The 72,089-nt window shown below is 35.8% G+C and overlaps 5 protein-coding genes and 1 pseudogene across 14 annotated transcripts; 2 read left to right on the top strand and 4 right to left on the bottom strand.

The window, feature by feature from the left end:
• Positions 1 to 30,768: 30,768 nt before the first annotated feature.
• LOC110748600 (uncharacterized) lies at positions 30,769 to 32,061 on the bottom strand. Its single transcript, XM_088244007.1, has 3 exons — positions 31,680 to 32,061; positions 31,260 to 31,577; positions 30,769 to 30,914 (listed from the first exon to the last, which is right to left on the bottom strand). The coding sequence occupies exons 1-3, from the start codon at positions 32,059 to 32,061 to the stop codon at positions 30,769 to 30,771; spliced, it is 846 nt and encodes a 281-aa protein (XP_088100133.1).
• An 11,577-nt stretch (positions 32,062 to 43,638) lies between these two features.
• LOC110761428 (17.7 kDa class I heat shock protein-like) lies at positions 43,639 to 44,654 on the bottom strand. The gene is made up of 2 exons (XM_021963894.2): positions 44,258 to 44,654; positions 43,639 to 44,113 (listed from the first exon to the last, which is right to left on the bottom strand). Exons 1-2 carry the CDS (start codon positions 44,364 to 44,366, stop codon positions 43,698 to 43,700), a joined length of 525 nt encoding a protein of 174 aa, XP_021819586.1. The 5' UTR covers positions 44,367 to 44,654; the 3' UTR covers positions 43,639 to 43,697.
• A 115-nt stretch (positions 44,655 to 44,769) lies between these two features.
• Positions 44,770 to 46,285, bottom strand: LOC110761426 (uncharacterized; annotated as a pseudogene). The gene is made up of 4 exons (XR_015837101.1): positions 45,762 to 46,285; positions 45,478 to 45,692; positions 45,266 to 45,355; positions 44,770 to 45,127 (listed from the first exon to the last, which is right to left on the bottom strand). The product of XR_015837101.1 is annotated as an uncharacterized LOC110761426 (transcript).
• Positions 46,286 to 49,267: 2,982 nt separating this feature from the next.
• LOC110761429 (F-box protein CPR1-like) lies at positions 49,268 to 54,008 on the top strand. Of its 2 annotated transcripts, none has more exons than XM_021963896.2 (3): positions 49,268 to 50,591; positions 51,419 to 51,829; positions 53,723 to 54,008. In XM_021963896.2, exons 1-2 carry the CDS (start codon positions 49,484 to 49,486, stop codon positions 51,826 to 51,828), a joined length of 1,518 nt encoding a protein of 505 aa, XP_021819588.1. In that variant the 5' UTR covers positions 49,268 to 49,483; the 3' UTR covers position 51,829; positions 53,723 to 54,008. The 2 variants fall into 2 exon arrangements, with proteins under 2 accessions (XP_021819588.1, XP_021819587.1); XM_021963895.2 differs by having other exon boundaries at positions 53,710 to 54,008.
• Positions 54,009 to 55,739: 1,731 nt separating this feature from the next.
• LOC110761434 (RNA binding (RRM/RBD/RNP motifs) family protein) lies at positions 55,740 to 60,646 on the top strand. 8 transcript variants are annotated; one of them, XM_088244793.1, is made up of 8 exons: positions 55,740 to 56,008; positions 56,094 to 56,197; positions 56,692 to 56,767; positions 57,774 to 57,839; positions 57,927 to 57,992; positions 58,522 to 58,865; positions 59,703 to 59,826; positions 60,252 to 60,646. In XM_088244793.1, the coding sequence occupies exons 1-8, from the start codon at positions 55,994 to 55,996 to the stop codon at positions 60,270 to 60,272; spliced, it is 816 nt and encodes a 271-aa protein (XP_088100919.1). In that variant the 5' UTR covers positions 55,740 to 55,993; the 3' UTR covers positions 60,273 to 60,646. The 8 variants fall into 8 exon arrangements, with proteins under 8 accessions (XP_088100919.1, XP_088100918.1, XP_088100917.1 ...); XM_088244792.1 differs by having other exon boundaries at positions 57,927 to 58,022; positions 58,525 to 58,865; XM_088244791.1 differs by having other exon boundaries at positions 57,927 to 58,022.
• A 2,114-nt stretch (positions 60,647 to 62,760) lies between these two features.
• LOC148292775 (uncharacterized) lies at positions 62,761 to 63,783 on the bottom strand. The gene has a single exon (XM_088244006.1). It carries the CDS (start codon positions 63,781 to 63,783, stop codon positions 62,761 to 62,763), a length of 1,023 nt encoding a protein of 340 aa, XP_088100132.1.
• Between the last annotated feature and the right edge of the window lie 8,306 nt (positions 63,784 to 72,089).

Genomic DNA, 72,089 nt, shown 5'->3' with positions numbered 1-72,089 from the left:
AAAGGGTGCCAGAACAGCAGGATCTGGTCGGAATCACGACTATTGCCACTTGAAATCGCCTCAGATTGCCTAGAAGCACATCAGAATGCTTGTAAAGTCCAACCTCTTGCCAGAGAGCTTGATGATAGCCTATCACAACTTGAAAGTTAAGCCACAAGAGGGCCAGAACTTTAGCAAGAGATGAGAACAATCACAACTAGAATGTCACATCAGTTGGAAATCGATACCAATATCGGAATTGGCAAACCAATAGGAATTATGTGGAAACATATTGTAGATGTGTTTTTCAGAGAGTTGGTGTGTCTGTTTCTTCTTCTCTTGATCCTCTTTATATAGTAGCTCATCCCTTGTCAGCCAAGATTACTTGGTGGGCAAGACTACTTGGCATGCAAGATTTCTGATTGCAAAATATTTCTTATTTTAGCTCCATGAGATCCTTAACAAATCATATCAAATCGTCATTAGTTGGCAAGAAGATAATTGACACTTCATATTTATTTCCTTCAAAATAAAGCAAAGATAATATCTTCATTAATAGACACTAACTATTTCTAACTTCATACTTAATGAAAATTAGTATTTCAATTATGTTGTACAAACCAGCCAAGCTATAATTATTATTAGATTATGATGAGCACACACATGCAAAATAAACAATAAATAAAAACCAACACATCATGCAAAATAAACAATAAATAAAAACCAACACACCATGCAAAATTAAATATCAAAACCACGAGAACACAATAATTTAACGAGATTTAGTGATTTGTGCCTACGTCTTAGGTAATCACCATAAAAAATTTCACTCGTTAAAAAGAACAACTTTGGTTACAAGAATAAGCCCTTAGACCCTTTCTAAACCCTAAGTTTTAATTTCTCCCCCACCATTTGCTCAACCTTTTGGTGCCTCTCTTATATCCCTTGTTATGTTTCCACAACCCTCATAAAGTCTCTTATTTATATCACACATCAGGTTCTAATTACCTAGGTTACAATTAGACCCGAAGCAACTAAAACTACATAGAAAAAATTAGTTCGTGTTTTTTTCCTTATTAATTAAAAAAAAATCCATAAAAAATAAAGAAAAACCCAAAAATATTTTCTTTTTTACTTTGACTTTTGTTTTTAGTTGTTTTAAGTAGTCACTTTCCAATTCTAATGATATTTGATCTTAATTTTGAATTAACTTTCAAGAAAATTTGAGCATGATATTAATTTTTTACATTATCTTTGTGTTAGCCATATTTTTATGAGACTTGACAAATCTTTATGCACATAGCCACGTTAATATGATGTTCGATTGGAGATTTCACATGATTTAAATTGCTAAATAAGAACTACCATCATTACATGAGCTTTCCTTTATTTAGTGTTATATGATAATCTATAACTTTCTTTTTTATAAGTCGTTGTGATCTCACTATTCTTTGTTTTGGTCAAGTATTTGTTTTGGCCTAGGGTTTTGTTTCTTTTGTTTGAGCCTTCTAGCCAACCCGTGCATTAATTATCCCTAGTTAGCCTGCCTTTCATTTGTTAAACCACATCACATGTACCCTAATAACCCTTCCATTTATACATCCCTACACTTTCTAAAGAACTATTAAAGCATTATATTTTAATGAGATTCTAATTCAAAGATATTACAAAAGCCAAAAACAAAGGAATGTGAAAAATGTTGTGAAAACAAAAAGAAAAATGTCGTAGGGAAAAGAAAGAAAGTGCTATATCCTAAGTATTTGAAAAGCATAAGTTTGGGGGTATGGTAACTCATCAAAATAATTGGTCAATTCAAGAAAAGTAAAGAAGAGAAAAAGAAAAGCTCAAAATATCGAGTCTATCTTGCATGATACAAAGTTCAACAATCTCTCATTATCAAAGGATGCTTTATTAATGGTTCTCTATACTTTGTCGTTTGCAATATTCTTTTCTTGTTCATCCATCACCTTAAGCCCCATTACAACCTTAGTGAAAGTTCTATTTGATCCAAGGAGAAGTGTTGTTCATCATGTGGAGAATAGGTGTGGAGGACTATGGTTAGGTGCTTTAAAATTTTGAAGTATGCGATATCTTTCCATGTATCTTTTATTCATGTGTTGTGCTTTATTTCGATTATCTGATTATATTCTATTGTTTTGATTCTTCTCACATTTACAAGAGTGGCAATACCTAGGCAAATTTCAAGTGTTTATTGGAGTGAACATCCTTGGTGAGATTTGAAGTTGAAACTTGTTTTATTGGGTTATTTAACTTTTGTGAAGCATAAATCGTAGGTTATATTAATGTTCGCTATTTCACACACTACACTCCAAGTTGTTCATTTTAAGTTTGGTACCCCTTGGATAATGTCTTGAGTTTTGTTGGTTATTTCTTGGAAGTTAGCTAACGGTTGGTGATTATCTCTAAGATCAATTTAGATTTCTCAATATTATCTTACTGAAACTAAGGCCAGAATCCAATCCCAATATGTTATCAAATTAATGGACCTTGATTGTCTATTTTTTAAAATACAAAAACGCTACGTGGCCGAACTTGTTTACCAACTTTTTGTATGCGAAAGAGATACTGGTTTTTAAAAAACTGAGTTATGTGGTGATAAAATAAAATAAAAATGACAACCAAAGAGATACTGCTTTTTTTTTTAAATTAAGTCTTTCGTGTAATTCGGTGGATCGAACACTAAACTAGAAAGAAATAATAATATTTAGCACACACTAAATAAATTAGTAATGTTTGTACAATATCTGGCCAAGCATTCCCAAGCCAATCCAAGCAAAGCGAAGGGAGTCCCACATCGACAAAACACAAGAAGAGGGGACTTTTCCTCACTTATAAAAGAAGACCCCTCTCCTTCAAAGAGAGGGAGAGAGAGAGAGAGAGATTGGGGCAGGCTACTAGGGCTCCATATGGCTCACTGGGGCCTCATGGGCTTACCCATGAGCCCACTTAAAAGCCCACGGATCATACCAGATCCTCAGCCTTCAGCCTTCAGCCTGCAGCCTTCGGCCTGCAGACTTCGGCCCTCGGCCAGCAGCCTTCGCCCTTCAGCCTTCGGCCTTCGATATTCTTCCTCTTCTCCTTGAGTCTAAACCTATGTGTAATGTATACTCACATTATCGTAATGAGAACATACTTCTCCGTGGACGTAGCCCATTATTCGGGTGAACCACGTACATTTGTCTTCTGTATGCATGCCTATTTATTTACCGAATGCTCCTACATACTAAGGGTCATCACCTTCAACATCCACCTCATCTTTAAGTTGGCATAAATACTACCTGTCTAGTTTTAGAGCAAACAGATTGGCGCCGTTTGTGGGAAACGACACAAAACGCTATGTCGTTCTCCTTCTCGAGTGCTCTCGGCACCCTTGTGAGCCATGTCTTCGGCACCTTCTACGCCGACTTGCCGAACGGCACCCTTTCATCATTCGGCGCGTGCGATGTCCTCACATCCCCCCAATGATTCGGCATCCGCCCTCGGCATTGGCCTTCTGCCTTCGGCCTTCGGCACCCATGCATCATTCGGCGCGTGCGATGTCTTCACATCCCCCCAATGATTCGGCATCTGCCTTCGGCCTTCGGCACCCCATCATCATTTGGCGCGTGCGATGTCTTCATATCCCCCCAATGATTCGGCATCAGCCTTCGGCCTTCGGCACCCAACCTCATTCGGCGCGTGCGATGTCTTCACATCCCCCCAATGATTCGGCATCAGCCTTCGGCCTTCGGCATCGGCCTTCTGCCTTCGACCTTCGGCACCCCATCATCATTCGGCGCGTGCGATGTCCTCACATCCCCCAATGATTCGGCATCCGCCTTCGGCATCCGCCTTCGGCCTTCGGCCATCAGCCATCGGCCATCAGCTATTGGCCTTCGGCCATCAGCCTTCAACCTTTTCTCAAAGCCATGCCGAACGGCACCTTCCAGGAGACACTTCTCCAACGCCTTTCCTTAAAGCCATGCCGAACGGCACCTTCCAGAAGACACTTCTCCCTTACGGCGCCATCGGCCATCAGCCATCAGCCTTCGGCCATCGGCCATCGGCCATCAACCATCGGCCATCAGCCTTCGGCCATCAGCCATCGGCTTTCGGCCATTAGCCTTCGGCCATCAGCTATCAGCCTTCGGCCATCAGCCATCGGCCTTCTGCCATCAGCCTTCGGCCATCAGCCTTCCGCCATCAGCCATCAGCCTGCTGAAGAATGAGCTGAAGAATGAACTGAAGCATTACTTGGCCAGTGCATTAATGACTACAAGTCCCCAATCAAGAAGTACCTTCTTAATCGGGGACTTGGGGGACTCCTGTTTGTACAATATCTGGCCAAGCATTCCCAAGCCAATCCAAGCAAAGCGAAGGGAGTCCCACATCGACAAAACACAAGAAGAGGGGACTCTTCCTCACTTATAAAAGAAGACCCCTCTCCTTCAAAGAGAGGGAGAGAGAGAGAGAGATTGGGGCAGGCTACTAGGGCTCCATATGGCTCACTAGGGCCTCATGGGCTTACCCATGAGCCCACTTAAAAGCCCACGGATCATACCAGATCCTCAGCCTTCAGCCTTCAGCCTTCGGCCTGCAGACTTCGGCCCTCGGCCAGCAGCCTTCGGCCTTCGGCCTTCAGCCTTCAGCCTTTGACCTTCGGTATTCTTCCTCTTCTCCTTGAGTCTAAACCTATGTGTAATGTATACTCACATTATCGTAATGAGAACATACTTCTCCGTGGATGTAGCCCATTATTCGGGTGAACCACGTACATTTGTCTTCTGTATGCATGCCTATTTATTTACCGAATGCTCCTACATATTAAGGGTCATCACCTTCAACATCCACCTCATCTTTAAGTTGGCCTAAATACTACCTGTCTAGTTTTAGCACAAACAAGTAATATTTACTTGTTTTGAGATTCAGAACTACGTGCTTGAGACTAAAATATACAATAACTACATATTAGTTAAATTCTTTGTAATCCTCATATGTACAACTTTATTTGTTTTTCAAGTGATTAAAAGAGGTCAATTAGGACCACCACTTATATTTACCATATTTACTACAACGGTTTGAGAATAGAAGACTATTTCTTATAAAGTTTCGAATTTCATGTTGTCGCCTAATTAGCGAAAATTGTTAGGTGTTACACTATTTCAAATTTTTGTTGCTGTTGTGTTCAGTAATTTAGAATCACTTCACTGTTTGCTCGTGTACCACACCTTTATCGTCACAGTATTATGAAAAGAAATTCAAACACTACTACAAAAATCGAAATAGACGACGGGAATCCACCACACTACTACAAAAGTGCAAAAGACGACCAGGAAACAACGACGGTATATCAAAAAACCGTTGTTTTTTAAAAGACGACGGTAATAGAAACCCGTCGTAGAAACATAACTTAAACACCTAAAAAACTAATATACGCATAGATATTTTTAAACCACGATGCACCAAATTAAAAAAGCATCGTCTTATTACAAAGGTTTTGTTCCGAGTTAAAATCTGAACCTAAAAACAACGACTGCAGCTATGAAATCACCGCCGTAGAAAGTAAAGATGACGATTTAAAAATAAGACGCCGTGTTAACTCATTAATAAAAACGACCCGATTTTCTTAGTCAGTGACGCATAAATTCAAAAAAATCTACGACGGTTAATTACAAAAAAATTCGCCGATATAAATTAAGTTACCACGACTGTAAATATAAATTTATCGACTTTTTAATTACAATATACTACAACGGTATCCATAACTCTACTGTCCGCATAATTGTACTAATAACGACGGTTTGTTAAATTAACGACGTACAAATTTTTTACCATTATACGTCTATCATTATCTATAAACCGTCATCTTAATTTTAATTGCTTTTTAAGATTTATTTATTGGATTTTTTTTCCTACTGCGGTAGATAAACAGTATGACAAGATTTGTGATAACCCACGCCGGTTTATATAGGAAACCGTTGTTACCATCAAATTAAAGTGAAGTCTTACCAGAATGAATTCTATTCCTCATCATAATCGAACCAACACACAAAGGCAATATTTTAGAAATGGATGATATGTGTGTCTTTGTGTCTTTGAGATACACAAAGGCACACACACATCCACATCCAAAACATTTGCTTTCAGAAAAATGACGGCCGCAGCAGAAAGACATTTTTTTAGATGATGTGTGCATGTTTGTGTCTTTCAGATACACAAACACACACACACATCAACATCCAAATTGAAAAATGAAAGCGTGGTGAGACAGAGAGGTGATGTGCCTCCAGAGAGGTGAGACAGAGCCAAGGGCAAGAAGAAGTTGAAACCCTAATTGAAAATGAAGACGAAAGAAAGATAGAAAAACCTTTATTTAGAAACTAATCTTATATTCCATGTCGGTTATATTAAATTATCGACATTTATATGAAAACATAAACGTCGTTTAAACCTAAAATAAGGTCATATAAATTAATTAACAACGACGCTATATAAAAAAATGACGTTGTCATTTTTTGGAAAACTAATTTATTGTGTAATTAAAAAAGTTACACGTCGGTATGCATAATTAAAACGACGTGCTATTTATTTTTCACGTCGTTATTATTGAGTATAAGGTCATTGGGTAAATTTGAAAATGACGGGATACATCTTTTTGAAGAAAAATGCGTCGTGTAATTGGATATAAAAACGACGTTTCCTTAAAACTAGGTGTCATGGAAACTAATGTAATAGGGCGGTATAAACCTATAGCGCCGTATAATGTCGCATCCTAGGGCGCATTCTATTAATAGCGTCGTTTTATGAAACGGTCTGTTAATATTTTAAACTTTTCGCCTACCTGACCTACACTTGCACTGTTTCCAAACCCGAGAAAAACTTTCAAGCTTCTCTCATTTTTCATTCTCAAAGCGCTGTTTCTGTATCTCCGAGAGAAAACTTTTCATCTTCCTCTCCTCTTCGTCTTTGTCTCTGAACTGAAACACCAAACTCCAGGAGAAAACTTTCATTGCACGCAAAGGGTAAGCATTTCTCACTATTCTTGTTCCTGTTTTGCATGCGCATATCATTTTCGTTTTTTAAATCTTTTTACATTTTTTCTTTCCAAGTTTGATAAAATTTGCAGACAAAGAAGGAAAGTTTCCAAGTTTGAACACTACTCTGTTTCTTTTACTTCAACTAAATAAGACGACGGTGGCTTGTTATTTACGTGGTTAGATTTATAGACCACGACGGTTCGTCAGTCATCCTAGCGTCGTGTGAAAGTGTTCTTCGTTGTTTTTTAAAATGATCGTCTTTTTTTGTATTTGATTTTTTAGGATATATTCATCGCAGGTTTGATTTCTCTGAACAATGTTTTTGTTTTGAAAATCTTTTTAATTATTTTTCTGTTGAAAATCATTTTAATTATTTTTCTGTTGAAAATATTTTACGTTTTTCCAAATTTATTTTTCTGTTGTAGAGACGACGGTATATTATTATTTATGTCGTTTTAATTTCAATACCATGTCGAATGTTTTTAAAAACGTCGTTTTAGTAAATGAAAATCCAAAAACTTTTCCCCTGAAGGTGTGAATCTTGAATCAACCCTTTGTTTTTTGTAATTATAACATAAGACGTCAGTTGTTTATTATTTACGTCGTTGTAATATTTAATCACGTCAGTGGTTAATTACCGTCGTGAAAATTTATCATTACGTCATTTGAAATATTATAATACGTCGGTTTTTATAAATAACCGTCGTATTTTTTCTTAATTTCACTGAAATATTTTCACTTGCAGGTTTGATTTGCCTGTAACCATGGTTTCTCAATCCCAAAGTAAGGACTCTGGCTTGAAAAAAAATGAATGTAAGGAGCTTAAAGTTGTAAATCCTCAAGCCAAGTCCTCGAAGAAGATGAAGTTTGTTTCATCTGCTGAGACAGAACCAGGCAGCAGGACAACATTTTCTGAGGAGCCAAAGTCAAGTCGGGGTATAAGCACAATGCCCCATGTTGTGAAGAGAAAATTTCAGAAAATCAAGCCTGTTGTTGAGTACAATAAAAGGGGGACAGCATGTGGCCTTGCACATACTGAGATGCAGTCCTACATTGGTGTGTTGGCACGCTCCAGAGTCCCACTTGTGGACAAGAAATGGGCTAAAATATCCAAGGATATAAAAGAGCAGATTTGGGAAGTCGTTGACATGGCTTTTGTGGTTGGTCAAGGGGGCAAGAAAATGGTGTTATCTTCTGCTGCCAAGAAATGGAAGGATTTCAAGTCTACACTAACGAGGCATCATATCCTTCCATTCATCAAGGAGAAGGAGAAATTAAGCCAACCCCTTGAAATATACAAATTCATAGAGAAAGCTGACTGGGATGCCTTTGTAGCTTCAAGGTTATCTAAAAAATTTGTGTATGTGCATTTTGAACTATCACAGAGGAGGGAGAAACTTGAGTACAATCATCGATTGTCTCGAAAAGGATATGATGGTTTGGAGGATCAGTTGGAGGAAACCATGCCCGTGGTAGATATTGATCGATCTACCTTATGGAAGAAAGCTAGAGAAGACAAACATGGTAACATCCCGGATCCAAAGGTTACAGAGAAAGCAAAATTAATTGTAAGCCTACTCACTATGTTTTAAATTTTTATTAAACTGCATTGCCGTGATAAGTCTTATTACATCTTCTGTTATATTTTTGCGTCGTGTGAAAAATATTACTACGTCGAAATTTTTTTAAAAACGTCGTTAAAGGTTTGAATCTGGAATCACTACTCTGTTTTTGTAATTATATCATAAGACGTTGGTGGTTTATTATTGACGTCGTTTTAATAAATTAACCACGTCAGTAGTTAAGTACCGTCGTGTGAAATATTATATTACATCGATTGTTATGTTATTGAGTTGTGTGAAATGTTATAATACGTCGTTTTTTTTATAAATAACCATCGTGTGTTTTCTTATGCTGACTTTTTATTATGTCTTTGTGTTAGGATGAATTGCAAAAACAAGTCTCAGAAGGCACTCTTACTGTATCAGGAAGTAATGATGTGTTGACATTGGCTTTGGGTCACGAGCATCCAGGAAGAGTTAGAGGGGTAGGGGCTGGGATTTCCCCTAAGCAATACTTCCATTTACCTAGACAACAGAAGGTAAGGTTTGCCGATCAATTGAAGGAAAGTGTAAGACTTGTCCTTCAAGAAGAGACTTTGAAAATGGAGGCTAGATCAAGAGAAGAGACTTTAAAGATGGAGGCTAGAACCAAGCAATTGGTAGAAGCTGAGAGGGAAAATTCGCTGAGTCAGCTTTCCAAACTCATCCCCAATTTTGATCCAAGCATGCTGAAACTGAATACTAACCCCTATCAAATCCAAGGTCAAGGGCAAAGTCCCAAAAATCCAATGTCGGACAAAGCAAGTTGCTCTGGGGCTCTTGATGTCAGAGCCCTACAGTTTGAGGAGGATACTGCCAAGAATGGGGAAAAGCAGGAAGAAATGGTAACATCTCTGAACTTTCAATTCTCTGTTTTTCAAAAAGCCATTAGACATCGTTATTGTGAATCACAGTCGTTCAAATTAAAAAACAACGACGGTTTACATTTACCGCCGTTTTAAAAGTTATACCACGACGCATTTATTAATAAAGCGTCGTTTGTGTTTCATACCACGACGGTGGAAAGGATTGAGTTATTGTAGTATTTAGTTTACTTGTTTTACAAGCTATCTACACTGACACAATCCCACTCTCTCTCTCTCTCTCACTCTTTTTCTCTGCAATTGCTGTTATCTGTGTTTCTGCTAAAAAAGGCTGGTACACTCTGGAATCTGAATTTCTGAATTTTTTTATGTGATTTAGATGATGGTTTATTATTTACCGTCGTTTAATGATAATTAGACGTCTGTAATTCTTACATACCGTCTTCTGTTATGCTTTACCACGACGGTTTATTTAATTTTTTTACTTTTTAATTTTTTTTACTTTTTGGACAATGTCATATATATATTTCTTTATTTCTTAAAACAGAAATCCGGGGATGTAGAAAAGATAGAAGAAAAGATAGATAAACAGGTAAATTCTCATAACTTTGCCTTTTTCATTTGTTTTTCAATTTTCAGACGTGGATTTCCACGGCAGTTTTGGTTTTAATTGAATGTTTAAATTGTTGTACAAGCTTTCTTATATATCTCTTTATTTATTAAAACAGAACTCCAGTGTTGGAGAAGAGCAAATTGAAAAGGTAAATTCATTATCTATGAATTTTGCATTTGAATTAGACGTTGGTTTTTTTTTATACGACGTAATAAATTCTTCATTATGATGGTATTTTTTTCCCGTCGTGTAAATTATTTTCAGACGACGTTTTTTTATTTAAACCGTCGTGTTTATTGATTTACCACGTCACTTTATGTTGCTTTATTTCTTAAAACAGAATACTGGAGTTGCCATATTCTTTACAATCCCTTTGTCGTTATGTGGAAACGACACTAAAGCCTCAGGAGAAGATTATGACCTTTACAATTGAGAAGGAGGTGTTTGGTGAAGATCGTACTACCTTCGTCTTGCATGAAGATATTACACAGTTTGCTGGCATGGAAGAAATTGGGGCTACTGTGGTTGCAGTATATATGAGGTTTGTCCTTATCAAATATTCATTTCACACTCTCCTTTATGTTGAAAAAAAAAAAACAGTCATGGTTTCATTTCATATATTTAGGTGCCTATTTGATAATTTGAAAGCTGCAAATATGGTGAACATGGTTGGCCTTATCGACCCTCCTCAAGTTGGTGCCAACATTGGTTCATTAACTGAAAGATCACGTGTCGTAGCCAATCGACTTCAAAAGACAGATGGTGAATAGATTTTTCTGATGCCTTACAATCCAGTGTTAGTCTCCTTAACAGGATTTTGTTTGTATGATGCACGGCATATAAAACTGTTTAACCTTTATATTTATTTTGTGCAGCCGTCATTGGGTCTTGATCATTGTGAGAGCAAAGAAGGAGACTGTCTATTTTATGGATCCACTGCCTGGAAATCGAGTTGTGGATGAGGTGGGCAAAAACATAGTGAACAGTGCTATCAAAATGTATAATTCACACATAGGCAGACAAGGCTGTAAAGCACCTATTTGGAAAACTCTACCAGGCACACCAAAGCAACCCAACAGTGTAGAGTGTGGCTATTATGTCATGCGCTTTATGAGAGACATCATCATGGATCCTTCCCTGGAGTTTGAGAAGATGGTAAGAAGAAAATTTTCAGATTTATTTTATGTGGTTTTTTGTATTATCAACGACGGTAAATTAAAAATACCCTCGTTGAATATATATACTACGTCGGTAAATGAAAAATAGCGTTGTCTGTTAGAATAATCATTGTTTATGGATTGCAGTTTGCGAAGGGAAATGATCAAGCGCCATAACCCCCAAGAAGCCATTGAAGAAGTGAGGAAAGAATGGGCAGAGTTTGTTTGTCTTCATATGGAGTAGAGGATATTTAGAACACTTAAACATTTTTATAAAATGTACAAATTTTGTTAGAATTAGACAAGTTTTTGTACAAATTTTATATATAATGTACATTCTTTTTTTCCCTATGAATTTAAAATTGGTTTTCATTATTTAAAAAAAAAAAGAAATTGCGTGACCGACGTGTAATAAACCTTCCAACGACATAATTATATCAAACACAATTGTCTTATGGAGTACAAACGTGGTTAATAAATAAAATAAAGGAATAAAAAACACAACTGTACATTTACAACCGACGTAAAAGGAATTTAGACGACGCTAAATTAATTGTTTGCGTCGTGATATATAGTATGTACGTCCCCGATAGCCATTACACGACGGTTGTTTTTACAAGTAAGTCGTTTATAAGTTTACAACGTCGTTCTTTTCTTAGCGCTGATGTGGTTTGTTTGTCTTTATATCTATTTAATTCAAAATATTCATAATAAATTTAAAATAAATCCAAAAAATGCACCGTCAACCTCCCTGTAAATTTGTTGAGGTTTTCATGTTGTGAAAAACCCAAGTTCATGCTGAACCAAATTTGTTGAGGTTTTCATGTTGTGAAAAACCCAAGATCATGTTGAACCAAATTTGTTGAGGTTTTCATGTTGTGAAAAACCCAAGGGCACTTTCTAAACCGTCGTTTTCTTTAAAATGACGTTGTACACAAATAACGACGTCATAGTTTTTTAAAAAGAGACGTAAAAGGTTATTCAAACGACGCTCTTGGTTCTATAGACGACGTCGGTTAATTGAAATTAGACGGCAAGAAGTTAAAAGTTTAAGTCGTGGAATATTGTTTGTATGTCGTTTTCTGTGTAAAAATGGCCATGGTTTTGTCTTTAAATGACGTCTGTTTTACAAGTAAGTCGTTTATTACGATTTACAACGTCTTTACTTTCTTAACGCCGACGTGGTTTGTGAGTTTTTGTAATAATATTTTATTCTATTTAATTCAAAATATTTATAATAAATTTAAAATAAATCCAAAAAATGCAACGTCAACTCCTATGAAGTCATTGAGATATTTTCTTCCCCCTTATGCTTTAAAAAATGCAGTTTAAGTTATACAAATATAAAATGACCACCAAAAAGAAAAATGTTTTGATGAGTCACAACACCACTTATACTTTAATGGTTTAGGGTTTAGAGTTTAGGGGGACAAAGGTTTATTTTTGGGGTTTAGGGTTTATGGTTAATATATATTAGGCCGTAATACCATAAACCCTTTTCTAAAATTATTTTAAAATATATATATAGTTTAGGGTTTATTTTTTATGGTTTAGGGTTTAGGGTTTAGGGTATTAGTGTAATAAGCATCATGTTTATTTATATTTTTAACGACGGTTTGTTTGTTTTCCGTCGATGATTTATGAAGAGCGCTTTCTAAACCGTCGTTTCTTTAAAATGACGTTGTACACAAATAACAACGTCATAGTTTTTTAAAAAGAGACGTAAAAGGTTATTCAAACGACGCTCTTGGTTCTATAAACGACGTCGTTTAATTGAAATTAGACGGCGAGAAGTTAAGAGTTTAAGTCGTGGAATATTGTCTGTACGTCGTTTTCTATGTAAAAATAGCCAGGGTTTTGCCTTTAAACGACGTCTTTTTTAAAAGTAAGTCGTTTATTACTTATTACAACGCCTTTACTTTCTTAACGCCGATGTGGTTTGTGGGTTTTTGTAATAATATTTTATTCTATTTAATTCAAAATATTCATAATAAATTTAAAATAAATCCAAAAAATGCAACGTCAACTCCTATGAAGTCATTGAGATATTTTCTTCCCCCTTAAGCTTTAAAAAATGCAGTTTGAGTTATACAAATTTAAAATTACCACCAAAAATAAAAATGTTTTGATGAGTCACAACATCACTTATACTTTAATGGTTTAGGGTTTAATAATTTTAGAAAAGGGATTAGGGTTTAGGGTTTTATGGACGAGATATTTTAGGCCCTAAAAACCTAATCCCTTTTCTAAAATTATTTTTAAAATATATATATATATATATAATTTAGGTTTTATTTATTAGGGTTTAGAATTTAGGGTATATTTGTCTATTTAATTTTCTGTTCATTCCACCCTAAACCCTAAACCCGTTCGCACACGAGTTCGAATCCCAGCAAAACCAAACACCACATATATACTTAGTTTCTAATACATCAGTTTTTTTTTTTTTTTTTTTTTGCGTCGTAAGGAGTTACCACGACGCAATTATTTTAATAAGCGTCATATTTATGTTGACATTTTAACGACGGTAGTTTGTTTTTGCGTCATAAGGATATTTACCACGACGTCTTTAATGTAATAAGCGTCATGTTTATGTTGAAATTTTAACGACGGTTGTTTTGTTTTCCGTCAATGTTTTTTAAAGAGCGCGCTTTCTAAAAATTTCCCTGCGACCTAAAATTTTCAGATTTCGCTCTAACTCTTATACTTGTAACCCTAAACCAAGTTGGCCATAGTCTGTGACCTAAAACATTTTGCTCCGCTCTCTCACTTCAACTCTAATTCAAAGTTGGCCATAATCTGTGAGCTCTGCCTACCTGTAAGTACAAACCCTAATCTCACGCTTGTAAATTCATTGAATGATATTCAGTTCTGTGGTAAAGGGTTTTAGATATATGTTTTGTGATTTTTTAATGTTGTCGGAGGTATGGGTTCATGGATTTAATGTTTAATGTTTTCATGAATCGGGAATGGATTTAATGTTGTCGGATCTTTTAATCACTCTTTGTTATTATGAATCAGGAATGGATTTAATGTTTTCATGCTTAGTATACGTGTTCTTAATACCCAACATAAAAATTAATGTATATGTTGTGTTCTTAATATATTTTGGGTTCTTGAAAATAAACTGGGATTTCGATATTTAGAATGCTTTTTTAGGCATACTACGACGGTTTTTTAACAACCCGTCGTCTGTATTTTTATACACGACCGTTTTTTTAACTACCGTCGTGGTTCAATTTCACTGGCCTCTGTTTTTGCTAGCATTAGACGACGTTTTTTGAAAACCCGTCGTCTATATATGTCCAATACGTCTGTTGTTGTTTAAAAACCGTCGTCTGTATACTATATTACTTGCTATGAAAACCCTATATAATCTGCTATAGTGATGGTCATTGCTTGTCTTTTCACTTTATTATAGATAATAGGGAGTAGTGTCGGAGATGGATAAGTCAAGGATGCCCTCGGATAGAAGATCGAAGGCATATGAGTTAAGGGTGGAAGCATTTTTGAAATTTTCTGTAGAAAATCTTCTAACTACAATGCATATCCGTTGTCCATGTGTTAAATGTGTGAATTTGAAATTGTTTGGGGTTGGAATTATAAGGGATCACTTATACTTTAATGGAGTTGACCAAAGCTATAAGAATTGGACATTTCACGGAGAACCTTGGGAAGCAACTACTAATGCTAGTAGAAATGTTGAAGAAGATGATGACCATAGTAGGTACAGTTTTGTGTCTGAAGAAATAGAGATGGATGATAATGATTTTGGTGATTTTGGATCCGATCCTTATGAGTTTGCTAATGTGATTGGGGATGGAGATCAACCATTGTACCCTGGTTGTAGAAAGTAAACCAAGTTATCGGCATTAGTGAAGTTGTATAATTTGAAGGCAAAACATGGGATGAGTGATGTCTGTTTTACAGAATTATTGATACTTCAGGGCGAGTTGCTTCCAGAAGGAAATACAATACCGGCCTCTATGTATCAGGCAAAAAAGACTTTGTGTGCATTGGGGTTGAGTTATGAGAAAATCCACGCATGCCCCAATGATTGCATCTTGTATAGGAAGGAGTATGAAGATTCAACTAATTGGAGCCGTTCCTAAACATCCCAGAAATGATATAGACGTCTACTTGGAGCCTTTGATTGATGATTTAAAATCTTTGTGGGATGGGATTAGAGGAGTGTATGATGCACATATAGGAGAATACTTTACACTCAGAACTGCATTACTGTGGATAATTAATGATTTCCCCGCCTATGAAAACTTATATGGTTGTGTTGTTAAATGATATATAGCTTGTCCAATATGCGGCGATGATACACCTAGTCACAAGTTGAAAAATGGCCACCAAATTTGTTACATTGGGCATAAAAAATGGTTACCAATCAATCATCCATATAGGAGGTAACGTGCAGCTTTTAATGGGAAACCTGAATATGGCACGCCTCTCGAGCCATTAACTGGAGAAGAAGTGCTGCATATGGTTGAAGATATTAATTACATATGGGGCTCGAAAAAAGGGGGAGGTGGAGGTGAAAATGATGGTGACAGAGTTTGTTGGAAGAAGAAGTCAAAATTCTTTGATCTCGAGTATTGGAAATACCTTCCAGTGAGGCATGTCCTAGATGTTATGCACATTGAGAAGAATGTTTGTGATAGTATCATTGGTACATTGCTGGAGATCCCTGGAAAAAATAAAGATGGGATTACTGCTTGGTTAGATTTATTGAACATGGGGGTCAAAACTGATTTGCAACCCGAGTATGGAGAAAGACGTACTCGTTTGCCTCCAGGGCCTTGGAATTTGTCAAGAGCAGAGAAGAGAGTGGTTTGCAATTCTTTTTATGATATGAAGGTCCCTGAAGGTTATTCTTCAAATATAAAAAATCTTGTATCATTACAAGATTCAAGACTTCTTGGCCTTAAATCACATGATTGTCATACCTTAATGCAACAATTGCTCTCTGTGGCAATTTGTTCTGTTTTGGAGAAGCCTGCAAGGTATGCAATAACTCGTTTGTGCTTCTTCTTCAATGCTATATGTGCAAGGACGGTTGATGTTTCCAAACTAGATAAGTTGGAAGAAGATGTAGTAGTTACTTTGTGTTTGCTTGAAAAATACTTTCCACCTTCATTCTTTGATATCATGGTTCATCTAGTAGTACATCTTGTTAGAGAACTTCGTCTATGTGGGCCAGTATATTTTAGATGGATGTATCCATTCGAAAGATATATGAAAGTTCTAAAGGGGTATGTTCAGAACCGTACTCATCCCGAAGGTTGCATTGCTGAGCGTTATATAACTGAAGAAGCTGTAGAATTTTGCACTGAACATTTATCTGATATTAGTACAATTGGAGTGCCATCAAGTCAGAAGATAGGAGTTTCAAAGCCATTATCAGGTTGCACAGTGAGCTTAGTTGATCGGGACCTGTTGAACCAAGCACATCTATATGTCTTGGAGAATACGGAGGAAGTCCTACCTTATAATGAGTATGAGTTTTATTCTTTAAGTTTCCATTTTAAATTATTCCTTATGTTTATCTTATATGTTTGGGGCTGTAATGCTTGAATTTTTCATGTCATGTAGGGAACATATGATCCACATCAAGACCGCTGTTCCAAAATTTAGAAAGAGAACAAAGTGGCTGCAAGATAAGCACAATATATAGCACTTTCATTCAATGGCTACGCTTCAAGGTATATGTTATTCAATAACATATTGGACTTCTAATTTTCTTCTTTCTATGTTAGATTGAATTAAGATATGATTAATTTTCAGGTTCAAAGTGAACTTAATGAGGGAGACAATCATAGTGTATCAGAAAATTTAAGGTGGCTAGCAGCTGGTCCAAACATGGCAGTGCCATCATATAGGAGCTATCTTATTAAAGGTGTGAAATTTAACATCAAGGCACAAGATGATGTGCGGACAGTTCAAAATAGTGGAGTTTATTTACTTCCACATACCATGCAAGTTGCTAGTGCCAAGGATAAAAACCCAATTCTCTCAAATATGGGTTTTTATGGTGTCATTCAAGAAATTTGGGACCTTGACTACCAAAAGTTTACAATCCCAGTCTTTAGGTGTGATTGGATAGATAGTACTTCCAGCCTTGTAGTCGACGAACTTGGATTTACCCTTGTAGATTTGAGTAAAATTGGACATAGGAATGACCAATTTGTTTTGGCTTCTCAAGTCAAACAAGTATTTTTTGTTGACGGCCCGATGCATCGTGGTTGGTCGGTAGTGTTATCAATGCCTAATAGAGAATATAATGATGTTATTGGTGATGATGTCTTAGGTGATGTGAGAATTGAGTGTGAGCCATTTACTAGGGGGATGCCAAATGTTGACACATTTGATGAACTGGTGGGTGAGTTTGGGAGTCAAAATATTCGAGATGGGTGTAAAGATATATGGATTGAATGATGCTGTTGTAATTTATGAAATTACTTATGCCCTAAACGGCACTACTGTATGACATTTATTTTGTAATAAATTGTAATGTGTTTTCTTCACTTTCATTATGCAGGTTTTGGCCACAAAACAATCAGTACATAAAATACTGGTTCAATATTATAAAACGACGGTCCTGATAAAAATGTGAAAAACAGACGTCTGTTTTAATAAAATTGTCATTAAAAAACAACGTTTTGGAGCATTCAACGACGGCAATGTATTTACCGACGTCTAAAAGCAACGTAAAAATGAAGAATCACAACGGTATTGTGAAACAGTTATTAACGATATCACGTCGGAGAAGCATAAAGAGCCGACATGTAATTACAAATAACACGAATCCAATACCATAATACCGACGTCTAAAAGACGAGATATCTAACTTGAACGTTACAAAAGACGACGTCTTAGATCATGAACTCGTCCATAACAACTCAAAAATCGTCGTCTTAAATTTTACCACGTCGCTTGTTATCTCATAAACGAAGTGGAAAAAGAACAATTCACGACGTTATTTGAAATCCAGAGGTAAATTTGTCGATGTAAAGTGATATTTGGACGTCGTTCTTTTACAAAAACAACGTTATATGGGAATATCCGCGTCTCTTTTTTATTCTTATGTCGTTTAAAATATTTTCCACGGCGATTGGCTGACAAACTTTGCCGTCTCAGATAGATTAGACGACTGTCATTTTGGTAAAGACGACGTATAAATTTCGAAACACGGCTGTCTTTTACATGATGACGACGTTGTCCATTAAATACAACGTCGACTGTAGAAATAAATGCGTCGTAAGTCATGACCCTAACATATTTTCCACGTCATTTATGTTCAGATCATGTCGTTAATATAAATTTATACGGCGATCGACTGAAAATTTGTGCCGTTTAAAATACATTGGACGACGATTGTGTTTTTAAAGATGACGTATAAATTCTGAAACACGGTTGTTTTTTATTTGTGGACGACGTTGTTCATAAAATATAACGTCGTCTATAGAAATACATGTGTCGTAAGTAAGTTCCCTTACCGCTATTTCCACGTCAATATTAATGGAAAAACGAAGTGGAAAATTTATTTCACGACGGTTATATAAATAGTGGTGACGTAGTATGAGTTAATAACATCGTCTTTTATTTATTTCAAGACGTCATAACTGTATTTCACGTTTCTTGTTTGATCATGTGTCGTGAAACGTTGTATTTCACGTTTCTTTTTTGATGGAGTACTGAAACGTTGTGTTATAGTGTAATATACGCCGTTCGTTGTTTTGTAGGCCGTCGTTGATGTTTATTACACCCGCTTGTGATTTAATTTTTAATAAATCGACGTGTTTTCATTTTCATATGTCGCTTTTAATTTCTTTACGGTCTTTTGCATTTTCTTTCCACGACGTTCGTAAAAATACGACGTTGGTTTTATTATAGACGTCTGTTTTTCCAATTTTTTAACTAGATCGTCTTATTTTCCACCTTTAATCCAGTATTTTAAATTTTTTGATTTGTCGTGCGCAAAACCTACATAATGAAAATGTGATCATAATTAAAATGATATACAGAGCTATTAATTAATGTCATACAATTAACTGCATAACTAATGTCATACATTACAACAATCAATCAATCCATATATCTTCACACCCATCTCTAACATTCTCACTCCCAAACTCACCCACTAGGTCATCAAATGTGTCAACATTTGGTATCCCTCTGGTAAATGGCTCACACTCAATTCTAATATCACCTAGCACATCATCACCAATAACATCATTATATTCTCTATTAGGCATTGATAACACTACCGACCAACCACGATGCATTGGGTCGTCAACGTAAAATACTTGTTTGACTTCAGAAGCCATAACAAATTGGTCGTTTCTATGTCCAATTTTACTTAGATCTACAAGGGTAAATCCAAGTTCGTCGACTACAAGACGCAAAGTGTTATCTATCCAATCACACCTCAAGACTAGGATTCTAAACTTTTGGTAGTCAAGGTCCCAAATTTCTTGAATAACCCCATAATAACCCATATTGGAGACAATATGGTTTTTATTCTTGGCACTAGCAACTTTCATAGTATGTGCAAGTAAATAAACTCCACTATTTTGGACAGTTCACACATTATCTTGTGCCTTGGTGTTAAATTTAACACCATTAATAAGATAGCTCCTATATGATGGCACTGCCATGCTTGGACCAACTGCTAGCCACCTCAAGTAATCAGATATGCCATTATTCTCTTCTCCATTAAGTTCACCTTGAACCTGCAAATTAATAATATATCTTAATTCAATCTAACATATAGAAAGAAAGAAAATTAAAAGTTCAATATGTCATTCATTCAATAACATATATACCTTAAAGTGTAGCCATTGAATGAAAGTGCTATTGTGCTTATCTTGTAGCCACTTTGTTCTCTTTCTAAATTTTGGATAAGTGGTCTTGATGTGGATCATATGTTCTCTACAATTGACACGAAAAAATCAAGCATTACGGTCCCCTGTATATAAGATAAACATAAGGAATAATAATATTTAAAATGGCTACGTATGAAAAATTAAACTCATAAATACTCGATATAAGGTAGGACTTCTTCCGTTTTCTCAAAGACATATAGATGTGCCTGGTTCAACAAGTCCAGATCAACTAAGCTCACTATGCAACTTGATAATGGCTTTGAAACTACCATCTTCTGGCTTGAAGGCACTCCAACTGTACTAACATCAGATAAAAGCTCGGTACAAAACTCTACAGCTTCTTTAACTATATACCGCTCAGCAATGCAACCTTCGGGACGAGTACGATTCTGAACATACCCCTTTAGCACTTTTATATATCTTTCAAAAGGATACATCCATCTAAAATATACTGGCCCACATAGTCGAACTTCTATGACAAGATGTACTACTAGATGAACCATGATATGAAAGAATGAATGGGTAAATTACTTCTCAAGCAAACACAAAGTAATTACTACATCTTCTTCCAACTTATCTAGCTTGGAAACATCTACTGTCTTTGCACATATAACATTGAAGAAGAAGCACAATCGAGTTATTGCATACCTTGTAGGCTTCTCCAAAACAGAACGAATTGCCACAGGGAGCAATTGTTGCATCAAGATATGACAATCATGAGATTTAAGGCCAAGAAGTATTGAATCTTTTAAAGATACAAGATTTTTTACATTTGAAGAATAACCTTCAGGGACCTTCATACCATAAAAAGAATTGCAAACCGCTCTCTTCTCTGCTCTTGACAAATTCCAAGGCCCTGGAGGCAAGCGAGTACGTCTTTCTCCATACTCGGGTTACAAATCAGTTTTGACCCCCATGTTCAAAAAATCTAATTGAGCAGCAATCTCATCTTTATTATTTCCAGGGATCTCCAACAATGTACCAATGATACTATCGCAAACATTCTTCTCAATGTGCATAACATCTAGGGCATGCCTCACAGGGAGGTATTTCCAATACTCGAGATCAAAGAATTTTGATTTCTTCTTCCAACAAACTCTATCACCATCATTCTCACCAACACTTCCCCCATTTTTCGAGCCCCATATGTAATTAATATCTTCAACCATATGCAGCACTTCTTCTCCGGTTAATGGCTCGGGAGGTGTGTCATATTCAGGTTTCCCATTAAAAACTGCACGTTGCCTCATATATGGATGATTGATTGGTAACCATTTTCTATGCCCAATGTAACAAATTTTGTGTCCATTTTTCAATCTGTGACCGCATATTGGACAAGCTTTATATCATTTAACGACGCAACCAGATAAGTTCCCATAAGCAGGAAAATCATTAATTGTCCACAGTAATACACCTCTGAGTGTAAAGTATTCTCCTATGTGTGCATCATACACTCCTCTAATCCCATCCCACAGGGATTTTAAATCATCAATCAAAGGCTCTAAGTAGACGTCTATATCATTTCTGGCCTGTTTAGGACTAGAAATCAATAAGGTCAACATCATGAATTTCCGCTTCATGCAAAGCCATGGTGGGAGATTATATGTAACTAAGATAACTGGCCAACAACTGAATCTGCTACTTAAAGAACTGTGGGGATTGAATCCATCAAATGAGAGAGCCAATCTCAAGTTTCTCGGCTCTTTACCAAACTCGGGCCATTTATCATCAACAAGTTTCCAAGACGGGGAATCCGCTGGATGAGACATATGACCGTCAACTGATTTTCTTGCAGCATGCGAAGTCAAACTCTTAGCTGTCTTATATAATTGAAACATCCTTTTAAACCTTGGAATTGGAGGAAAATACCACACCACCTTCGCTGGCACACCCTCTTTCAAGAACCCATCTTTGCTTTCCTTCCACCTTGACATACCACAAGTAGAACAATTAGTTGAATCTTCATACTCCTTCCTATACAAAATGCAGTCATTGGAACAAGCGTGGATTTTCTCATAACTCATCCCTAAAGCAAACAAAGTCTTTTTTTGCCTCGTACATAGAGGAAGGTAGTGTATTTCCTTCTGGAAGCAAATCTCCTTGAAGTATCAATAATTCTGTAAAACAAACATCACTCATCCCATCTTTTGCTTTCAAATTATATAACTTCACCAAAGCCAACAACTTCGTGTACTTACTGCAACCAGGGTACAAGGGTTGATCTCCATCCCCAATCACATTGGCAAACTCATAAGGATCAGATCCAATATCGCCTAAATAATTATCATCCATCTCTAATTCTTCAGAAACAAAACTAAACCTACTTTGCTCATCTTCTTCCACATTTCTACTAGCATTAGTAGTCCATTCCCAAGGTTCTTCGTGCCATGTCCAAATCTTATAGTTTTGGTCAATTCCATTAAAGTATAAGTGTTCCCTTATAATTCCAACCCCAAACAATCGAATATTCCCACATTTAACACATGGACAACGAATATGAGTTGTATTTCCAAGATTTTCTACAGCAAAATTAAAAAATCCTTCCACCCCTAACTCATATGCCATCGATCTTCTATCCGCATGCATTCATGACTTATCTATCTCACACACTATAAAATCATATATATAATAAAGTTAAAAGACCAGCAATGAAACAATACTATATTCAAATAGCAGAGAATAAATTGAAAAAAAAAAATTAAACAAGAATCAGACGACGGTTGTTACAAAATAATCATCGTGAAATAGAAATGCAGAAGATGGCATATATAGTTACCGTCGTCTTTAAGCTACCGAAACCCAGAAAATTGAATTGCTTTATGAAGAAAAAAAATTCTAAATTATGGGTTCTGGTAGCCTAAAGACAACGGTTAATGGAGACACAGTCGTCTTTAGGTTACCAATTGAAAACTAAAATTCAGACGACGGGAGTAAATGAACAACCGACGTATAATAAAAATTTAGACGACGGTTTGATCCATCAAACGTCGTCGTGCTTTACAAAAAACCACAGTCTAAATCTCTCATCCCCATTCCTTTTCCAAGAACCCATGGCCAAACAAAAATAAAAGAACCCAAACAGAGAGTAATTATTACAAGAATGCAAACACCAAAACATAAAAGAACCCTAATATAGCTACCAATTAAGAATCCATAGCTACAAATGAAAACATTTATGGATTTAAGAAGAGATTATGGTTAAAGGGACTAGGGTTGTACTTACATGGATATTGAGAGAGAGCTGAGAGAATATAACAACTTCTTGAGAGAGAGCTCGGAGAATATACCCAATGCTTTGAGAGAGAGCGAAAACTTTAAGACAAATATATGTTGAAGAGAGAGAATGAACTATTTTAGGGTTAAAGGGAAATTCTGAAAATTTTAGATCGCAGTCAAAAATTTCAAAGTACCGTGTTTTTAAACGACGACGGTAGACACTTAGATATCGACGTTTAATACATACTTACGACGGCAGTTTAAGTAAATCACCGACGTTATAAAATGAAAATACGTTGACAAATAAAGAGAACGTCGTAGTAAAGTATTTGTACGTCACCCCTTAATAAACCGACGTCTTAAGTATTAAATAATTAGATGGGGTTTGGGTTTCTTGGGATTCGAACGCACGTAATTAACCAAAAACAGCGAGAGAAAACCGGCGTCGTTTCAATAAACCCTAAACCCAAAATCCTAAATTTTACAATAATTATATAAAATAAAAAAATACACAAGTATGAGAAAAATGAACAGAAAATTGCTACGGACTCCTTACAACAATGCCTTCTATAATAGTAGGGTAAAATCTGGATTTCATAATTTTGAATTTATGGCCACCAATGGATCACATAAACCTTAGGGTTATGTTAAGAAAAGTATAAGGAGTATCGTGCTATGTCTCTAAATTTTTTTGACTTTTATTATCACTTGTAATTTTGAAAACTAAAATTACATTTTTAAGGCCATTACAGGCAAGATATTGTCTCAATGAGTGCATAGAATTTGTCGGTTTATTTTTCGGATTTTTTTTGAATATATTATGAATATTAGTAATTAAATACAATAAAAAAAAAATTTGTAAAATTACATTTTTTAAAGCTTTAGGGGAAAGACAATATTTCAATGAGTGCATGGTAGTTGTCATTTTATTTTTTGGAAGTAGTTTTGAATTTATTATGAATATTAGGAATTAAATAAAATATAAAAGTCATATTAAAATGAAATGACAAATGACATAACCGATGTTGGATCCCTTTACAATGACGTTAAACAACACAACACGATGTCCTAAATTATTTTAGACGTCGAAAAGAAAAGAAAACGACGTTATTACCTTACCACGTCATCTTGTTTTAAATCACCGACGTGGGTTATTATGTTACCATGTCATCATGTTTTATATAACCGACGTGGATTGTATATACAACGTGTTTTCTAAAGTTGTTACCGCCGTTGTTTACATATACAACGTCAAATTTTGTAAGATAACCGACTTTGTATAGCTTTAAGACATCGATATGGTTGTACTAACTGACGTAGTATATCTGTACAAAAAATTTCCGTACAAGATGAAGTAAATATAAACCGTCATGTTTAATCCTGTTACATGTCATTTTTGAGAATTGCTGTCGATGTTATATTTCCCGTTATAATAAGACGACCATTGTATACAAATATGAGATGTTTAAATGAGAATGAGACATCGGTTTTTGGGAATTAAATTAAGTTTTTATGAATTACTATCCTTTGAATTCATTTAAAGACATAAATATCCTAAACTAAAAAAATTTCAACACAAATTAATTTTTTTGATTATTGTTCGATTGATTACAACAAAAATATTTATGTACATTGTTAATAAATTAAAATAAACATTGTTAATAAATATTTATGTACTTCACTTATCATTCTGTAATTGCCTGTTAACGAATTCTGCCCATTCCAGCCTAACTTCGTCAATATGTTCTTGTTTATACTGAACTCGATCTTTTTTCTTTTCAAACTGCAAAATAAACGAAAACACCAACGTGTTATAAAGATACAAACAACAGTTTTAAAGAAAAAGTTGATGTAATAGCTTTTTAAATAAAGAAATTATATCTTAAATAAAGAAATTATATCTTAAATTATATCACCGACGTCTTATTAGACAGTTCTCTCATAATATGTCTGACAATAGGACGACGGTTTTATCTCATTCATGACGTATTAATTGATACACCACGTCGGGTATTAAGTCTAAAACCGACGTGGTTTACATATTAAAACGTCAAACACAAAAAACAACCGTCATCTTACTGAGATGTGATACAGGAAAAATGCAGGTTCTTTCTCCCATGAGACAACGGTTTTATCTTGTTTCCGACGTATTAATTGCCACACCATGACGGTTATTAACCACCGTCATGCAGTTTGCATTAGGTCAGATTTAACTACCGTCGTGGTGTGTCGATTCTAATGTCGCAAACAAGAGAGAACTGTCGTCTTCAAGCGTCGTGAGAGTAATGGACCAATGAATTTAATCAAACAAGTGAAAGATTTCATCATTTTGACGGAGTCTTGTTTCCAGACTTGTTCTTTCAAAACCCTCTTCAAATGAAAGTGAAAAAAGAGAGGAGATTGAGAAAAAACCTTTGGCGTGCAAAGAAAGTTTCCTTCCGACGTCAACTTTGGTGATTTGGGAACTGAGAGGGAAACTAAGGTATTTTATCGGTGAGAGAGAACGTAGAACTTTAGGTCAGGTGACGAAAAAGTTATATATATTTTCCAGAGTTCAATACGACGACGGTTTTATTAAAAACCACCTTAGTATGTAGTAATAACGACGTACAATAAGTAGGAACCCACGTGGTTATTAATGAAGCCAAGCGACTATTCGTATTCCGAAACTGACGTGGTTATTTAAGTTTTACACGACCCTTCCTTTTAGGAAACCGACGTGGTTACTTAAATTCAACGAAACTTTGTTTTAGTAGACCGTCCTCGTTAATTAAAAGGCAATGACCTCTTTGGTTTTCTTAAAACGACGTCGTTCTCTGGGAAATATACGACAAAAGTATACTTTTGCAATAGACGACGTCGTTCTCGTGGTTAATTATTACCCACCAACGTCTATTATTTAAATTTTACGTCGCTAAGTGTAATAGAACCGACATGGATATTGAATATAATTTGTATAAATATGATTTTTTTCACGCGTTTTTTAACCTTCAGTTTTCAATTAGGGTTCCAACTTCTTCTTGCCCTTGGCTTTGTCTCACTTATTGCCCTTGTCTCTGAAAGACAAATGTGGACACTTTAGCTTCTTATACATTTTAGATTTCAAATGGTAGTGTTCTCAGTCCTATATGTTTGATGATTTTCCTTATGCAAAACCAAGCCCTTAATCTCAGTTTCCTTTATTGAATTTTCTTTTCTCTTTATTGAAGGTTTGAAATGTCTTACAGTACTTCAGAAGATATTAAGAAAGATATTAGCAAAGTGTTGGAGCGTAAAAAAAAAATAATCTTAAAAAGCAATAAAAATTAAGACGGAGGTTTACAGAGAAAGAAGACATACAAATCAAATAAATACGACGGTAATTTGAACAAACTGCCGTTGTTATTACATCTTGATACTTTATGCATATGACGTGGATATTCTAATTTAGACGTCGTTATCTACTCTTCTGCTATCGTTGTTCTCTATTATTCTATATGACAGTAGTGTTGTAGGTACCGTCGTAGTAAACTCCAAAATAAGAAGTCGATAAATATATCGTCCGCGTCATGGTACATTGATTTAACACGTCGTTTTTTTTTTAATTTACCGACGTGGATTCCGTAATATTATACGACACTCACTACGAACATTTGGTCGTGTTTATGTATGGGTTAACAGGGTGGCTTTTGTGTTGAACCGTCGTCTTTACTTTCTACATCGGTGGATTCATACATGCTGTCGTTGTTTTTCGAACTAAATTTAACTCTGAATAAAACCATTTTACTAAGACGACGCTTTGTTATCGGGGTGCGTCATTTTTAAAAAATATTCAAGAGGACCTCCATTTTTTAGTTGTTTAGGTTACTTATACACAACGGTTTTCTGTTACCGTGGTCTTTCTAAACACAATGATGGTTTTTTGTTCTACCGTCGGGTTTTCTAGTCATCTTTTTCACTTTTTGTAGTAGTGAAACCAAGCAAACTACAAGTAAGAAGGTGATATTATTTATTATCCATTCAAATCAATTTATCGAACTATAATGGTAAATAGTTAGCATAATAAGATTGCGATGTGATGCCCAGTATAATTAGGTGCATATTCTAGCTATAAAGCTTAATTTCTAAGTTATTTGTGCTCTCCAATCCTAAGATTATACGTAATTTATTTTTTCGTAAATGCATGTGTAGAAAAGGATAGGATAAATAAATTGTGTATCCATGAAAGAAATATTATTTTAAGAGATGAGTTTGTTCGACCAGAATGATAACTAAATTAGCATATTAGGTTTCAAGCCAAAACGAGTACGACCTAAATTCAAAGTATATATATATTCTATTATTGGCGTTATTTGTTTGTACAAAAGTATGACTTTTAGCAAATCCATGATGAATGCATTGGATTCAAAGAATTGTTCATGTATGGGTTCTGTAAAAAAAAAAACCAATGTATCGAACTATAATGGTAAATAACTTGGCATAATAAGATTGCGATTTTATTCCTTATATAATTAGTGGCTTAAAATTATTGAAACAATATAACTTAATTTCTAAGTTATCAGTGCTTTCCAAACCGACGATTATATGTAACTTATTTTTCACATGTACATGTGTACATAAGGATAAATCCAATAAATTATGTATTCATGAACATGCCATAAATAACTTGGCAACCTAAACGAGTACAACTTGCGATTAAAGTATATATGACTCCAAGGTCAGTGTTGTTTGTTGGTACATAAGTATGAATTTTAGTAAATCTATGATGAAAACACGGTAGATTGGAATTTAGATTTCTCAATATAAACGCTACGTGGCCGAACTTGTTTACCAACTTTTTGTATGCGAAAGAGATACTGGTTTTTTTTTAAAATAGAGTTATGTGGTGATAAAATAAAATAAAAATGACAACCAAAGAGATACTGGTTTTTTTAAAAATTAAGTCTTTCGTGTAATTCGGTGGATCAAACACCAAACTAGTAAGAAATAATAATATTTAGCACACATTAAATAAATTCGTAATATTTACTTGTTTTGAGATTCAGAACTACGTGCTTGAGACTAAAATATACAATAACTACATATTAGTTAACTTCTTTGTAATCCACATATGCACAACTTTATCTGTTTTTCAAGTGATTAAAAGAGGTCAATTAGGACCCCCACTTATATTTACCATATTTACTACAACGGTTTGAGAATAGAAGACTATTTCTTATCAAGTTTCGAATTTCATGTTGTCGCCTAATTAGCGAAAATTGTTAGGTGTTACACTATTTCAATTATTTTTTTTCGTTGTGTTCGGTAATTTAGAATCACTTCACTGTTTGCTTGTGTACCACACCTTTATCATCACAGTATTATGAAAAGAAATTCAAACCAAGCAAACTATAAGTAAGAAGGTGATGTTATTTATTATCCATTCAAACACTTAACGAACATATTGGGAGAACATAAGATTTTTGATGCACATCATAAGTGTATGATATATATTGATGTATCAAGTAGCACTGATTATGGCATTTCCTTCTGTGCTTGCGGGTGTGTAGAGATGTCTTGAGGAATGAACTTCAATATTTCATATGGCGGACACTTACACCAACCCTCGACGCAGAAGCATTGGGCGCATTGAATAGATGTTTGGCACGGATAACGAACAACTGGACCCCTTGCTTCGACTCCAAATTGCACACCTACCACAAGTAATATTTCAATAATTCATAACAAAACTTTTTTTTGTCTTTGTTGTGAACATACTGCTTTATGCATAAGTTGACGTTACAAAAATATACACTTAAACTAGACTTTATGGCTGAAAATATCGACAATTGTTAGGTTAAAGAATATAATTTAAACGATGTATCAACGACATATACACATTTTAAAAAATAAGTGAAGTCAATCACGTTGGAGAAAAAAAAATTCCTATATGCAGTTGTATTGTTCAAAGAAGTCAGCCCTTGAGGTTAGCCTATGTTGTTAGGATTAATGTTCGGATTATAGTATGTCAAGAATAAATTTCTCTTTCATTGTAACAAAAAGAAAAATTGAGAGAAGTATTTTACCATCATATGAAACAAGAAAGAGCACAATGAGGAAAGCTGACTTGAATGAACCTTTCTCCATATCTATTCAATTTGTTGAAAGCTAGGAAGGATTATAGGTTTGTACGTGCTATAAAACTTAAATTCGGAGTCACTAGTTTTTTAAAAGACTACAAGATATATAGGCGAATTTGAAAACTATTTTCCATGATTGCACATTTCGGTGAGGTTGGATTCAACAAATTGTTCATGCATGAATTTGGTAAAACGTGCATGCAAGACGAGTTTCCTAGTAAAAGAAGGATTCTTTCCTAGTTTGTTTACTTAGTTGTTTAGGATTTTGATTTGTTGTGGGAGAGTTTTTCCGGACCTTTTTAGAGTTAGTTTTAGTTACTTTTCACTATATAAGCCCACCCTAAGCTCTCTCTACCCAACCTACCACCTTTTACTTAATTTCCATTCAAGATAGGATGTGGAGCTTAGGGGTACGCATTGCCATTGTTTTCCGAGTTCTATATTTTTGCATGACTTTTCTTATGATTTTTAATTTGACTATGTGTAACTAAATACTTTTCTAGGGCATGATGAAACCCTAATATGATGATCTAGTTTTCTTATTTTGCCTATCCTTTGATTTCCTTTTGATGCTAGATTCTTAATCACCATGCTTATAAACTTGATTGAATGTCTTGAAGCTTAGCTACTATCTAGGTTGAAAGTTGAGTTATTTGATGCAAATTAGAATAATACCATACCTAATTTGAGGCTTGCTTCTTGTAGTTAGAAATTGTAATTCTTCTAGGGTAAATACCATACTCATAGGCAGAGACGAATCCAGGATTTCAAAATACACTGGGCTGGATTTCCCTTATAAACAAACTCGACGGTACGAGTAAATTTCATTGATAACAAAAATTATACACCTAATCAGGGGGGACATATTGAGCCTTACCCTCAAAATGCATCTAGTACATAAGATATAAACTAGTAAAAAAATACAATAATAAATAAATATGCAATGCAAATATATAATACCACTATTTGAGTTTCACCCTTCTAGGCTTCAAAGAGTTGAAATCACTAATTGTTGATTCGTTATCGATACTATCAACAAATTCTTTTTCAATGTGAAGTATCATACAATCAGCAAGAAACTCATCATTTATCTTGTTCCAAAGTTGATTTTTGATAAGTCTCATAGAAGAAAATGCACGTTCTGTTGTTGTTGTAGAAACCGGAGGAGTTAACACCAAACGAATCAATCTATCAATCAAGTGGTAGGTGTGTGTTAACCTTGTTTAAAGTAAGCACTTAAGTAATTTAGGAATAGAATCAAGATTCTTGATGGCTGGAAGACGATCCATATCAGTCTTATAAAATCCCAACTGTTGATGTAAAGCCTACAACTTAGTGGTAGTAAAATCTTAAGGATAAAACTTCCCAGCATGATTGCATATATCACCAATGTTAAACTGCTTAAATGAATCATGGGGATCCAATGTTGAGGTAAGATAAAGAAGTTCCACGGTTTGCTCTGGAAATCTAGTATTTAACTCTACCAACTGAAAATCTATTACATCATTAAATACATCAATACGGAAATAATGCTCAACTGTAATAGAATCCTATTGTTGACAAGAACAACCTCTACCCATTTTATGACAAGCACTCATATCATGTACACTAATGTCATGTTGTTCACAAAATGATAGCACACTTTTGATAAAATCATCCCAACCATTATTTCTCAACTCATCAAACTTCATTTTTGTACTTGAAACAAGATTCAAAGCATTTACAATGTCCTGAGATTTGCTTTGAAGTGATTGACAAAGAAAATCTGTGAATCCCATAGTTTTTTCCAACAAAAGTAAGGAAAAAATAAATTCAAACGACATCATGGCAATATAAATACTCTCATCTTCCCCATGAAATTGTGATATAGGTCCATTACGACCTATTTCATCAAGAAGTGTCTTGGTTGCACCAAATAAATCAATCAAACTTCTGATAGAACTAAAATGAGACCCCCAACGAGTAGTTTCAGGTCGTTGCAAACAACGAATTTGATTAGCCCCTGTACCCATTCCAAGTTTTCCAGCCTCTAACAACCCTTGAATTTCAACTTTTCGAGATAATTTCAACTCAGAATGACTTTTAGCAGAAGCACCAACAAAATTCACAATATTATTCAACATTGAAAAAAATCTCCAAATAACTCCTACCTCTTTAGCTGCAGCATTTAATGCTAGTTGGAGGCGATAAGCAAAGCAATGTATATAATATGCATATGGACAATTATTGAGAAACAATGCTTGTAAGCCATTCCATTGACCACGCATATTGCTAGCACCATCATATCCTTGGCCACACATATTTTTAACTAAAAGAGTGTGTTTACCAAGCACTTTACAAATGTCAGTTTTAAGAGTTGAGGAATTAGTATCACGAACACTTATAATCTCAAAAAACCGTTCTCGAATAAACCCATCACGACCAACAAATCTTAGGATAATAGTCATTTGTTCCCTTTTAGATTCATCAAGTGCTTCATCAACAAGAATACAAAATTTTCCATCCTCTCCAACTTCCTCACGAATCTTCTTCCTTACTTTTTTAGCAATAATATTTAGGATCTCCTTTTGTATCGTTGATGCAATATATTTCGCATTTCCAGGAGCATTCTCTGAGACGACTTTTTCAACTTCTACATTCATTCTTGAAAAGGCTTTTATCAACTCAATGAAATTTCCCCAATTTGATGACTCACAAGATTCATCATTACCTCTAAGAGCCAATCCTTGATTTGCTAGATACCTAATGGACTCAATTGTGCTTGTAAGTCTCAACCGATTTTTTGTAACATCTTGTGGTGATTGCACCACTTTGTCAATATGTTGAAAAGGGTTGCTTAAATCCACCCACTTTTGCATAGCAAGATGATGTGGAGAATTTATATTGCCTACATGACCAAGGAAAACACATTTTTCCGAACCAACTCTCTTCCAATTTTTAAACCCACCTATAGTGAATGCCTTGTGTGAATGATCAGTTTCAAAAAAAGCATGGAAAACAAAACCTTTTATCTTCATGAACAGAATACTCAAGCCAAGGGAATTGTTTCAACTAACATTGTTGAAATCGACGATTTTGATTCCCACCTAAGTGGCGTGAATGTGGGTTGACATGGTCCTAAGAAAATATGATAAGTCATTTATAAATCACATAAATTTACTCTTTTCATCTAGATATTATATGCAAAAGTTGATTGTTCTATAGAGATCTTCACATATCCCAGCTTTTGTGTTTTCAGAAACTCTAAAATGCCAAAAATGGAGAAATTACTTTTTACTGGGAGATTTTGGTTGAGACCACTTGGAGATGAAAGCTAAGAGGTCAAGAGACGTTATGTCAAAGTTTGAGAGCTATGGGACCAGCAAACTGTTCAGAATGAATTATTAATTTCAGGGCATGTGCCATACGGGCAGATTGGAGCTGTTGGGCTTGAGGACGATTTGAGTCAAGTTTATGGGATTTTTCTTGGAAACTATTTGTCATACAAATTGTAGCTGACGTCAATACCTTTCCAATGAGATCTTACACGATCAATTTGGTGAAGATTAAGCCCACCAAAAGCCCCGAATCGGAATAGCTGCTGTAAGTTGCAAAGAATTAGGAAAGCTGACTTGTACTTTCTTTTTTTATATTTCCTATTGGTTACAATTTGTTCGGCTGTTCATACCTTGTAAGTTAAGTTATTTGAGGCTTACTAGGACTAGGAAAAGGTAGAAAGATCATATAAAAAGAAAAGCCTAGGTCAGAAAAGAGGACTTTTGACGACCCATTCAACGAGAGGAGAATACGGCTCTAGGAGTTTGCGTGCGACGTTGTATTTTAGGGTTTCTTCCGTCACTCTTATGATTTTATTTTCTGTGTTTTTAATTATTTTCATGTGTAACTAAACCTTAATCTAGGGCGGGGTTAAGCCCTAGCATGATGATATAGTACTGTATGTTTATTTATCCATTAATGTGATTTTGTGTTTGAACTTTTAATTGCCGAGTGTTATACTGGTTATGTGTTTTGATGCTTGATCACCATTATGGTATATGACTAAGTTATATGATGCAAATGCCACACTGATTTTGAGTATGCTTCTTGCAATTAAAAGGTGTGATTACTTACAGTAAATGCCATGCCATAAGAATTACATGATTGATTTGGTTACTTGTGCTCATCGTACATGTTTATATCTATCCTAAATGCCATAGGGAGATTGCATGTTGTAGGAATTATTCTAGCCTAAATGCCATAGGGAGAATAAACGTAAGGTAACCAATTTTCAACCTGGAATTACCTCTTAATGGATGAATGAACGTAAGTGCTATATTGGATTGCTTGTGGTGGACACCTAGCCTTAGTGTCTTATCTTCCTGATTTTCTCAACCAATTAATAATCCTTTAAAACTTTCTTCCCAATTTGTGTTTTATTTTATTCGCATTGAATCCAAAAATAATAATTCATTGATTTACAAGTAAGTATTTAGTACATCTTTTCAATTGACTTCAATCTTCGTGGGAATGACCTCGTATTTACGTGTGCTATATTGATAATAGCCTTGTTCTATTGCGAGTATATATAGTGTTTTAACCTCTGTTTTGCAGGTGGCTAAAATCCTATCAGAATATATGCTCTTCGAACATTATCACGTTCATTAATTGAATATGTGCATATTTGATGACGTAATCCTGGATCACGTTCAAGAGAATTGGTATCAACTTGTTGATCACAATGGACTCTTTGAGACTCGACTCTTTGAAATTCAGAAAGAGGTTTCTCCCCACAAATTGGAGAAGATGAAGAAGGGCTAGAAGGCATGCTACTTGATGATCCTTCATTTTTTTTCTTAAAAAAATGCAAAATATTCTTCACTCTCTTAGGATTTCGATGATGATCTGACATTATAAGTATAACGTATAACATGAATGATGTATGTAAGCATATTCAAAAATCCCCAAATTCAAAAATCCCTAAATGTTGTTTATAAAAAATATATATATATATAATTATAACTCCCTAATAAGAACTAAGTGAAGAAAATTACCTCAACAAACAAAAAGAGGAGAAATTGGCTTGTTAATTTGTTGACCTGGAGCTGGACCAATTGCTGGTCGGGTGCCTTTGGCTTTGTCGGCCTCTTTGCGTTTTCACCCTCACAAACTGATGTTTTTTGTTTTTTTTTTACCACTCAAGTAGGTTTTGACTTTGTTTGCTTTTGATGCAGGTACGAATTGGGCTATCCCTTCTATTTAGCTATAGATATTTTTTTTTGGGCTAAGACTACATCACATTTAAAAATAAAATTTGTTTTGGCATGGCCTATAGCCCATACAACGCAGTTTACATGGTTTTCAAAACTTTCACAAAGCTTAAAGAGTCTATATTCTTATTTCTACTAAATACCATAAACAAATTGCATGTAGGAATATATGAGTTAGTCTAAATACCATAGGTAATTCATGAGAAAAAGCAAAAAATAATTAACAACAACAATTGGATTAATTAACAGATAAGTAATTTAGAGGTTAGATTGGATTATTAGTGGTGGATTCGTTGTCCTAGTGCTTTTATAATTGTTGTATGTTTATTTGTTTTGGTTTTTAAGATTTTGTCAATTTTTGTTTAATACCACTCAATCGTTTGTTTAATTAGGTTTAGTGCAATTTAGGTGATTAAGTTGGTTAATAAATCCTTTTAGGTTCGACCTCGTAAGTTGGTTAATAAATCCTTTTATGAGTTGGCGAGTAATTTAATTTGTGATTTTTAAATATTCTTTTCTAGGTGTTCAAAAGTCTACATCAAGAAAAGAATATTTAAAAATTTGGAAAAACTTGATGTAGATTTTCAAACTCCTAGAAAAGAATAGTAAAAAATCACAAATTAAATTACTCGCAAGTGCATGAATCAACAATATATAGTACAGAGATATGCGAGTACGAAGTCAAACCAACAAATTGCACTAAACCTAATTAAACAAACGATTGATTGATTGATTGATTTATTGAACTAAAGTTGATAAAAACTTTAAAATCAAAACAAATAAAACACACGATATTTAAAGGGATTAAAAATCAATATATAAAAGCACAAAGGACACCGAATCCACCACTAATAATGCAATCTAGCCTCTTAATTACCTATCCGTTAATTTATTAAATTGATGTTATTGATTAATTTTCCTTTTGCATGAATTACCTATGATATTTAAGCTAACTCATATATTCCTACATGTAATCTACGGTATTTAGTACAAATATGAACGCATATAGAAACTCTTTTGAGCTTTGTGAAAACCTTTGATAAGCATGTAAACCCTAGGAGTATGGTATTTATCCTAGAAGAATTACAATTCCTAACCACAAGAAGCAAATGTCAAATTAGTTGTGGTGTTTACTCTAATTTGCATCAATTAACTCAATTAGAAACCTAGATGGTAGTTAAGCATCAAGACATTCAATCAAGTTTATAAGCACATTGATTAAGAATCCAACATCAAAAGGCAATCAAAAGATAAGAAGAATGAGAAAACTGGATCATCATATTAGGGTTTCATCATGCACTACTACAAAAAACACTTTGCACGACGAAATAAGTTTGTTGCGCAAAGTACAATTTCGTCGCGCAAAGTTTGCGCGACGAAATTTTGGTAGCGCAAAGATCATCAAGAAAGAGTTTGCGCAACGAAAAACATTCTTTGTCGCGCAAAGCCACTTTGCGCGACAAATACTAACGTCGCTCAGAGCTACTTTGCGCGACGAATCTTAACCACTTTGCGCGACGAATTCTAACTAATTTGCGCGACGAATACTAACCACTTTGCGCCACGAATATTAACTACTTTGCGCGACGAATATTATCTACTTTGCACGACGAATAATATCTACTTTGCGCGACGAAGTTTAACTAATTTGCGCGATGAAAGTTAATGTTGCGCAAATATACTTTGCGCGATGAAATATTTTGTCACGCAAGGTTTTTGACATTTTGTTTTATTATTTCTCTTATATCAATTTCATTATATTAATTTTTTTCAAATTTTTACTTTTTAAATTTAATTTAATTGTATGATTTTTTTTTAATTACTTTAATTTAAATTGACATATTCAAAATAAAATTACATATGAAAAATAGTGGTCAAATTATCCAATATATATAATATTCAAAATGTACACATAAATTAACAAAGTACAATAATAAAATCTACAAGCCTATTGTGGTGGTAGTGGGGAAGGATTCCCAAATTATCCTCAACTTTAGCCGTAAAAGTCTCAACGATTCCCTACAAAAAAAATAAATATTGTCAAATAACAAATAATAATAACAAAAAATTGGCATAAACTCAAAACTAACTCCAAAAACACATATTAATGAAAAAATTTAAAATTTGGAGAGAATATAACTTTTGGCAAGATTTTGAGTGAGTGAGAACGAGAGGGAGAAGTGAGTGTGAGAGAACTTGAGAAGATAGTGAGAGAGAGAGAGAGATGAAAGAGTGAGTGAGAGTGAGAGATGATGAAAAGAGAGATAAGAGAGTGAGTGAAAGTGAGAGTGAGAGATAGTGAATAGAGAGATGAGAGATTAAGTGAGAGGAGTGAGTGTGAGAGAAAGGGTAGGATTTGGGGAGAGGGAAAGAGAGAGGAGAGGTAAGAGTAGAAGACATTGAGAAAATGGTGGAGGAGTTATTTTGGTTTTAAAAACCGTATCACTTTGCGCGACGAATAATATATTGGTCGTGCAAAGTCTTAAATTTTTTTTTTTTTTAAAATTCCCATTTTTGGTGCCCGCCCAAATTTTTAGGGTTTTGCGTGACGAATTTTTGGTCGCTCAACGTTTTGCGCAACCAAAATATTCCCGCGTCCCATTTTTGGTGCCTGCCCAACTTTTTAGAGTATACTTTGAGCGACAAAACATTATATATTGGTCACGCAAAGTCATAAATTTTATTTTTTTTAAAATTCCCATCTTTGGAACTGCCCAAATTTTTAGAGTATACTTTGCGCGATGAAACATTATATATTGGTCGCGCAAAGTCGTAAATTTCTTTTTTTTTAAAATTCCCATTTTTGGTACCCGCCCAAATTTTTAGAGTATACTTTGCGCGACGAAACACTATATATTGGTCGCGCAAAGTCGTAATTTTTTTTATTTTTTAAATTCCCATTTTTGGTACTCTCCCAAATTTTTAGAGTATACTTTGAGCGACGAAACACTATATATTGGTCGCACAAAGTCGTAATTTTTTTTATAAAAAAAATTCCCATTTTTGGTACTCTCCCAAATTTTTAAAGAATACTTTGCGCGACGAAACACTATATATTGGTCGCGCAAAGTCGTAAATTTTTATTTTTTTTAATTCCCATTTTTGGTACCCTCCCAAATTTTTAGAGTATACTTTGCGCGACGAAATACTATATATTGGTCGCGCAAAGTCTTTAAAAAAATTTAAAGCTATTAATAAATATATATACTATTCAATTTCTTACGTGTTATACGTACAAAATAAACAAATTTAAAGCTACTCAATGATCCAACTGTCAAACTTGTTTGTTTATACTTTGAGATCATATACGCCAAAATTCAGAAAAAATAAACATTAAGAGATCAATTAATGGGACAAAACATTTCGATGGTTATAAAAGAAAAATCAAGATTTAACGGTTATTTCAACTCTGATTTTGATGATTTTTTACAGCTACACTCCTTGACCCTATATGAATACAATGACTTCATTCGATCGTCAATTTAAAATATTTACACTAGTAGATACCACAAAATCTTATGTTATATTTAATAAAAGTATAAATAAACTCTTCATTGTTAGTGAATATATTGTTTTGATGGCATACGCATTCTACGAAACTAGTTTCAACGATCCAACTTGTTTGTTTACACTTCGAGATCATATACACCAAAAATCGGAAAAAATAAACATTCAGAGATTAAGTAATAGGACAAAACTTTTCGACGGTTATAAACGAAAAATCATGATTTAACGGTTATTTCAACTCTGATTTTGATGATTTTTTATAGCTACACTCCTTGACCCTATATGAATACAATGAACCAATTCGATCGTCAATTTCAAATATATATTTTCTAACAAAAACCCAATCCGAACTACAATAATATATTTTTCTAACAAAATAATTTTTTATTTTATTTATTTTTGTAAAGACTTTGCGAGACGAAGATTATTATTTCGTCGCGCAAAGTCATCCAAAAATTTTTAAAAATAATTTTTGATTTTATTTATTTTTGTAAAGACTTTGCGAGACGAAGATTTTATTTAATTTGGTCGCGCAAGGGGTTTTTTTTTACTAGTGATGCTCTAGAAAAAATATTTAGTTACACATAATCATAATAAAAATCATAAGAAAAGTCATGACAAAAGATAGAACCCGGAAAACAATGGTGATGCGCATGCCTAAGCTCCACGTCCTCTCTTGAATGGATGATTTTGGAATTTTTTTGGAATTGTAGCTCTATCTCTTAACTTTTGAGACATATATCACACGTCACTAAGAAAATTTACAAAAGTCTCCAAGCCTTCAATCTCCCACAACAACACATTTTTTACGAGAATTCAACTTGGGATGTGTTGACTTCAAATTCTGGAACAATTGGCTTCATGAAAAATTATGAAAACTTGACACAATGATCTTCAATGTCTTAGCTTTCTTCTCCAGTTGGCGTTGTGCTAAAATTTGTTCAGAAAGTCGATATTCCGTCAAAAACGTTTTACAAGCACATAAAAACTTAAAATAAGAAAAGTAACATAATAAGGCTATTTCCCTATGTTTGACTTGATTGTGTCTTGTTTGCTCTTGCTAATGCATCCCACCTACAACCCATCCTCAGATTTGAGACTAAGATATGCATTAATAGTGGGCTCTGTAGTGCCATAGTCAATTGACCACTTGATGGATCGCTTGAGTATGATGCATTGGTGGCTTGATACCTCCATGCTTTATAGATCCTTTGCACAGCTCCTTTGTACTTTGTTCTCTTTGTGGTGGCAATGATGGCGACAACGACTTGCTCTGGGTAGGGTTGGATATTGTCTCTAGGGTTTCTATAATTTGGGAAATTTTTGTTGTTTTTGAGCCTGAGACTTTGGTGTTTGGATTTGGCTTTTACTATACTGTAGTTGAGCCCCTGTTCATTTTGCTGATTGTTGTATTACTTTTTCTTGGAATGAAATATTCATTTCCTTCAACCAAAAAAACTACCCATGTCCGTTGTTGAGAGCATTCCCCTCACTGTTGACGTGAGTTAACCTACTAAATCAAGGAGATTTATTTCCACTTAGGTGATTTACTTTATTGTTTTATATAGTTTACACATCCTTATATAATTAGGAGATATTCTACTAATTAATTACTGTATCTATTTCCTTGTAAGCACTCTTGTAAACTCCTATATATACCTCCTTATGAAGAAGAATACTACTAACCTAAAGTATTCAAACCATATTCATATTTTAGCATGGTATTAGAGTAATGGATCCTAGGTTGTCTCTATGCTGTCAAATCATACCCTCAAATTCCAAATCAAACTCCTTACCTCTCAAATCAAATCATCTTATCAAACTCCTTAAACAAATACCTCTAAAATCAAATTTATACATCAAATTCCTAAAATTCTCAAATCAACTCCTTAATCACAAACACACACTTATAGCAATCTTACTTCCGCTGCGATGTTAGGACCCCCATGATTCTCTCCCTCCTTGTAGACTTATAGAAGCATGCTGTCAATCCTGCTAAATTGGCTACCCGGGCTTGTGCTTCTATCGCCACCACCAAAGATTCTGCTTTTCATACGTCCTCTCCAAAGCCCACATGGATTATTGACTTGGGTGCTACGGATCACATGACATTTGATCCTGGCCAATTTATTAGTCACAAACCAACCACTCAGACGGTGGTGTCTAATGTTAATGGTACACCCTCCCCTATGGTTGGGGAGGGCTCTTTATCTCTCTCTAACTCCATACATCTGGATTCTATATTGATTGTTCCATCCTTGAACCATAACTTGTTGTCTGTTGCGCAACTTACTACTACTTTGGGGTGTACTGTAATATTTTGGCTGAATCATTGTGTTTTTCAGGACATCGTCACGGGGAAGATGATTGGTTGTTGTACTACGCGAGGCAAACTCTACTACTTGGACTGGGAACCAGATAGTGAGACCAAGGTTGGTCAAGCTTTCATAACAAGTGGAGCTAGTTCTGAGAGGCAGAGAGACAAAGTTTGGTTATGATATAAACGTCTTGGGCATGCCTCGTTTGGTTATCTGAAGAAGTTGTGTTCTATCATTATTTTCTTGTTTTGATGTTTCCAGTTTCCAATGTGATATGTGTAAATTGGTTAAAAGCCATCGTATTGAGTTCCCATTAAGTGCAAATAAAAGTTTGGTTCCCTTCTCCCTTATTCATTCTGATGTTTGGGGGCCTGCTTAAATCGCCTTTCCCACACGACCAGTTGCCCCTCTTTATTCCTTCACAGGCAGAGTCACTATGTCAAAATGATCGGTCGACTCCACGCTGCCAAAATTAGGAGGACGTTGAACTATTTTCTGAGATTTTGCCTGCTTCAGACCCACCTTCATCTCTAGTACCACATCAATCACATTTTGAGGAAGTCATTCAAATAAAATCTCCCCCTGAAACTGATAACACTAATGAAATATACCATGATGATTTGATTTTAGAAAGCATAAAAGATATATATACCCCTATATACCAACTTTCATAAAGGAAGAACCGTGGTAAACCTCGAGTACAGTACGAAGCAGATCTTAAAGCCAAAGGAAAATACCCAATCAATAATTATATATCTCTAAACAGATTATCATAGTCACATGTACACTTTGTGAAGCAGTTGGCCGATATATCTGTCCCCAATAATGTGACTGAAGCATTAGAAGACTCAAAATGGAAATAAGCCAGGAATGAAGAAATATGAGCTCTTCAGAAGAATGCCACATGGGAGCCTGTGCCTTTACCTCATGAAAAGAAGATGGTGGGATGCAGGTGGATCTATACAGTGAAACTCAAAGCAGATGGATCCATTAAAAGATATAAAGTTAGATTGGTGGCGAAAGGGTACACACAGAGATATGAGGTGGACTACCAAAAGACCTTTGCCCCAGTAGCCAAGATCAACACTATCCGAGTCCTACTGTCTCTAGCCGCAAATGTAGATTGGCCACTACATCAGTTCAATATTAAAAATTCCTTCTTACATGGAGACTTGGAAGAAGATGTATACATGGGTTTACCACCATGATGTAATTTAGCTCCTGACACGAAAAATCAAGTTTGCAAGCTCAGAAAGTCATATACGTGATGAATCTACTCACTGAAACAAGAATTCTTGGATGTAAGCCTACTCACACACCCATTGAGATGAATCACAAGTTGTGTGAAGATATGAACTGGTTGTCAACCAATAATGAACAATACCAACGCCTCATTGGAAGGTTGATATATTTGGCACATACAAGACCAGATATTGCATATGTTGTGAGTATGGTTAGTCAGTTTAAGCATTCACCCAATGTTTCTCATAGGAATATAGTTGATCATATCTTAAGATACTTAAAGTCAGCCCCTGGAAAGGGATTAATGTTCTCAAAGAATGGAAATCTTGAAGTTGTTGGATATACAGGTGTTGATTGGGCTAGTTCTATTACAGATAGACACTCTACATCGGGTTACTTTACATTCGTTGAAGGTAACCTAGTCACTTGGTGGAGTAAAAATGGTTGCTCGAACTAAACATGTTAAGGTGGATAGACATTTCATCAAAGAAAAAATTGAGAACAAGATCATCTGTTTATCCTTTGTAAAATCAGAAGATGATTTAGCGGATGTCTTAACAAAAGCTGTCTGTAGATAAGTGTTTTATAACTCAATTACCAAGTTTGGCATTAGTGACGTGCAAGGAAGGATCTACAGTTGGGCTGGAGTGGGCTCCAGCCCAGTCCTAATTTAGTAAATAGGTTTAAAGGTGCAGGCTAACTTAGGAATTTTAGAAACTTGCCTACCCCTCTATGCATAAGTCAGCCGATCACTCTAATATAAAAAGAAGACTGCCCACTTAGCCATCTTTAACCCCACACACAAGGAGTGGATAAGGAATCCACTAAGCCCAAAAATAACCAACGAATATAATAGAACAAAAGCCTCCAACCATCTGACCAAACAAAAAACAAGCCTCCAACCAAACGAAACAAAAATTGCCTAAATGCCTAAAAAGAGAACCAAAGAAGAAGTACTTCTCTTCCTCTCCAAAATTGTGTCAATATATCTTCGGTGGGTTCTTCAGTCTTAGTAAGTTAATCTATTTAATTTTATTTAATTTTCAATTTTAATTGTTATTGTTAAGTTTTTATGATTTAGGGTTTGTTTGTTAACTTTTGAGTCGCACTACGCCTGCGATAGGAAATTGTTTTTGAAAAATTATAAGTTGCGCAATGTGTGTGATGGGGAAACTCTCCCGCATGCGCGTGATGGGAAAAAAGTCTCTTGCATTCGCGGTAGAGATGCCAGTTGCTTTAAGAAAAAAAAAAAATTAGCCCACCCCTACTAAAATTCCTGGATCCATCCTTGGTGACGTGTATACAACAACTTGAGGAGGAGTGTTGACGTGAGTTAACCTAATTAATTAGGTGATTTACTTCATTATTTTATATAACTTACACATCCTTGTATAATTATGAGATATTCTTCTAATTAATTACCATATCTATTTCCTTATAAAGCACCCTTGTAAACTCCTATATATACCTCCTTATAGAAAATAATACAACTAACCTAAAGTATTCAAACCAATCTCAAGAAAGAAATATAGAGGAGGGGCAAGGACGTGATACTAAATATAATTAGTTAATTTGGATTTTAAAAAATATTTCTCACGTGCCAAGCACGTGTGGATCACAGAAAATTGAATGCAAAGACTTGATGGCAAGGGTGAAATTGGCTATTTGTAAAGAATTCAAGTGTTAAATTGACAAAAAGAAATCAATGAGGGTTAAATTCAAGTATCATGACAACAATAACAATATCTTTGCAACAGTATGTGCCACTGGCATTCTGGAAACTTCGTTTGATGGAAATTCTGCTTTGTGACCATAATTGCAATGGTTTAAAGATAGAATTGGCAACAGCAGCACTAAAAACCAAACTAATAAAATTATAAATTATAAATAAATAAAAACAGCCAACTTGAAAAATAATCAAAGAAGTGAAATTTGATCTGAAAATGATGTACAGCGTATGTTAATTCAGTTTTGGACACAAGCTGACTTTGGATATCTATATATTGCATAACCTCCAAGAGCCATTGCCAGAGCGACCCCCGCCATCTTCAGAACCATCTCCTTGCTTAAAACTTTGCTTCTTAAACCACGTAAATAGTAATTAATTGACGACCATGTAGCAGTTTCAGCGGCCTTAATCTTGTCTCCGCTGCCTGATAATTGTGTTGAAAGGTTTGGCACTTTCTTAGGCATAGAAATGGAAAGAATTCCATGCGAAAACTTAGCACGGATTCCACTCGTATCACAATTTGTAGAAATTTTGATCTCTTTGAGGAAGCGGCTGGGTGGAGATGCAGTTTCTTCTTCCATAGATTGCTTTCCACTAATGGTTAGGATGCCCTTGTTGTTGATTTGAACTCTGACATCTTGTCTTTTGAAACCTACATGCATCAACAAGTAAAACAAAATAAAAGAGAAACATGACATGGAATGTAACCCGCTGAACATAATGTTCTGTTGTCGCACTTATGTTGTTAGTCAAATGCTTACGTATTCAGAAAAGAATCAACACGATCTAGCAGTACCTGGTAGATGAACCTCAAGAATGTCAAGTCCTTCCTCTTTCTTCCACCGGCAAAACGGTTCGAAGTCCTCGTAACACTGCTCATTGTTTGCTACAAGCTTGGTTTCCATTGGAGATTTTATGCTTCTTTGTTTTCTTTTGAAGGTTTCAAGTAAAGGAAATGTTATCAAGTTTCTTGGCCAAATGAGGGCCTCTCTTTGCTTATCTTATACATGATGAAAGGGGCATTTAGAAGCTAGGCGAAAAGGTTTCCTCTGGGTTTTCCTTTTGAAAGAGAATAAATCCCTTTTTTGTTTACTTCTGCCGGAGTTTTCTTCTTGGTGCATACAGAGGGAATAATTTCTTTGTCCTCAAGATATGCTAATACTTCATGAACACATCAGCCAAGGTACTAATCTAGCAGACAACAACAGTACTGTATATGCACTTCTTATATTATATGACAATATCAATTTCGTAAATTTCAGAAGAGTAATAATAGGAATTAGGGACGGAGTGTTTTGTGCAAGCTAGTTAAAGTATAAAATGTACATTAGTTAATATGACAAATAAAAAGAGAAATGGGTATATTCGATCAATAACAAATTCAAGTTGTTGAAAACATCATCAAGCGATGATTATATAGAATATATATATAATAGGTTTAGCCTGTGGTGGCAGTTCATTTGGAGGCCGTCAAGGCAACAAGAAAGTCTCTGTAATCCCCAAATGGGATTTTGTCACTGTCACATAATGCATCTCTGAGTTCAATCCCATGCTGCCTCTTAAACTCCCTTCGAATTTCATCCATGTCTACTTCAGCTCTGTTCACCATCACACGTGCCAATGCGCCTTTATCGGTCATGGACCCCTTGATGCTTGCATACAATATCTGCTCAAGTATTAGTATCACCATGTTCCAAACTGTGAGTCTGAGGCCTTTTTTCTTTTTAATTTCCACTTCTTCCTTGTTTCGTACCAAACTGAGACCATTAGCTCAAAAGGAAATAGAAGAGAAAACGATGATTACCGTAGCAAAATAGGTAGCTGGTCTGTAGATGCATTGGACGACTGTTTTCATTGCGTTTTCAAATTCTCCAGAGTTTCTGGTCTTCAGGTACTGCAGCATACCAAGTAATTAGCCATGGTTTCAAATTTATTTAGTTTAATTTGATAATGGAAATTCCAGAAAAGTAGGCCAAATGTGGAAATTCCAGAAAAGTAACAATGCTAGTTATTTACCTCTGTATACTCATGTCCATAGATGTGTTTATAGCAAGAAAATGTAAGTTTAAGCTGTGGAATGCTCCGTTGCTTAGTATTTCTAGTACAACAGCTTCTATGGGCCCTGAACTCCCCTCCCCTGTTTCGTAGAGCCTCCGTGCATCCGACTGGGCGATATGTTGGCTAATATCTGCTTGGTGTGCCTTGTGGGATGCAACCAATGCCACCAGTATCTGTTACATAATTGTGTGTTTATGTTTTTGGCTTCATTACTATATAACAAGCTTAATTAATTAAATCACCTTTTGGTAAGGATGGGGAGGCTCAATATGGATGATATCTTGGTCCAACTGCCTCCTAAATCTTCTCTGATATGCTTGTTTGATGAGAAGGATTTGACTTGATTTTCGACCAACAAAAATCTCTACAAGAGCGCTATAGTTTGTGTCACCTTGCTGATCATCAAGGGCCTCCTGGATCATGATTGCATCGCGTTCGTGCTGCTCTATCATCCACATGGACAAGGCTGCACATAATTTTGGTGAAACCCCAACACCAGCAGCTGCCTGTTTTCTGTTGTCAGCCATTTGATCTGCCTTTTGGAGTCTGTTTGCCAAGTCCTCTCCATAAATTGCCTTGTAAGTTTCTCTAATCTGTTGCCTTTCAAGCCGGGTTCGGCTAGCCAAAGCCAGACCCAATTGGTTTAGCTGTCCCCAAGAATCATGAATCTCTTTGCATTCACTTTCAAGATTGAGGGCTGACATGTTTAGCATTTTGGTGCCCATAGGAGGAGCATTTAGGTAGAGCAACAATATTACATGGACTTATATGAAAGCAGATGACTTGGAGGCCAAGGAAGGGATTTTCACTTTTTAGGCATGCCAGTTAAGGGCTGGTGAGATAGTGGTGGACAATGTGTAAGTCTAGTGGAAAGTGAAGCTTCAGTTGATGATGATGTGTTATAGTTCGGACTGTTGCTGTCCATGAACCATGTGAATTTTGTTTTGTAGCCGAAGGTTGGTGGATTTCCTATTAGACAATGAGTATGAATTGACCTCCTTTTTGGCAACTTTTCCAAACCCCATTCCAACCTCATCTTCCTTTTTATTATTCTTTTGTTTGAGTTTTATTTTTATTTTTTTTCTTTTGTGATTGTTGGAGTCTCATACATCATCATTTCTTTTTTCTTTTTTCATATTGGTAGTTGTTCTCATTATGATAATAGAAAAGTTAAAACATGCGTTACAATGAGTTTGACCTATTAGCATTGAAACTGCTATGTAGACTTTTGTTTACCGAGGGTTCGAATCCCTCTTGTAGATAATTGCTTAAAGGTCATTGAGGTTGTACTGTAGTAGTCAAGCGGTCCTTTTCTCCCAATCCTTCCCAAAAACATCTGGGTTCGAGCCATATCGTAAGCAATCTCTAGATACCCAATGTAGAAATACCATTTTAACAATTCAAATTCTTTGTAGTCCAGGCATCATTTATTTATTTCTTAAGGTATTAATTTTGCCTTTTGTCCGTGTTAAATTAATGCATTTCTTCAAACATTTACCATGCTTTTGCGTAGAGTTTTTTGGATTGTGCCCAACAAGAGTACACCAAATATGAACCACTCTACTCACAACCGGCTATATGACAAGTTTTCCAAGGCATAATTCTGGGGATCAGTATACATGTCATCGCTATTTTCAACTAATTTCTTAATTTATATGCCAGAGATAGACTTTCTTAATTTATGTGTTACTGATACCTCCACACCTATTGATGTGTTGCCCAATCGCATGGCCTCTGCTCAACTACCACTGTTACATTATATCAAAACACCAGTCCTGGTCCATCCACTGGATTGTGTTACTATTCTATCCCAACCAAATTTGATCAAGTGATAAAATCATCCCTAATATGGTGTCGTGACCAAGGCCATAAGAACAACCCCTTTTTATTTAAATACGAGTTCCTTCACAATGCTGAAGAAAGAAGGCATTGATATGTCACAACAAAGGTTTAAAATATCAATAGTCTAAAAATACGGAAATTTCGATAGAAATATCGGGATATTATCGATATCAATAAAAATTGACTATAAACTACGAAAATTATAAGAAAAACTTGGAATATTTTCTTGAAACTTTTGAGGATATTTATTTAGTCAATTATCTATTACTTTATCACAAAAAATTGAAAATAAATGCATTGCATGGTGGGTTTAATTGATTTAAGTTGATTATATAGCGAGCTAACAAACACTACGAGTAGAAAATATGTAGTAATTAATGAAAGAATATTAATCACACCACAATTATTTATTTATAATGATTTACTACAATATTTTACACTTTATACTTGCATGTTAAGATACATGAGTGACTTAATATCACATAGAGTTCATATAAGGTTCAAATCTGAGTTATACACACTAACACCTCCTAAGGTTTTCGACTTTTTCACAAAACTCCTTGAGATTTTAGAAATTACAAGATCACCCCTTGAGGTTTTGAATTGTTTTCACATATAATTGATTTTCATTGATTTTTCATCCAAAGATTAATGATTTTATACAAAAAAAATTCTCCAAATGACAAAGTTGGCCTTTGAGATTAGATTGCATATACTTCATTGAGGTTAATTTTGTCATTTGCATAAGTTTTTTCCCAATGAAATTATCAATTTTTGGACAAACAATAAACGAAAATGTGAAAACAAACTGAAACTTCATGGGGTGTTTGTGTAATTTTTGAAATTTGAAGGGGTTTTGTGAAAACACAAGAAACCTCAAGGGGTGTTAGTATAAATAACTCTTCAAAATTTTCATTTTCTTCATCATCTCAATATTATTGATATTATTGCGATATTATAGCGATATTTTGCCAAATGTTGTTGAAGTATGAGAGAAATTATTAACGTCGATATTTTCCGATATTATCAATACTTATAAAATATGTGTATGGATATGTTTCAAAATATTCTAGACTCGAAAAAACGATAATATCCTAAATATTTAGTTGTTTTATCGATATTTTAGCACAACACAAGCAGGCACTTGAGAGTGTAGCTCTTCTTTGAGTCTGAGTTTTGAGGATCAAAGTGCGCTCAAAAGGCTTTGAGGGTGGCTTGTCTCGGTTTGAATTTTAAAATTTATACTTTTACTCTTTTCGAAATCTAGCCTAAGTTTCACTTTTCTTCATAGAAAAAAAATATGCTTGGGCCCAATAAATGGTCTATAGACCCAACCTTTTTCTTCAAATTTCAGTTTTGTTGCCATTCTAATTTTATTTAATTTACAAAACAAATCAAATACAAATATTTGGAACCGAAGAAACTAAAAGAACAAAAAAATTAGGCCTATTTACGGTTTCACCTTTTTGAACTTTAACTTGCTCTTACTTAACGACCCAGCACTCAAATTTCCTCACTTTACTCTCCATTTTCCCACTTCGTCCCAAACGCCCATACTTAACAACCCGGCACTCAAATAATTTTTAATAATAAAATATCAAGGGTATTTTTGAAAAACTGAACATCTTTTCATTCCTCTTTTTTTTAAAAGGGTCTTTTCATTCTTAATACTGCACGAACCAACACATGGGAATGAGAGAAAATGACATTTCTTAGTCCTCAATTCCCATTGTTTCCAAACATGAGAATAAACATCCTCCATTCTCAATTCATGAAATTAGACATGGGAAGTTTATTCTCAAGAAGTCCAATCCACGAACTAAACGGAAAAGAAAAAAGAAAATAATAAAAAGAAAATTTTAAAAATTCAAAAAAAAGAAGAAAGTCTTAAGACACAAAAAAGGGCGTGCATACAGGAAATGGATGCGCGGTTCCCGCCATTCGGTCCAGTTAAACCAAGCCGAGTCCACCCCATTACAAATTATTTTTCATTAATTTCATGCTTAATTAACACTAGTCTCTTGAGTGGTTGGTTGGGATTGGGAGGAGGAACTGTAGGACTTGTCAGCTTCTCCAAATTCAGGGTTCCAGCGACAACAGCTAAAATTCATGGGCATTGCCAATGGCGATCAAGAAATTGCAGAAGACCCACGTACCTGATGATATTTTAGTCAAAATTCTCTCCAGGTTGCCAGTCAAAACCTTGATCCGATTCATCTGCGTCTCAAATCGCTGGCGTTTTCTGTTGTACGACCCGCAATTCGCCAAATCCCACTTCAAAGTAGCTTCTGAGCAACAAACACTGAGTCCCAGCCTCCTCATCTCCACTGCCTCTGATCTCCGAACCGTACACTTGGAAACGCCGTCGTTTGCAATTGGTGGAAATTCTTTGGTCAGAAATCTCAGCTTCCCATTCAAGCGACCGGGCCTCGCCGTCAAGGTAGTGGGCTCCTGCAATGGTTTGGTGTGTGTAGCTCTTGATTTTCATGAATGCTTTTATATCTGGAACCCATCCACTAGATTCTTGCAGAAACTACCTGACCCAGATTTCGGGTCAGAAGAAATTAAGAAGCTTTACAAATATGGGTTTGGTTATGTATCCGCCATTGATGACTACAAAGTTATTGTGGGCGCGGAGTTGACGTATGAAACTGACAGAGCTAACAGATACCCTGTTGTGGTCTTCTCATTGAGAGCCAACTCCTGGAAAAAGATTCAAGCTCCCTTTTCACCCCATGGGCATAGTGAGGGGGCTCTTTCAAATGAGGCACTCCATTGGCTGCACACATCATGTAGGCCACAAGTTGCAATTGCTTTTGATTTGGCAACGGAGGAGTTCCGAAATGTAATGTTGCCAATTTGTGAAGAAAATGAGTTGGGTTTCAGACGAGTGGGGGCTCTTTTAGAAGGGTGCCTGTGTGCATGGGCTAATGGACCTGATTTTGAATATGTTGTAATCTGGGTCATGAGAGAATATGATGTGTATGAATCATGGACTGTGCTATTTAAGGTTGCCAATGATGTACCTGTCTTTGTTAGGGAAAGTGGTACAGTTGTGATGCGGGATCGTAGTTCCAAGAATGTGGAGTTGAAATGGCTTGATAAAAACGAAGACAAGTTTAAAAAGGATGTGGTTACACGTGAGCGATATATGCTTCAGGGGCTTGACTCTGGAAATGACCTGATTCAATATGTTGAGAGTCTGCTACCTTTCGTCTCCATCATTTGCGGTAAGTACGTACTTGATGCATTTGAAAATTATCTGTTTATTTTAATATGCAAATCCACTGAAATTGAACCCAATTGTAAACACAAAAACTGAGATGTTGGTTCCTAGTATTTTCTATGAAATGCATTTAAAATTGTCCTCGACATATATTTTCATGTTATGAGAGCATAAAACACTTTTGAGCACCAATTACATTTAAGCACATTATGGTGATGGAATATATCAGGGAGTAGAAACAGTAGATAATAGTTCCTATACAACCTTTCTCTGATTTCTTTAAATCCATTGCTGGCTGAAACTGTTGTTGATTACTCAATGCTCAGATGCCTTTGGAACCTAATCATGGTTGCCAACCAGTTCTTCTCCTTTGCAAAAACAATTGTTCCTTTTATCCTTTTATTCTGTCACACTTGGTGATTCTTTTGGGCAAGAGGACCAGTGTGTTCTTTGGAATTGTTTTCTAAATACTGAAGAAGGATCACATGAGACTTCGTCTGATCATATGCATCTTACAAATCAACGACTTACGACTAGGAGAAGGGTAGTGTAGGATTAATGACATGGCACTTGTTAATTTTACAACTAAGTTTGGTATGATGGTTAAGAACATATGTTGCGGTGGCTCTCATGCTAAGTACAATATATCATTGATGTACTCTTTGTTAAAGTTAATGGAAATCAATTTTTACCATACTTCCTATAATTCAAAGGTGTTGGAGCTAGAGCCACACAGCTCCCGTTCTTGAGCCTTCTCATCCTTTCTTGTATTTTCTTGCATACTAAAGAGTCTGTGTAAACCCTTTCTTCTTCTATTTCTTAAATTGGCAGATCAAGAAACACCAATAATAGCAATTCCTGTTTCACATCTGATCACTGTCCAAGAGATGACTGTTCAGAACATCAGCACTATGGTTCCAATGAAACTCACTGGCCCTAATTTCACCATATGGAAATGGCTATTTCGTCAAGTTCTCAGGAAATATAGAGTAGAAGGTTTGGTTGAAGGGACAGAGATCTGTCCACCTGCTTTTTTGTTTGATAGCAATGGTAAAATCACCAATCAAGTGAATCCAGCCTTTGAAAAATGGATGGATCGGGACCAAAGTGTAATGGTTTGGCTTAATTCAAGAATCTCTGAAGATTTATTGCCATATACAGTTGGGGCTTCTTCCTCTCACGCACTCTGGATGATCATGAAGAAACGGTTTGCCAATGCTTCTGATAGCCCCTTTGGTTGAGGTGCGCACTGATCCTCCCTCTGTGGATGAATTACATTTACTACTGTTTGCAAGCAAATATCTCTTTCTTTTTATTTATTTGTTTTTGAAAAAGAGAAGTTTTATTTCATAAAAAACCATACAAGAAGGTGGACAAGTAATCCACCAATAACAGGAAGAAATAGTATGAGATAAAACTTCTCTTTCTCAAGAGCGTGCCGTGAACTGAAGAATTATCACATGAGACTTCACATAAGGATGTGCATCCAACAAAAGTGCGACTAGGAGTGGGGTAATGCAGGATCAATGTAGGTTGTTAGTTTTGTAAGTTTACAACTGAGTTTGTTGTAGATGGTTAAGCTGAGCCCTTATGCTTGAAGCCATTTCAAAACACAAAAAAATAAATAAACAAATAAAGTTGATGCTATGTCGATTGTGTTTTCTTATTATCTCATCTTATTTAAAACGAAAGGCTTTGCTACACTTTGATTTCCTAATTGTGCATGAATGTGTGCTAAAAAAAGCTGAAAGCAAAGTAAAGATTATGACTGCTGCTGAGTCTGTGGTCTCAAATCCTGGTTGGTTTTTTTCTCAAATCCTGGCCTAGCATGTCTTTTGATCTATAGGTTGGATCAAGGTGTTTTCTTCAATTTATTTCATTCCATATTTTATTCATCTGAAAGGTACATCTGGTAAGTGTCCCTTGGATTTTAGCTGATAAAATGTGTTCTTGCCTAACATGTCTATTAAGCTATTGGGTCAGTTTGTTTTGTTCAAATTATTTTATTTCAACGTTTTCTTGTACTTTTTTAATTGTTCTTGTTTGTTTACTTGCTATTATTCTGCTGAAATATCAAATGAAAAACTTAACTTTAAGATTCTATGGAACTCAAATGGCATATGAGTTGTAAATTAGTCTATCATGTTCTACATTCAAGTAGACTAAGTCAGTTAACCCTTGGATTCTGAAAAGTACATCTGGTAGTTCTCCCTTGGATTTTAGCAGGTAAAAACTTTTTCTTGTCTCTATTTTTTTCCTACATTGAACCGTTGAAAATCCTTTTTGTTATGTTATTGTGAATTTCTTCTGATATCATAATGATATAGTTGTTGAAGTTTTCTTTATATTCTTTCTCATTTGTTTGGTGTTAGTGGTTTCCTTTTAGTTGTTTCTGTTGTCTGAAGAAATCAACCAATTCTTGCTTCTTCTTTTTTTTGCCTCTCTGGCATGACTACTCTGCTTCCCTAACACATGCGTGATTAAATGGTTTTAGTGCCAGATCCACTGGCTTCTAGAAAGCATTCATCCTCTTCAAAGTCTGAAGAGAATAATTTTTCATTCAACATTTATTTTGCGTTGTATGCTTGACTGATTTCCCAGAGAACATGGAAACAACTAAAAAGAGAGCAGTAACAACAACTAATGAGGAAGAACATGAAGAAAATTACAGAAAATCTATGATGATCATACCAAAAGAAATTCACAGCACCAACCAATATTAATTTTAGGAAAATAAAAACGCAATCCTCCAACTTCCAAACGGCAATGGTCTCAAAAATTTCAAACATAAGTGAAAAAGGCTTGCCTAAGTGTTTGGTAGCAACAAATTTTCCTTATTATATTTTGTTTTGTTTTATGATTTTTGAATATTAGTGTTATTTCTTCTTTGATTGCTAGTCTATATAGCACTTAAACTTGTCCCAACTAGATTAGTCATGCTAAACTAGACCAGTGATTGCTTTAATGAACAAGTTGAAGTCCTTTTGACATTTGTTCGTTTGAATTCTATCTCATCACACCCGCCCTCGAAACGAAGGAAGAAATTATTTTCCTTGTTGATGGTCGATTTTCATGGTTTGACAGTTATTTGATGATGTTCTGAAAGTTTTTTTATGCTTTAGTTGAATTTTGTAGGGGAGTTGGAATGTACAGTTCCAAGAAACCGAAGATGAGAAGGAAGCAGTTTCAAGCATCTCAGAGGACCTACCTGCACAAAATGATATGGCGAATATATTTCATTGAATGTCCCTCTGGTTTTTTTGTTTTGGTTTTGAAGCCTATGAGTAAATTACAGTGATCATTTCGGCGTATGGTCAGCTAATAACGGGTTGATACCTCGTTTCAATGCCTCATCCCGAGACCTGAAACATGACTTGGTATTTTCTTTTTAATAATAAAATTTAAAAAGTCGTGATTTAAACTGCTATACGGCTAAATATTGTTACTGTATTTGAAACAATGCTTGCACAAAAATACTTTTTATAAACTGAACATAGAGAATGTCATGGAATTCTCTTTAAAAAATATGGGTGCTGAGCTGACTGAGGCTTTTAAAATGTATAAATGGCCGTTATATCTCCAAGGCTTGCACAAGGCACAGGTGATAATAAGAAACGGCATCTGACGTTTTCTTTTCTTTATTTATTTATGAAAAGTTGAAAACGAGCATCTGATTTGATTTGCAAGAGAAAGAGCTTGTTCAGAAGGTCTTATTTTTTGACCCAAGAAATATTGTGATAGAGTAGAGGGATTCGATCAGCGAACTTCAATACGAGTAACTACTCTTTCTTTTCTTTCTTTTTTTATAGAATCTTTCCTATTGAAATGGGCTACAAGTACAAATCCGCACTCGGTCGAGTCCATATTTTTAAACTCTCCACTATATTCACATGTTGTAAGATGTAAATAGTTAAAAGACCTTAGTTTTGAGTAAATGGCATACCTCCAACAAATTATTTACAAATAATTATATGGGAGTTTCACTAAAATACCCAAAATGAGGGCTGAAATTATAAAAATACCCAGCACCCAAAACACTTTATAAACATACCCAAAACTCATCATTACACACACTCAAAACTCATTTATAAACATACCCAAAACCCATCATTACACACATACCCAAAACCCATTTTGGGTATGTTTCTATGTTTAAATAGTGCTTGGGTATTTTTATAAATACATGTCTAGGATTGGGTATTTTTATAAATATCTATAATTGTATATTTAGCTTTAAAAGTTGGTCACTTTAAGGGACTAGACAATGCAAGTCTACAAATTATTATTATATTATTATTTTTTATTTTTTATATTTACTATTATATTTTATAGAAAGTAAATGTGAGAGTGTAGAGAGATGAAACAATTGAAAATTCTGGTCCAACTCAGGTCCCGTTCGGCGCGCGGACTCCACTACAAATTTACGCATCACGCATGTTTCGCTTTAGCCATTGAAATGCATCTCGCATTGACCAAGAAAAGAATCATAACGTGCTTTTGTTCTTTTACTGTATTACCCTGCCCTTGCCTCCTGGTTTAAGTTTTATTCTTTTCAATTAAATAATGAAATTAAAACTTGACAAATAAAAAAGATGGTGTGGCAGATGACATGAGTTGACATGTTATGTGCTACATAAAAGCATCCATAATCATGTTCTCTATTTTTTTAATTAAAATTTAACTAAAAACATATATAAAAGCTATTTTAAGAGCTTTTTATAAAATTTAAACTCCAATCATACTCTTTAGTTTATGAAATCATAAATTCTATAACACTTTATAAATTGATCAATCTTCTGCTGGATTCTGGAGTTTCCCTTATCTTTTGATTGTTTGTTCTCTCCTTCTTGTTTTTGGACTTAAATGCCCCTCAACAAGTAACAACAGTTAATCTAATTTGACAGAAATTGGAGATTGGACTTGAATTGCTTAAATTGAAAATCACAGGAGCAAAAATGATCAAATTGAAACCACATGGACCTTAGTGGTAAAAGTGGTAAACAACAGGGACCAAAAATGACGTTTTGCCAAAAAATAATATAAAAAATTATTAACATTAATTAAAGATTTAAAATAATTATAAATAAAACAATATTAAATTATAAGCAGTCAATAGGAATGCATGTTGTTTATAAATATTGATTGTGAAGGTTTTACTTTTTGGTCGAATATTGATTGTGAAGTTGAATCACCAATACATTCCTATCCTGCTGAAATTCTCTCTCTCTCTCTCTCTCTCTCTCTCTCTTCTGGTGGCTGGCACTTGGAAACTTTTCTCCCAGTCAGTCCCAGCTGTACCACCACCACCAACCACTGTCTTCATCATCACCACCACCATCAACATCCCTCTGAAGACTTTCCCTCTTTCGCATAGAACATATTAAAGCTTTTTGGAGCACAATCACAATGCAGCAGCTGCAGGTCTTCAAATAAACCCGACCTGTACTTAATTTTTTGTATTTTATAGTTTTGAATTTTGAATTTAATTTTATTCTATTTTTGGCAGACGAGGACAGTCCAAGTAAAACAACTATCAGATCTAGCTAGTGATAGAGAAATTCACGAGTTCTTCTCATTCTCTGGAGAAATCGAACGCATTCAGATCCAACGGTACGCTTTCTTTCTTTTTTTTATTTATCTTTAATTCAAAATTGTAGTTTTTTTTATAATATTATTTTTGTCTAAACACTGGGTTTTTCAATTTGTTTCGCTGCCGAGAAAATTTAAGGAAAAAACAAGGAGAAGAACACTTTAATATTTTCCCCGGTAATTTTCAGATGAAAAAAAGGTCAAAAAGTAAAAGGGAAGAGTCAACTTAGGCAAAATATGTATTTACTTAAACGCATGCATACTTTAATCTAGCTATTTTAAAGTATATTTTAACCTTCCAGTTTTTTTTTTTTGGAGAAAATTTTAGGAAAATAAAAGAAAAAAGAATTCACTTAGGTTTATTTTCATAAATTTGACTTAAAGCCAATGTAACCAAGTTTTAATTTTATTTTTAATTTTACCATCTTTCTTGCATGTACTGAGCAACCAAACCAAACCAGTTGTAAGTGTTTGTTGCGATTGTTAATCTTGCATTTTGAATTGGATGTGTGCAGTGAGCCTGGACAATCAAAGACTGCATTTGTTACTTTCAAGGATCCCAAAGCTCTTGAAATCGCGTTGTTGTTATCGGTATTTTCTCAAATTTGTTTTTTACTTTCTTGCAATTGAAGTCAGTGCCTGATAATTATATTTTCTTTATAAGCAAGTTCCTTTCTTTCCTTTGTTCTTTTTTCTTAAGTGTCCTTCATTGATTAAACTTGAGAAAAGAAGCAGCTTATTGGAAGCAAGCCTCTAATTGAACACTTTTCTTTAACTTCAAGCTAGGCTTTTTGTGCTTTTAGTTTTATGCTCAATGTGAGTTGCTTTGGAAAGCAATAAAAGTACGTGAGGACAAAATTGGTCATTCGGTAATACAAAAATAAATAATCAAATTTTATTTCATTCCAAAAGGAAGATATTGGTGTATCAGAAACTTGAAACTAAGCTAATGGGTCAAGGTCAGTCTTGCAATGTGGTTTCTCAATTGCTGCGTATCTTACACTCTTGTACACATTGTTTAATCTTTTAGGATTACTTTGAATCTTGGAATCCTTATAGGCCAAAATTCTTTATCTCCCCCTTCTTTTTCTGTATACAATGACGTGATAGACAGTAGGAGATATAAAGAAAGCAAAATAAGCATTGAGTTTTTTCCTATAAATAAATCAAAAGCAGAGAGTTGTTCATTCAAGTTCTTGTCCCCCATTTTCCATTTTTTGGTGAATAGAGAACTAATTAAATGTGAGGAGTAGCAATAAAAAGTGATTATGTTAATATAATTTTATATTTAAACAAAAGGCAGTTTCCATGTTTGTTGTTGAATGTTGATTGCATGCAATATTCTATGTTCAAATGGTATAATTGTATGGAAAGTATCTTACTCAATCTATGTCTTTATAGATGTTTGATCTAAAGTTCTCACATTATCAATGTACTTGTGCCTTATCTTCTTATTTTCCATGACATCAGCTGAATAAGCATTTTCTTCATTTAAAATGATTTATGGGTTTTGAACTTGCGTTTTGGATTCCTTTTCAATGAGCATGCATTTCTGCTCTTTGGCTCTAGGTAATGAAAACTGTGTGTTTGGTTGCAGGGAGCAACAATAGTAGACCAGATCGTGATTATATCTCCAGTTGAAAATTATGTACCAAAAACTGAGGTGCTGGTAAGCGTCATTTAAAAGTTTCTGCAATCTGTTTCTTTCCTGCAACCAAAACTTTTTAGTTCATTCGTGCAATTCATGCAGGAAGTAAGGATGGTGGAAAGTGCTGTTTGTGCTGCTCCTGGTGAAATTCTTTCACCAAATGCTGAGGTAGCTATTGACACCACCACATATCTCAAGGTGTTAAGAATCTGACCTAGTTGAAGAAATTTCATATGTAGCTAATTAAGTAAATTTTAGTGGATATTAGAGTATTCTGGAAATGGAAAAATTGTGAGTTGGCATTTAAAAATCCCTCGTGGGGTATTATAAGCCTTACATCACTATATAAGATCTTTACTACTGTGGAAATTTAGTGTTGATATACAAGGCTCCTCTGGTGTGTCACTCTCTTTATTCCTTTGGTGCATTCCAGCATCCGAATGAGCGAAAGAATACATGACTTATCATTTGAAATGGAATGCGTTTTTCCAACTTACGTAACTTTCTGCCTTATAGATTATAGAATACCTATTAGTACATCCATTTACTGGATTGTGACTGTTTCTAGTTTTTGGTCCATCTTGAATATTATGATACTAACGCGCTTATTTTCCCAAGATGTCCAGTCATTGCTTTATTGTTGTTTACCTTCAAAGTTTCCAATTTTATGGGCTCAGGGTAAATATGTCTCTGTTAGCAGGATAGAAATAGCTCGCCTACCAATGGAAGGGTGTATGTTAATAGAGCACAAGATGTGGTGACCTGTATTGTTGCAAAAGGTTCAGCTATTGGACAAGATGCTGTGAACAAGGCTAAAGCATTTGATGAAAAACATCGGTTGACAGCAAGTGCATCAGAGAAGGTTATTTCCTTTGACAAGAGAGTGGGTCTCACAGAGAAATTAACAGTAGGCTTTTCTGTGGTTAATGAGAAAGTGAAGTCTGTTGATCAAAGGCTTCATGTCTCAGATAAAACAATGGCAGCAATATTTGCAGCAGAGAGAAAATTGAATGATACAGGGTCAGCTGTCAAAACAAGCAGGTATGTGAGCCCTTTAAAAAATATCATCTGCCAATCTATTTTGCACTTTTCTGCTGCTGTTAATTATTTCATACATTCTATAAGAATGATGCTGAAAGTGCAAAATGAATTATCTGCAAATAATGAGGTCTGTGGTATGCATTTTTCATTTGTTTAACTAGAAGCCTGTTTCCTTGGGCCATCCATGGACCCTGTTTCCTTGAAGTTTTTGAGGGTACTAGGCTTAGCTTATTTCAGTAGGAACTACACATTCTCTAGACATCAAAATTACTCGTAAAGGCCACTTCTATATACTGTATGTTGAGAATATAAATCTATATTGGGCACTCTATGCCTTGAATCATAATGTATAAAATGCGGACTCTATTGCCAATTGTTCTAGGTTGGATGCCACAACTTTGATGTGCATACACATACCAGGATCTTTACCCCAAGTAGCACTCATTCTGATGTGGCTTTTGTTCCTTGGATTCTTTAAGTTTCAATTTGTAGGTTCTTTGCCTACTATTAGTAAGAGGATGGATATGTGAACTCTGTATCTATAAATAAAAAAAATAAAAAAACATTAACTTTTTGCAGCCCTCTCCCCACAACTTGTTTTATGTTTCTATGGTCTCGTCTCTACCCCTCATAAAAATGAAAACCTGTAGAGAAATTTGTAGTCTCTGAAAAGAATGACATGAAAATTGGAAGACATGATAGAGAATTTTTTGTCAGGACGAGCCACTTTAATGACCTCTCTAGAGTGATTTCATTCCAGCAGAATCATCTCTATTGATAGATGAGAATAAAACCGAGAACAATGTCTGTTGACGAACTCTTCTATGATGTTGACAGGTATGTGACTGCTGGAGCAGCCTGGTTAAATGGTGCTTTTGGTAAGGTGGCAAAGGCAGGACAGGCTGCAGGTACGAAAACCAGAGAAAAGTTCCATATGGCTGTGTCAAACTTGACTGCAAAGGTTGGTTACGTCGCTATCAGTATTACATTATTGCTCCTATAAGTACCCTTACGTTTGTATTGTATGATTCTTCATTTCCTGGTAATCATGTGATGGCACTTTTATGTGAAAACCTAGAATTTGTATTAATACACCTTATGTTGCTGCGTTTCCACCCTTAAAAGGGCCACAAAGCCATCCATCTTTTTGTAGGTTGACTTTAACAATTAAGTTCCCCTGTTTATCTGTTGTAATTCTGGTTAAATTTTGCTAGAAACTTCAGAGAGTTATCAAGATGATTAAGCAAATTAAAATATGACTAATTAGTAGAAATATTCTTAGGTGCACTATAATTATTGTAGGTAAATGTATTATAATCTGAATCCAGAAGCGAATTGATTTTATGCTTTATTATCTTGTAATTATGCCTTTCTCCTGATATGCAGGAACCTCCAATTGCTGCATAAGCCAAAGGATTTGAGGTGGCAGAAACTAACCTCAACGCTCATTCTTTCATGAACACATTCGACAACCATGTTGCTCTAGTGATCAATTTGAGGACTGATGTCCCTTAAAACAGATTGCAGGTTTGGTATAGATTGGGATGAATCATGCAAGCTCCCTTTGTGATTCACTCTGTATGGTTTGATATGTGCACTCAAGTTTTGCATTCATTTTTTATTTTTCTTTATATCAATTCAATTCATAGGGTATTGAGCCTGTGGCTTCATTTGTAATTTTTCTGTAAGTTTGTTGAGTGAAAGAACATATATATTATATATATAAAAAGAACAGAAAAGGCAATTTGATTGAGAAGAAAGAAGTCAAAATTGTGAGGGCATGTTGCTATCTTTTTTTGCGAAGGACGTAGTTTCTGTTTATTTACTATTTGATATTGGGATTTCTTTTTTAATTTTGACAATTTTATGTGATTTTTTTTTTTTTTTGGGTAAACTGGAGGGGATAAACCCCAAACACAACAGCAACTAAAAGGGAACAGAACAAACTAATCTAGCTTTCGCTACACCAATAATATCGTCAAGGAGAAAGGAACTAATCCAAATAGGAGCTTCGTCCAAGTAAAGGATGCCCAGATCTAAGTTGTAACTCCAGTTTGCCAGCTCGTTAGCCACACTATTTCCTTCTAAGGAGAGTGTAATTATCAAAATGCTGCAAGAGAGTACAGCAAGTCTGTAGATATGAAGGAGAGTGTAATTATCAAAATGCTGCAAGAGAGTACAGCAAGCATTAATCAGGGGAGCAAAGGGGTGGTGGGCCAATCCATCAATGTTTTTGACTAGGTGGATGACCACAGCAGCATCCATTTCAACATTAAGATGGGTTATACCTTTAGTCACAGCAAGCTTAAGACCAAAGTATTTGGCTTTAAAAATTTGAGCCCACAGCCCATGGTCATTGACGTGCAACCTCCAGCCAATCTTTGCAAGAAGAGCTTTATTCATATCAGCAGTTTTCTTGAAGCCCAGACCCCCTTTACATTTTGGAATACAAGCTAAATTCCACTGGCAAAGGTGGATCTTCTGTTTCTTCTCAGTGCCACCCCAGAAGAAGTTCCTATTCAGACGAGCAAGATTAGTGCAGATACTGACAGGTAACTTAGTAGTTTGCATAGCATAGATCGGAATGGCAGCAGTCACTGCTTGAATAAGAGTGGCCCTCCCAGCATAAGAGAGCAAATTGCATTTCCAAGCAGCAAGTTTCTTCTGGACTTTATCAACCAAGCTCCCATAAGTGGTCTTAGTGATTCTGGAGTGCAGCAGAGGCATGCCTAGATACTTACCCAGGTTGTCAGTTATAGGAGAGCCACAAATTTGGCTGATCTCATGGGCTAACTCCTTACTTGTATTTGGGGAACAGAAAATAGCAGACTTCTCAAAGTTCACAGTTTGGCCAGAAGCTTTACAAAATATATCTAGGCAGTTTTTCAAGAGTCTCGCTTGCGAAGAATTGGCTTCGGCGAATAAAATCAGATCATCGGCAAAGAACAAATGAGAGACAGCAGGACCTGACTGAGAGGAATTGACAGGTTTCCAATTCTTCGTTCCCACAGCATCATAAATAATATGGGATAATTTTTCAATGCACAACACAAAGATATAGGGAGAGAGTGGGTCACCTTGTCTAATACCGTTGCTGGGAGTGAAAGAGTCAAGTCAATTCACCATTAACACTGACTTGGTATCTAACAGTGGTGATGCAGGTCATAATTAGCTGGATGACCCCCGTGGGCAGCCCAATTTCCTTAAGAACACTTTCAATAAAACTCCAATTAAGCTTGTCGTAAGCTTTAGATAAGTCTATCTTCCAGGCGAGGAAACATTTTTTCCCCCTGGCGCCTTTGAATTTGTGCATAATTTCCTGCGCAATGAGGATATTATCGGTAATATGGCGACCTGGGACAAAGCTAACCTGATTGGGACTGATCAGCTAAGGCAGGATAGGACGAAGTCTTGCAACAAGGATTTTAGATATCACTTTGTAGAGAGTGCAACAAAGGCTGATAGGTCTAAACTGGGCCATGGAATGAGGATTGTTCACTTTAGGAACCAGGGTGATCAAAGTGAGGTTGAGGTTGTGCGGAAACGTGCCCTCCTGAAAAGCTTTTGAAACCAACTCAAAAATATCATTCGCACAGATATGCCAATTATTTTGATAAAAACAAGCAGGAAAGCCATCCACCCCCGGAGCTTTAAGGCCACCAATATTAAATAAGCTCTCCCTGACTTCCATGATATCAATTTTCTTACCCAAGTCATTTAACACAGATAAATCAATCATAGGGAAGAGGTTGGGGAGACAAAGATTATTAGCCGGGTGAAAGTCCTGTGAGAACAGACCTGAGAAAAATTGAACAGCCAGGGATTTGATCCCATCAGCATCCTCTACCCAGTGACCATTGTCATCCTTCAAATTTTCAATCTTATTACGCCTTCTTCAGATGATGGTCGTCATGTGGAAGAATTTAGTATTTCTATCCCCCTCTTGCAGCCACTTAACTCTGGATATTTGTTTCCAAAACAAAGCTTCTTGGTCAAGAATGAGATTGAACTCTTGCATAAGCTTACCCTCAAGCTTGCGCAAGTAACCGTTAGGTCCATTACACAGAGTCTTCTGGATCCCAGAAATCCGAGCCATAAGATGAGCTTTCTTCTGATGTAAATGTCCGAAGACATCGGTTTTCCACTGATTTAGAGGTTTCACTAAAGCACAAGACTTGTCAAGAGCATTTCCAGTCCCATGTTTCCAGTGGTGAGTCACGAACCCTTTAAAATCCTCATGTTTCAACCACATAGCCTCAAACCTAAAAGGTCTGTTGTTGGCAGACAAAGTGAACTGGGAATTCAAACTAATTTTAATGGGACAATGGTCAGATTTAGTCCTCGGAAGGTGTCTGACGTAGGCCTCAGGAAAGGAGCTTCTCCAACACAAGTTGCAAATTGCTCTGTCAATCCTCTCGAAGACCCTTTGGTTAGTCCAAGTAAAATTCGGTCCAGCAAAACCCAAATCAATCATTTCATTCTCATCAAACCAGCATTTGAAACCTTTCAGTCTTCTAAGAGTAGCTCCCCCCAGTTTATCCTCAGAATAGAGCATATCATTGAAATCCCCAACCAGCAACCAAGGCATTTGGTGGCAACCAGCCACAAAGTTGAGGTACTCCCATAACTTCTCTCTCAATTTATTGCAAGGCTTGGCATAAATTGTAGATAAAAGCCAAGAGGACTGACCAGGCCATGAAACGCAAGCATTAATGGCTTGATCATTGGTGCCAATAATATCCATAGTGACTTTATTTGAATTCCACAGTAACCATAGGCCACCCGAGAAACCAATAGGATCCACAATTTCATAAGAATTGAATCCTAAGGATTGCACAACCGCCAGCGCCTTAGGCCCACCAATACGAGGTTCACAGATAAACAGGATGTCCATTCTGTGAATGCGAATAAGCTCCATAGCATTGTATTTAAATTTGCTGCAAGCAGCACCTCTAACATTCCAGCAGATAATATTCATTAAAGAAAGAAGGGTAGGAACTGGAAAAGCTATAGTTCAGACCCTTACAGGCCAATAATCATACCTTCAACAGTATCGAAGGTGTTAGTTGCTGCTTGGTCATAAATAGGCCTTTCTTGGTCTTCAGACAGTTCTGTTCTCACATGAGGAAAACTTTCCTCCTGGGCAGCCAGCACATGTCCCTCAGTAGTGTCATGTTCTGTCAGAGTCTCCGGAGTCTTCCCACGGTCATCAATGTTGGGCGGTTGGTGCCCAAAAATGTAGACACCCTCGTTCTTCTTAGCCTCGTGGCCATTCACCCATCCATCCATCTGCATAAGCATAGTCTTGGGGGGACTAACCGGTTTCCTTCCATTAATCATTTTGCCCTGTGCAATCGCAGCCCCAGAGTTGGGCTTGTAATTATTTTTCACATTTTTCTCCTCAGTAGTCACCTTGCCATGCTTCTTTAGCATGTTATTAGAAATGTCATTCAAGGCTGGCCGAGGTCCACCTTTAGTAGCCTTGGATTTGGTCCATATTTTCTGCCCAATACCAGCATCCCTCTTAAATATATCAGCTTGTCCCAATTTTGCTTGGTCAGCAAACTCAATCCCATTTTCATCCTTCTCGCCAGAACTCTCCCCCTCATGCCTTAGAGCTTCGAATCTTGAGCCTGTAGGATTTGGTTTGCCACTCCAATCCTTTCCTCCATTTCTATTTTTCCTTCTTGGAGGTACAATCATCCAGGGGCCCCGTAATCCTTCACTAACCAAGACATCATTCTCATTGGCCATTTCTGCATCTTTGCCCATATATGAGTCATTGCCATGCGGGATAGCCTTCTCTGTATTGTGCACCTCACCAACCTTGTCTGATGCAGGTCTATTTGTCATATCGCAGTTATTTCTACTGTGTCCATATCTCCCACACAAGAAGCAGATATCCGGTAGCCCTTCGTATTCGATATTATACCAGACATCATTAATTTGTAAGAATGCCTCAAGTGGCTTAGATAAGTCCAATTCAATGCAGAGACGAGCAAGCTTACCACGATTTTGAGAAGTGGTAAGGGTGTCAATTTTTAATAGCTTCCCCAGCAGGTTCCCAATTCTCTTAAGAGCCCACACATCAAAACATTCTAACTGGATGGCAGAGACTCTAATCCAGGCAGCCATTCTGGTAATTTTTGCAGTAGCAGGACAAAATCCAGGTACCCACTTCTGCATAATCAAATACTGACCTGCAACAATCCAAGGTCCCCCTGTAAGTACAAAGTTGAGATCCTCCTCCAAGTCAAATCTGACTACAAAATAGTCGTTAACCAGGTCGACTAGTTTCCATCCACCCTTGAGACTCCATTTCTGCTGCAGTTTCGTTAGCATATAATTATAAGTATGGGATCGGCCCAACAACTTAATGATTAATGCATTTTGCCAAGGTTTACAGAGTTGAGACATTGCTCTTTCATAGAATTTTATACTTGGGCCACGGTCCCCTCTAGAGATCAGCACATCTTCAGCATCGTTGAGCTCCACATGGGTTTCATTCAAGCTATTAATATCCACCCCCAAATTCAACATTTGAGGCACCTTATTCATGAGAGTGTCTCGGAAGCTTACCGGAGCAGCAGCTGAGTTAATCGTTGGATCGGGGATGGGGTCAAGCGGCCGAATGGGATCTGGGTCAGCACCCATGTTACTTTCCGTATCATCCGCATCTGCAGTACGGCTGCGTTTTAGGAATCGGAGGTCTGGTGAGGACCCAGGGGATCCGTCATCCATGACCAGGCAGATCCGAGTCTGCAAGCAGCCTGGAGCCTGCAAGTTTCACTGTAGCCTGGAGCTTTTACACTATAGCACGAGTCTGCCTTTTGGAGCAGTATATCAGTTCTTTTTTCAAATGACCAATATTGGTTTTTTAATTTTATGTGATTTCTATCACGCTATAGTTTGCTTTTGGTAAGGGAAATTCTATATGAACCCCATTATTTGCTCTTTGCACCCCACATTCTCTTTACATCAAACTGAATTTTAATAAAATTTAAAATTACTCACTATACCTAATTTTTCTTTTGAAATTGCCCTCATGAACCCCCATTTCCTAACTTACTGTGTAAATCCCATCCCATATATCATACAACACCCATCAAAAACCCCCTTTTTTTTTCAGACACACCTCATCTCATATCAAATCCCACCCCATCCCATATCAAGTCCCACCCCATTGAAAATTTCCTCCTCTTGCAGACACACTCCATCGCACACCTCGTTAGATTTGTAACAAACTCCATCGCACACTCCATCCAATTTGAAACAGATCCATTGCAACAAACCCTAACCCCATCTTAAACCTCCATCGCACACGCCATCGCCAACCCCAAATGCCTCACCCCGTCGCAAACTAATATCGCCTCAGCCATCGCAAACCCCCATTGCTGATAGATCCCATTTAACCTCAAAATCCTTCGAAAAGCCAAAGTTTGATTTCTATATTTACGTTTCTAAGTGTTGATTAAGCCTAAGTTTGATTTCACTTTTGAAAAGCCATTTGATTTTAATTTTTGATTTCAACTTTGTGGGTGTATGGTTCGAACCTGGTTTTACAAAACTGGATTTTACTTTCGGTGGGTTACCACCAAAATAGTTACATTGCTTCAGTGGTAGTCTACTAAATTTGAACTTGGTCTGTACCAAAATAGTTACATTGCTTCATTATCTTGTTTCGGTGGTAGTCCACCGAATTTTTTTCCGTTTTTCAGTGGTATTCCACCGAAGATGTTTTCTTTTTTCCGTGATTGTTCATCGAATTTGTTTCCATTTTTCAGTGCACAACTACCGAATACGTTACTGAGTTTGTACTTAATATCATTTTTTTAGATATGAAGAGGGCTCGTAGAGGTATTACTGAGGCTTCATAATCTCGACTAGATAGACATCGTCCCACAGCCTCAACGAGGAGATAGAGAGCGGCTCTCCAAGATCACTTTGAGGAGGATACTATAGAGGTTGAAGATGTAGCTCCTATTTATGATAGTAATGTTGACGCAGAGGTTGAAGATGTAGCTGCTACTCATGATGGTAATGTTAAGGAACATGCGGAGCCTACTGAGCCATCTTGAGTAGGTCCAATTGATCCATCTTTACTTACGAGTTTTAAAACTCACATAGCAGTTGCAATTTGGAATAACCAGGTAAGTCGTTTACTGTAACAATAGAAGGCAGAATATAAGTTTGGTTCATGGTAATTAACCTTCTTTTTTTTGGGTATTTGGCTAGGAATGTGAGCCCCTTAGAGCAAGTCCACCGTGTTGTGTAGATACAGCTGCACCAAAATGGATTCAGTTGCATCCTCAACTTGTGATACTCGCAAGTGCACGAGCCGTTTGGTAGTATAGCGTATGTAAGTGCGAGGTCGATCCCACGAGGATTGGTGATTGAATGATCCAATTCATTTTCCCTACACAAAACAGAAATGAAAAAGAAAGGAAATAAATAAAACAAGGAAGAAAGAAAATAACTAACTCAAGTAGATAAGTTCCCAAGTTCAATTAGATTAATGGATTGGTTCTAGCTAAAGTATGATTAAGCCATGGTGTGTGGTCATAACCTTGTGTTCCTAATTCCCTAATTTGATCATTTGTTGTCTAACCTAAAATTAAGCATTAGGAACCCATTAAGCATAGAAGAACAATTTAAACAACCAAGCATGTATCTAATCCCTGTTGTCGAATGTCCATACATACTCTTCCTATTCATAGTTCAATTCGAATTAAAGCATGGTGTATACTCTTAATTCAAACCAAGATAGCTAACATGCAAGCCTAAATGGTGATCAATCATTCAAACTAGCATATTAACTTATAAGCATAATGAATAAGAACAAAAATCATAATTGAAACTTGGAAACTAATCAAACTTGAAACTAAAGAAAAGAATTTACATAACAATGAAAATTAAGTAGAACTTGGAAAAACTTAAGGAGAATTTCAGCACAAAGATCTCATTATAACAATTGAAAACTAGAAAGAGAAACTAAGAGAATTTGAGGGAGAGAAGGGAAGGGAGCTCTAGAGAAGTGTTTGAGAGCTCCCCCCCTTGGGGTGTGTTTACAAGCTTAGAGAACTTCCCTATTTATAGGCCTAGGGGAAGTGAAAATCTGAATTCAATATGGCTAATGCATACAACACTTGTATTATAAAATCTTGAATTGGTTGATGCACTTGTATTAGAAAATCTGAATTGGTTGATGCACTTCACCAATAAATCCCACCAGCAGCCCTAGCTCATCTTCATGTCACCATGACCAAGCTTCCAACCAGCTACAATAGCTAGCTCACCATGACCAAGCTTCCAACCAGCTCATCCTGAGGTCAGCATGACCAGCAACTTCAAGGGCTTACAAATTGGGCTTCTCTTAAGCAAATGACGACTTTAAGCACTCCAAATTGAAGTTCAGAATGTGTCTGATCCAACCACACAAGTATTGGCCCAATCCAAGCTCGGATGAAGAAGTTAAGGCAAAAAAAAAATGCTAACTCGTTTTGCTCGCTGACAAAAATCCATCATGAGCATGGTTATGTGTTTGCTAGGTGACAGACTCCATATTTATCCAATGGGGCTGAATTGTGGATATGTTATAGTATACACCCATTGGAACAACTTTCATGAAGAATGCTGCCTCATCCGAGCTGTGTAGGTTGCTGAAACAAAGCTTGCAATGTGACCTACGAAACTGGACTAGCAGGGGGCTGTAGCCAAAATGAGTTTGTCTTTAAGCTCTTCTTCCCTTTATCCAAATCAGGCTTTAACATGCATGGATTGCATCATTTCCTATCCAAAGCCATCATTGTTACCTAAAGCTGAAAGATAAACACAAAAAAGATTAAAAGCACAAGTTTAACTCAAAAACATAACCAAATCATAAGCTAGAAGGGTACAAAATGATATATAATTATGAACCGATCACACCGCTTGGAGCAAACAGGGCAAAAGGCCCCCCTTGCGAGCCTAGAAGCCCTCTAGTGTGCGAGTAGGATCCCGGGCAAGCCATGGGTCCCACAAACCCTGGTAAGCCCACGGGCAAATTCTGCCTGGGTTGCAGCCTGAAGGCGCTGACGTCAGCGAGAGAAAAAAAAAAATCCAAAACAATTTCAATTTTTTTTAAAAAAATACCAAAAAATTATGGATGTTTTCCCTATAAATACATAACAATTTTATTCACTTTCCATACCAAATCCTTATACAAACTATTCTCCTTCCAATATTTGTAAATTGTAATCATTTTTTTTCTTGCATTTGTAAATTTTTTATATTTTCTTCCATATTTTTTTTTCTTGCATAATCATTTTATTTCTTACATTTCTAAATTGTTTATATTTTGTTGTATATTTTTTTTTTCTTGCCCTTGCCCTAGCCTTTTGGGGTGGACTTGCTCTTAGGCGCATGTCAAAGACATCTACCCTTCGTGAGTGGAATTGGTGGGGTAATCCAAATAATGATATATTCAAAGGGTACATTCAGAGGTTTGGATTAGAGCAACTTATTAGGTGTTCTTATCGGAATGCATATAAGATTGTGGTATCTACATTCGTTGAGAGGTGGCATCCCAAAACGAACACCTTTCACATGCCTTTTGGTGAGATGACCATCACATTGGATGATGTATCATCTATTTTAGGCATTTCTATGTCTGGTGCAGCGGTTGCTCTGCTTGAAGATGATAACGACACAAATTTCGAGTTGTTAGTTTATTACTTAGGAGTGATTGATGAAGAGGCTACTGAACAATTGCACAAATACAATGATGAGTATGTGAGTTTGTCATGGTTACGGGCACGATTCTCCAATATTTCATACACAGATTCAGAGGAGCACATCATGTATTTGGCCAGAGCATATTTGCTATATCTCTTGGGTTGCACTTTGTTTGTTAACAAAACTAGCACGAGAGTCCAAATTGTGTACCTTAGACTACTTAGAGACCTTGATAGCGTTGCTGGTTATTCATGGGGGTTTGGTCGTGAGGCCGGATGCCATTTATGTAAACTGCATGAATTTATCTTGTGCTTGCTGTCGGTTGGTGATATTAAATGTCTTTTTAACAGGTTGAGAATTTTGGGATTGTCCAATTTTCTGGGGAGACTCTGCTGAAATTTCAGCAGAAAGTCTCGTTTCTTTAGTATGTGGGGCCGGCATCGGTACAATATTAGATAATTTACGGGATTCGTCCCGGATTCTGAGGAATTAGGGGCGAGTCCTGTTAAGGGGTGTCACCATGTTTTTGTTCCTTCAATGGGAGCAAGGTCAAAACAGCTTGCATTAAACTTGTGGTCGACAATAAGTTACTGAAAAAATAAATATATTTCAGTTCGTTGCCACTGAACTGTAGGTAAAAGTTCGGTAATACCATTGAACACCGTTCCATGTTATGGTGGATCCCCACGGCATATTAAGTTAACAGTCGGTCAAACACAACCAAAATAGGTGCAACGTTTCGGTGGCATCCCACCGAATTTACCTATTGCGTTCGGTATTGTTGTGCTGAACGCAACCAGCTACCATCATGAAATCCAAAACTTGAAAAACGCCAAAAAATAAACTCATACATCATTCGAAGCCTCTCTAACTTCAATATCACCCTTCACCTTTCATGAATAAATACAAGATATTTTTTCACCAATATAAAAGTATAAACCTCGTTAGGGTTGTAGGAACATGATGGTTTGAGAAAAAAAGTCTAACAAGGGTTGCAGGAACATATGTGGGGTGTAGTGAGCAATTTTAATTTTAATTTAAAATGTTTTTTGTCCTTAACGGTAATTATGTACAAGGGTAAAATAGATTATTCATGTTTAAAATTAGTATTTTTGGGGGATTGGGGGGTGCAAAGAACAAATATTAGGGTGCCAATAAAATCTCCCTTTGGGTAAACCAACCAATAAATATATTATATATGTGTTTGGGCCTAAATTATATATGTGTTTGGCCCATTTATTTAGCTCCCACAACCACAAACTCAGCTGTTACCATAGGGTAAATTTTTTTATTACTATTATTAGTAATTAAAATTAGACAAAGCCCAACTGGTCCAGACACCGAGCCTCCAATTTGTTTCGAAAGACCCAAGGAATCCATCACCACCGCTCATCTCCAGACCAACAGGCAAGAAAAGAGATTTTTGCCAAAACCCACGTGAACCCATCCATAAAGCTAAAAAGGGGTAGAGGATTTCCAGGAAAACTAATAGGGATGGGCGGAAAGTGAAGCTGTTGTGTAGATACAGCTGCACCAAAATGGATTCAGTTGCATCCTCAACTTGTGATACTCGCAAGTGCACGAGCCGTTTGGTAGTATAACATATGTAAGTGTGAGGTCGATCCCACGAGGATTGGTGATTGAATGATCCAATTCATTTCTCCTACACAAAACAGAAATAAAAAAAAATAAAATAAAAAAAACAAAAAAAAGGAAATACCTCAAGCAAATAAGTTCCCAAGTTCAATTAGATTAATGGATTGATTCTAGCTAAAGTATGATTAAGCCATGGTGTGTGGTCATAACCTTGTGTTCCTAATTCCCTAATTTGATCATTTGTTGTCTAACCTAAAATTAAGCATTAGGAACCCATTAAGCATAGAAGAACAATTTAAACAACCAAGCATGTATCTAATCCCTGTTGTCGAATGTCCATACATACTCTTCCTATTCATAGTTCAATTCGAATTAAAGCATGGTGTATACTCTTAATTCAAACCAAGATAGCTAACATGCAAGCCTAAATGGTGATCAATCATTCAAACTAGCATATTAACTTATAAGCATAATGAATAAGAACAAAAACCATAATTGAAACTTGGACACTAATTCAACTTGAAAACTTAAGAAAAGAATTTACATAATGAAAAGTAAAGTGGAACTAAGAAAAACTTAAGGAGAATTTCAGCACAAATATTTCATTACAACAATTGAAAACTAGAAAATGAAACTAAGAGAATTTGAGGGAGAGAAGGGAAGGGAGCTCTAGAGAAGTGTTTGAGAGCTCCCCCCCTTGGGGTGTGTTTTCAAGCTTAGGAAACCTCACTATTTATAGGCCTAAGGAAGTTGAAAATCTGAATTATACAATTGAATTATCTAAACACACTAACTTCACCTAACACACTACACTTAATTCACCAACTTAACCTAACACACAATTGCATTTGAAAACAATTCCTCTTGTCTTTAGGCTTAGTGTTGCACCCCCACTTCAACTTCAATTAATTCATT

This window comes from Prunus avium, chromosome 7 (assembly GCF_965620075.1).
Source record: "Prunus avium chromosome 7, drPruAviu1.hap1.1, whole genome shotgun sequence".
In the NCBI taxonomy this organism is placed as follows: domain Eukaryota; kingdom Viridiplantae; phylum Streptophyta; class Magnoliopsida; order Rosales; family Rosaceae; genus Prunus; species Prunus avium.
This window is presented reverse-complemented; position numbering and strand designations above follow the sequence as displayed.

Coding starts and splice junctions, on each gene's coding strand:
- LOC110761429 (XM_021963896.2), top strand. CDS start 49,484: ATGGCGATCAAGAAATTGCAGAAGACCCACGTACCTGATGATATTTTA. Junction 50,592..51,418: donor TTTCGTCTCCATCATTTGCG/GTAAGTACGTAC, acceptor TTAAATTGGCAG/ATCAAGAAACACCAATAATA.
- LOC110761434 (XM_021963900.2), top strand. Junction 56,768..57,773: donor AAATCGCGTTGTTGTTATCG/GTATTTTCTCAA, acceptor GTTTGGTTGCAG/GGAGCAACAATAGTAGACCA. Junction 59,827..60,251: donor TGTCAAACTTGACTGCAAAG/GTTGGTTACGTC, acceptor CCTGATATGCAG/GAACCTCCAATTGCTGCATA.
- LOC110748600 (XM_088244007.1), bottom strand. CDS start 32,061: ATGAATGTAGAAGTTGAAAAAGTCGTCTCAGAGAATGCTCCTGGAAAT. Junction 31,578..31,679: donor TGGTGCTAGCAATATGCGTG/GTCAATGGAATG, acceptor TAAATGCTGCAG/CTAAAGAGGTAGGAGTTATT. Junction 30,915..31,259: donor ATTTCATGGGGAAGATGAGA/GTATTTATATTG, acceptor ATGATGTAATAG/ATTTTCAGTTGGTAGAGTTA.
- LOC110761428 (XM_021963894.2), bottom strand. CDS start 44,366: ATGGAAACCAAGCTTGTAGCAAACAATGAGCAGTGTTACGAGGACTTC. Junction 44,114..44,257: donor TCTTGAGGTTCATCTACCAG/GTACTGCTAGAT, acceptor TGATGCATGTAG/GTTTCAAAAGACAAGATGTC.
- LOC148292775 (XM_088244006.1), bottom strand. CDS start 63,783: ATGGAGCTTATTCGCATTCACAGAATGGACATCCTGTTTATCTGTGAA.